Raw genomic sequence first — 72,089 nt, forward strand, 5'->3', positions numbered from 1 at the left:
CCTGCACCTGCCCGCCTGTCCAACATCACTACTCTGGACGGCTCTGACTTAGAATATGTGGACAACTACAAATACCTAGGTGTCTGGTTAGACTAAACTCTCCTTCCATACTCATATCAAACAACTCCAATCCAAAGTTAAATCTAGAATTGGCTTCCTATTTCGCAACAAAGCATCCTTCACTCATGCTGACAAACATACCCTTGTAAAACTGACCATCCTACCAATCCTCGACTTATTAAAAAAATAGCCTCCAATACCCTACTCAATAAATTGGATGCAGTCTATCACAGTGCCATCCGTTTTGTCCCCAAAGCCCCATATATTACACACCACTGCGACATGTACGCTCTCGTTGGCTGGCCCTCGCTTCATACTCGTCGCCAACCCCACTGGCTCCAGTTCATCTACAAGACCCTGCTAGGTAAAGTCCCCCCTTATCTCAGATCGCTGGTCACCATAGCAGCAAATCTACCATTCCAGTGTTTTACTTGCTATATTGTATTTACTTCGCCACCATGGGCTTTTTTTGCCTTTACCTCCCTTATCTCACCTCACTTGCTCAAATTGTATATAGACTTATTTTTTGACTGTATTATTGACTGTATGTCTGTTTTACTCCATGTGGAACTCTGTGTTGTTGTATGTGTCGAACTGCTTTGCTTTATCTTGGCCAGTTCACAATTGTAAATGAGAACTTGTTCTCAACTTGCCTACCTGGTTAAATAAAGGCTAAATTAAAAATAAATAAAAAAATTCCATGGTGCAGCTGACTCTCAGGCTTCCATCCGCGTCGCCGTGCAGCCTCCTCATACCAGCGCCTCCCCGCTTTCGCCGTCTCTAGTTCTTCTTTGGGGCGGCGATATTCTCCAGGCTGAGCCCAGGGTCCTTTACCGTCCAGTTCCTCCTCCCATGTCCATTTATCCAGGTGGTGCAGCCTCTCCCACTGCAGCTGCTGCTCCTGCTGCTGCTGTCTCTGTTGCCTCTGTTCCTGCTGCTCCTTTGGGTGGCTACACTCCCCTGGTTTAGCCCAGGGTCCTCTCCCGTCGAGGATTTCCTCCCATGTCCAGAAATCCTTATTGAGCATCTCCTCTTTGGGCTGCTCCTGCCTGTTGACACGCTGCTTGGTCCGTTTGCGGTGGGTGATTCTGTTACGGCTTTCTAGTTGTGATGAAGGAGAGTCGGACCAAACTGCAGCGTATCGATTGCGATCCATATTTATTCAAACAAACGTAACAATGAATAAACACTAAACACTACAAAACAATAAACGTAATGAAAACCGAAACAGCCTATACTTGTGTCAACTAACAATGCGACAGGAACAAAGACACTAAGGACAATCACCCACGACAAACTCAAAGAATATGGCTGCCTAAATATGGTTCCCAATCTGAGACAACAATAAGCACCTGCCTCTGATTGAGAATCACTCCAGACAGCCATAGACCTTGCTAGATAACCCCACTAGCTACAATCCCAAATATATACACACCAAAACCCCAAGACAAAACACACCACAATACAAAAACTCCATGCCACACCCTGGCCTGACCAAATACATAAAGATAAACACAAAATACTTTGACCAGGGCGTGACACAGCTCTAGAACTTTTAGTGGACTTTGTGTCATGCAAATTAATGTTAGATTTAAATTATGCTGACAATGTGAAATATTATGATTAGAATATCTTTATTATCACATAAAATCACACATTGTCTGAACATAGTGATTTTTTATTCAGGAAAATGAGAAACCGTTAAGTGTATATATATATATATACAGTGGGGAGAACCAGTATTTGATACACTGCCGATTTAATACAATAGGCAAGCATCTTCGTGAGAAGGCAACAACTGTTGGCACAATTATTAGAAAATGGAAGAAGTTCAAGATGACCGTCAGTTACCCTCGGTCTGAGGCCGCATGCAAGATCTCACCTCGTGGGGCATCAATGATCATGAGGAAGGTGAGTGATCAGCCTAGAACTACATGGCAGGACCTGGTCAATGACCTGAAGAGAGCTGGGACCACAGTCTCAAAGAAAACCATTAGTAACACACTACGCCGTCATGGATTAAAATCCTGCAGCGCACGCAAGGTCTCCCTGCTCAAGCCAGCGCATGTCCAGGCCCGACTGAAGTTTGCCAATGACCATCTGGATGACCCAGAGGAGGAATGGGAGAAGGTCATGTGGTCTGATGAGAAAAAGGATGAGTACAACCCCAAGAACACCATCCCAACCGTGAAGCATGGAGGTGGTAACATAATTCTTTGGGGATGCTTTTCTGCAAAGGGGACAGGATGACTGCACCGTATTGAGGGGAGGATGGATGGGGCCATGTATTGCGAGATCTTGGCCAACAACCTCCTTCCTTCAGTGAGAGCATTGAAGATGAGTCGTGGCTGGGTCTTCCAGCATGACAACGACCCAAAACACACAGCCAGGGCAACTAAGGAGTGGCTCCGTAAGAAGCATCTCAAGGTCCTGGAGTGGCCTAGCCAGTCTCCAGACCTGAACCCAATAGAACATCTTTGGAGGGAGCTGAAAGTCCGTATTGCCCAGCGACAGCCCCGAAACCTGAAGGATCTGGAGAAGGTCTGTATGGAGGAATGGGTCAAAATCCCTGCTGCAGTGTATGCAAACCTGGTCAAGAACTACAGGAAACGTAAGATCTCTGTAATTGCAAACAAAGGTTTCTGTAACAAATATTAAGTTCTGCTTTTCTAATGTATCAAATACTTATGTCATGCAATAAAATGCAAATGAATTACTTAAAAATCATACAATGTGATTTTCTGGATTTTTGTTTCAGATTCCGTCTCTCACAGTTGAAGTGTACCTATGATAAAAATGACAGACCTCTACATGCTTTGTAAGTAGGATAACCTGCAGAATCGGCAGTGTATCAAATACTTGTTCTCCCCACTGTATATATATATTTATACATTTATATTTCTGTATGAACTCAAACCATTAAGTAATGACTTTAACAATGATTACCTACTGCATACAAAGAGAACCAACCTACAGCACTAGACTACACTTCACTTGCATCATCCTTGTGGTATTGAGAGGTAAACATGGCAATGCTTTCACTGATTGCACGTAAAGGAAGATCATTCCTACATGATAGAGTGCTTGCTTTGTTATCATCTGATCTTTTGTCTTTTCTGTCATCCTGTGAACGCCTCTCATTGCTGTTCACAGGCAATATTTTGTTTTTTGGATGCTGAAAACATTTAACTTATTGCCAACCACTAGAAATGGGAATCTATTTCTGAATGAATGTGTCCAGTTGTCTTTAAAAAAAAAATCATTTTTTACTAAAGATGCAAATGTTTGTCTTAGGTTGGCCATGGGTTGAAAGGGCTTCCTAGGTTGTTTCATCCTGTTTATGTCTCTGGCTTCAGTATCCAATATCAAACAAACCCTTATTTCAATACATGACCTCAGGGGCATAGAGTTTGGCCACACTTTTCCTCGACATGGCCTGATGCTGCTCCAGTGGCTAGCCAACAACATTCACACTGACAACAACGGCAACATGAGGCTCAATTTCAACCCAACTAGGGGAGACTATGGCTTTAATTTCTATGGAAACGCTGACAGACCCCGCCATGACCTTTTCTTCCCTCTGAAAGTGGTAGTTACTACTCATTAGGGAATATTGATGGAAATTACAACTACAATGGCGCTACGGCACTTCCTGATTATGTCACTCGAAGCTTCTACAACTCATGGATACCTGAGAGAAACAGAGACAGAATCATTATCAGAGTTAGGGAGGAAGGATCCAATCAGTTCATAGTAGATGAGGTCTACATCACTTAGCATTACTCTCCAAATGAAAACAGAGGAAGTGCCTATGATCCAGACAATACATACCCTGTCAGTTTCAGCCTCTTAACACAAATCCAAGTTCTCCCAACCATTACACGAGATGTAATTCAACGTATACACAATGTAGAGATCAACGACAACAGTGTGGAGAATATCTGGGGACACACACCTGGGCTGGCACTTCTTTTGGCAATTGCGTTGTACTTGACACGTCCCAAGGTCTCATTTATACATCAAGTGTTTATTACCATGGAAAGCCAGCATCACATGCAGGATGATGAAACTAAATCGATAAAGCTTGAGGTGAAAACCACAAATAGAGGAGGTATGAGATTCACCTTCAGTGGTATCCCCAGGAGGCTTTTTGACAAGGGTGTGATTTGGGTGCTTTATAAGAACAATGACAGTACGGACATGCTAGACTTTTCCTCAGTCATAGACGGTGCCTCTGGTTCCTTTGACACCTCAGTACCCCTCAACCCTGGTCTCCAGGCCAGGTTTCATCCGCACAAATCAATGTGTTTTTTTGTATTATGCGGGATTTACAACACATCTGGGGAGGAAATACATAGGATTCCTGAGATTCATGATGCCAACAGAGAGATTCCTGTTGATATAAGCGGCTATAAGCCTAACGCCAGTCTGCAGCTCTCTGTAAAGGATGGAAAGGCCTGCGCTTGCCAGTATGTGAAAAAGTCCTTCACTGACTGGAAGGAGAAGTTTAATAACTCCTGGGTTGGGTTTTACTCTTCAGAAAAAAACAACACCAATGAATATAATACCTACCAATGGCAATGGGCTGTGAACTTTCTGAGGAAAGCCGCTCAGATTGGAAAGATATACCTGAGTATGAGATCTATGTGTACAGGTCTAGTATGCCCATGTCTCCTGGGGTCCAGGCCCGATTCATGCTGGAGAAATCTGGGGGTGAAAAGGCACGCACTCCACCCTGGAAGGTACGTACATCAGCAATTTAAAGCACACAAAGTTTTACTGGTACGTGCTTTTGTCCATTGTGTTTAGCCTGGTTCTTACATGCCCATCCTATGCTTATTATTCATGGATTATTATCTATGGGATTTTTCATCATGTTTCGTATTGATTACATATTATCATTGATATCTAATTGTGTAATTGTCTCCGTCCATTTTTGTTTATCATTTCTGCACCCTGCTTGTCCTTTATATTGATTGATTTGAATTGCTAATCTGTGCAGAGTGTAAAAATAAAAATATAAAGAATCTGTCCTCAATAAACTATTGAGGAAATTGAAATGAAAACACAATAAAAAGCTGTGAAAATCAAATAATCTTGAGCACTTAGAAGATGGTCTGAGTGCAAGGGTGAGATAATGCTAGCCGGTCACGCTGATCATTGACGAATGTCCATAGTCAGTCAGTTTTCATATTAATGTAAGGTATTATGAAGGATGGAACCATCTGTGAACTGCCAAATATACTATACACATACACAAACACACATACAGGACTGCAATGAAGACGTTTTAAACTTAAGAATATAACATCATTTCAAGAAACTTAATTTCAAGAAAAGCGTGTAAGTGAAGGGGTTTTGCCACTTTATGAAGCTTTCTTTACCCTTCGTGTTCGTTACTAAAGAGCTTCCCCTTCATAAATTTAGATAAGTCCCCAAACCAGGAAGTACTAAGGTTAACAATGGGCCTCACATCCTCGATGACACGAACCTGTCTTCCTCCATTCCAGACCAGTGGGTTTGTCCGCACCTGGTATGTACTGTAGGCTTCAACGCTGACATACCCTGCCGATAACATTCTCTGCCCTCAGAAATAAGTAGTTATTACTCTCTAGGGATAAGTTGAATTTATTTTGAAACATGTGTTACCAAGTGGTGTTGTAGATCAGCCTTTTTAAAACTCAGTTTTGCTGGCCCTTGTCTTGTATCTGCCCTGTCTACTGGTTGTGTATGTAGACTACCAGAGGCATATTTTAGTCAGAGGAGAGAGACAAACACAGTCAAAATTTGATTCTAGTGGTAGGCTGCACAAGAAGGTGAGATTTTGTTTGGTTACTCATTTGTTTTATATTGATGTGAGGACAATAATACATCATACTACAGTATCGATCAATTAATAACAAGTTTCCAAATGTTATTTTGGAAGACCTTATGGTACATATTGTGACAGATTAAAGTGACAGTTCACTCCAAATTCAAAGTTGTCAGATTTTACAATTAGACATATTTCGACCTAACGTTTTCATATCTAGTGGTTTAACTATGTTCCTGGACACTTTTAATGTATTGCCAAACACTAGAAATAAATAACAGATAACATTTTTTAAAAACATTTCTGAAGGTAAAAACATTGACACAATCGTTGCTCTGACTTAGGTTGGTCATAAGTGGAAACGGTTTCCTAGGTTGTTTCATCCTGCTTTTGTCTCTGGCCTCATTATGCCCTATAAATGCCAATACACTGTAACCATTACCTCAATAAATGATCTCAAAGACAGAGTTTGGCCACGCCTCTCCACAACATGAACTGATGCTGCTCCAGTGGCTAGCCAACGACATGAATATTGAAAACAATGGCGACATGAGAATTGATTTTGATCCAACTAGGGGAGACTATGCATTTATTTATATGGAAATTATTGCCCTGAAAGAGGAAGTTACTACTCACTAGGGAATGTGTCCCCTTTAAGAGGAAGTTACTACTCACTAGGGAATGTGTCCCCTTTAAGAGGAAGTTACTGCTCACTAGGGAATGTGTCCCCTTTAAGAGGAAGTTACTACTCACTAGGGAATGTGTCCCCTTTAAGAGGAAGTTACTACTCACTAGGGAATGTGTCCCCTTTAAGAGGAAGTTACTACTCACTAGGGAATGTGTCCCCTTTAAGAGGAAGTTACTACTCACTAGGGAATGTGTCCCCTTTAAGAGGAAGTTACTACTCACTAGGGAATGTGTCCCCTTTAAGAGGAAGTTACTACTCACTAGGGAATGTGTCCCCTTTAAGAGGAAGTTACTGCTCACTAGGGAATGTGTCCCCTTTAAGAGGAAGTTACTACTCACTAGGGAATGTGTCCCCTTTAAGAGGAAGTTACTACTCACTAGGGAATGTGTCCCCTTTAAGAGGAAGTTACTACTCACTAGGGAATGTGTCCCCTTTAAGAGGAAGTTACTACTCACTAGGGAATGTGTCCCCTTTAAGAGGAAGTTACTACTCACTAGGGAATGTGTCCCCTTTAAGAGGAAGTTACTACTCACTAGGGAATGTGTCCCCTTTAAGAGGAAGTTACTACTCACTAGGGAATGTGTCCCCTTTAAGAGGAAGTTACTGCTCACTAGGGAATGTGTCCCCTTTAAGAGGAAGTTACTACTCACTAGGGAATGTGTCCCCTTTAAGAGGAAGTTACTACTCACTAGGGAATGTGTCCCCTTTAAGAGGAAGTTACTACTCACTAGGGAATGTGTCCCCTTTAAGAGGAAGTTACTACTCACTAGGGAATGTGTCCCCTTTAAGAGGAAGTTACTACTCACTAGGGAATGTGTCCCCTTTAAGAGGAAGTTACTACTCACTAGGGAATGTGTCCCCTTTAAGAGGAAGTTACTGCTCACTAGGGAATGTGTCCCCTTTAAGAGGAAGTTACTACTCACTAGGGAATGTGTCCCCTTTAAGAGGAAGTTACTACTCACTAGGGAATGTGTCTCCTGGAAGAGGAAGTTACTACTCACTAGGGAATGTGTCCCCTTTAAGAGGAAGTTACTACTCACTAGGGAATGTGTCCCCTTTAAGAGGAAGTTACTACTCACTAGGGAATGTGTCCCCTTTAAGAGGAAGTTACTACTCACTAGGGAATGTGTCCCCTTTAAGAGGAAGTTACTACTCACTAGGGAATGTGTCCCCTTTAAGAGGAAGTTACTACTCACTAGGGAATGTGTCTCCTGGAAGAGGAAGTTACTACTCACTAGGGAATGTGTCCCCTTTAAGAGGAAGTTACTACTCACTAGGGAATGTGTCCCCTTTAAGAGGAAGTTACTACTCACTAGGGAATGTGTCCCCTTTAAGAGGAAGTTACTGCTCACTAGGGAATGTGTCCCCTTTAAGAGGAAGTTACTACTCACTAGGGAATGTGTCCCCTTTAAGAGGAAGTTACTACTCACTAGGGAATGTGTCCCCTTTAAGAGGAAGTTACTACTCACTAGGGAATGTGTCCCCTTTAAGAGGAAGTTACTACTCACTAGGGAATGTGTCCCCTTTAAGAGGAAGTTACTACTCACTAGGGAATGTGTCCCCTTTAAGAGGAAGTTACTACTCACTAGGGAATGTGTCCCCTTTAAGAGGAAGTTACTACTCACTAGGCAATGTGTCCCCTTTAAGAGGAAGTTACTACTCACTAGGGAATGTGTCCCCTTTAAGAGGAAGTTACTACTCACTAGGGAATGTGTCCCCTTTAAGAGGAAGTTACTACTCACTAGGGAATGTGTCCCCTTTAAGAGGAAGTTACTACTCACTAGGGAATGTGTCCCCTTTAAGAGGAAGTTACTACTCACTAGGGAATGTGTCCCCTTTAAGAGGATGTTACTACTCACTAGGGAATGTGTCCCCTTTAAGAGGAAGTTACTACTCACTAGGGAATGTGTCCCCTTTAAGAGGAAGTTACTACTCACTAGGGAATGTGTCCCCTTTAAGAGGAAGTTACTACTCACTAGGGAATGTGTCCCCTGGAAGAGGAAGTTACTACTCACTAGGGAATGTGTCCCCTTTAAGAGGAAGTTACTACTCACTAGGGAATGTGTCCCCTGGAAGAGGAAGTTACTACTCACTAGGGAATGTGTCCCCTTTAAGAGGAAGTTACTACTCACTAGGGAATGTGTCCCCTTTAAGAGGAAGTTACTACTCACTAGGGAATGTGTCCCCTTTAAGAGGAAGTTACTACTCACTAGGGAATGTGTCCCCTTTAAGAGGAAGTTACTACTCACTAGGGAATGTGTCCCCTTTAAGAGGAAGTTACTACTCACTAGGGAATGTGTCCCCTTTAAGAGGAAGTTACTACTCCCTAGGGAATGTGTCCCCTTTAAGAGGAGGTTACTACTCACTAGGGAATGTGTCCCCTTTAAGAGGAAGTTACTACTCACTAGGGAATGTGTCCCCTTTAAGAGGAAGTTACTACTCACTAGGGAATGTGTCCCCTTTAAGAGGAAGTTACTACTCACTAGGGAATGTGTCCCCTTTAAGAGGAAGTTACTACTCACTAGGGAATGTGTCCCCTTTAAGAGGAAGTTACTACTCACTAGGGAATGTGTCCCCTTTAAGAGGAAGTTACTACTCACTAGGGAATGTGTCCCCTTTAAGAGGAAGTTACTACTCACTAGGGAATGTGTCCCCTTTAAGAGGAAGTTACTACTCACTAGGGAATGTGTCCCCTTTAAGAGGAAGTTACTACTCACTAGGGAATGTGTCCCCTGAAAGAGGAAGTTACTACTCACTAGGGAATGTGTCCCCTTTAAGAGGAAGTTACTACTCACTAGGGAATGTGTCCCCTTTAAGAGGAAGTTACTACTCACTAGGGAATGTGTCCCCTTTAAGAGGAAGTTACTACTCACTAGGGAATGTGTCCCCTTTAAGAGGAAGTTACTACTCACTAGGGAATGTGTCCCCTTTAAGAGGAAGTTACTACTCACTAGGGAATGTGTCCCCTTTAAGAGGAAGTTACTGCTCACTAGGGAATGTGTCCCCTTTAAGAGGAAGTTACTGCTCACTAGGGAATGTGTCCCCTTTAAGAGGAAGTTACTACTCACTAGGGAATGTGTCCCCTTTAAGAGGAAGTTACTGCTCACTAGGGAATGTGTCCCCTTTAAGAGGAAGTTACTACTCACTAGGGAATGTGTCCCCTTTAAGAGGATGTTACTACTCACTAGGGAATGTGTCCCCTTTAAGAGGATGTTACTACTCACTAGGGAATGTGTCCCCTTTAAGAGGAAGTTACTACTCACTAGGGAATGTGTCCCCTTTAAGAGGAAGTTACTACTCACTAGGGAATGTGTCCCCTTTAAGAGGAAGTTACTACTCCCTAGGGAATGTGTCCCCTTTAAGAGGAAGTTACTGCTCACTAGGGAATGTGTCCCCTTTAAGAGGAAGTTACTACTCACTAGGGAATGTGTCCCCTTTAAGAGGAAGTTACTACTCACTAGGGAATGTGTCCCCTTTAAGAGGAAGTTACTACTCACTAGGGAATGTGTCCCCTTTAAGAGGAAGTTACTACTCACTAGGGAATGTGTCCCCTTTAAGAGGAAGTTACTACTCCCTAGGGAATGTGTCCCCTTTAAGAGGAAGTTACTACTCACTAGGGAATGTGTCCCCTTTAAGAGGAAGTTACTACTCACTAGGGAATGTGTCCCCTTTAAGAGGAAGTTACTACTCACTAGGGAATGTGTCCCCTTTAAGAGGAAGTTACTACTCACTAGGGAATGTGTCCCCTCTAAGAGGAAGTTACTACTCACTAGGGAATGTGTCCCCTTTAAGAGGAAGTTACTACTCACTAGGGAATGTGTCCCCTTTAAGAGGAAGTTACTACTCACTAGGGAATGTGTCCCCTTTAAGAGGAAGTTACTACTCACTAGGGAATGTGTCCCCTTTAAGAGGAAGTTACTACTCACTAGGGAATGTGTCCCCTTTAAGAGGAAGTTACTACTCACTAGGGAATGTGTCCCCTGAAAGAGGAAGTTACTACTCACTAGGGAATGTGTCCCCTTTAAGAGGAAGTTACTACTCACTAGGGAATGTGTCCCCTTTAAGAGGAAGTTACTACTCACTAGGGAATGTGTCCCCTTTAAGAGGAAGTTACTACTCACTAGGGAATGTGTCCCCTTTAAGAGGAAGTTACTACTCACTAGGGAATGTGTCCCCTTTAAGAGGAAGTTACTACTCACTAGGGAATGTGTCCCCTTTAAGAGGAAGTTACTGCTCACTAGGGAATGTGTCCCCTTTAAGAGGAAGTTACTGCTCACTAGGGAATGTGTCCCCTTTAAGAGGAAGTTACTACTCACTAGGGAATGTGTCCCCTTTAAGAGGAAGTTACTGCTCACTAGGGAATGTGTCCCCTTTAAGAGGAAGTTACTACTCACTAGGGAATGTGTCCCCTTTAAGAGGAAGTTACTACTCACTAGAGAATGTGTCCCCTTTAAGAGGAAGTTACTACTCACTAGGGAATGTGTCCCCTTTAAGAGGAAGTTACTGCTCACTAGGGAATGTGTCCCCTTTAAGAGGAAGTTACTGCTCACTAGGGAATGTGTCCCCTGGAAGAGGAAGTTACTACTCACTAGGGAATGTGTCCCCTTTAAGAGGAAGTTACTACTCACTAGGGAATGTGTCCCCTTTAAGAGGAAGTTACTACTCACTAGGGAATGTGTCCCCTTTAAGAGGAAGTTACTACTCACTAGGGAATGTGTCCCCTTTAAGAGGAAGTTACTACTCACTAGGCAATGTGTCCCCTTTAAGAGGAAGTTACTACTCACTAGGGAATGTGTCCCCTTTAAGAGGAAGTTACTACTCACTAGGGAATGTGTCCCCTTTAAGAGGAAGTTACTACTCACTAGGGAATGTGTCCCCTTTAAGAGGAAGTTACTACTCACTAGGGAATGTGTCCCCTTTAAGAGGAAGTTACTACTCACTAGGGAATGTGTCCCCTTTAAGAGGAAGTTACTACTCACTAGGGAATGTGTCCCCTGGAAGAGGAAGTTACTACTCACTAGGGAATGTGTCCCCTTTAAGAGGAAGTTACTACTCACTAGGGAATGTGTCCCCTTTAAGAGGAAGTTACTGCTCACTAGGGAATGTGTCCCCTGGAAGAGGAAGTTACTACTCACTAGGGAATGTGTCCCCTTTAAGAGGAAGTTACTACTCACTAGGGAATGTGTCCCCTTTAAGAGGAAGTTACTACTCACTAGGGAATGTGTCCCCTTTAAGAGGAAGTTACTACTCACTAGGGAATGTGTCCCCTTTAAGAGGAAGTTACTACTCACTAGGCAATGTGTCCCCTTTAAGAGGAAGTTACTACTCACTAGGGAATGTGTCCCCTTTAAGAGGAAGTTACTACTCACTAGGGAATGTGTCCCCTTTAAGAGGAAGTTACTACTCACTAGGGAATGTGTCCCCTTTAAGAGGAAGTTACTACTCACTAGGGAATGTGTCCCCTTTAAGAGGAAGTTACTACTCACTAGGGAATGTGTCCCCTTTAAGAGGAAGTTACTGCTCACTAGGGAATGTGTCCCCTTTAAGAGGAAGTTACTACTCACTAGGGAATGTGTCCCCTTTAAGAGGAAGTTACTACTCACTAGGGAATGTGTCCCCTTTAAGAGGAAGTTACTACTCACTAGGGAATGTGTCCCCTTTAAGAGGAAGTTACTACTCACTAGGGAATGTGTCCCCTTTAAGAGGAAGTTACTACTCACTAGGGAATGTGTCCCCTTTAAGAGGAAGTTACTACTCACTAGGGAATGTGTCCCCTTTAAGAGGAAGTTACTACTCACTAGGGAATGTGTCCCCTTTAAGAGGAAGTTACTACTCACTAGGGAATGTGTCCCCTTTAAGAGGAAGTTACTACTCACTAGAGAACTCGTCCCCTGGAAGAGGAAGTTACTACTCACTAGGGAATGTGTCCCCTTTAAGAGGAAGTTACTACTCACTAGGGAATGTGTCCCCTTTAAGAGGAAGTTACTACTCACTAGGGAATGTGTCCCCTTTAAGAGGAAGTTACTACTCACTAGGGAATGTGTCCCCTTTAAGAGGAAGTTACTACTCGCTAGGGAATGTGTCCCCTTTAAGAGGAAGTTACTACTCACTAGGGAATGTGTCCCCTTTAAGAGGAAGTTACTACTCACTAGAGAACTCGTCCCCTGAAAGAGGAAGTTACTACTCACTAGATAATTTGTCCTGTGAAAACGGAAGTTACAATTCTCTAAGGAATGTGTCCCCTTTAAGAGGAAGTTACTACTCACTAGGGAATGTGTCCCCTTTAAGAGGAAGTTACTGCTCACTAGGGAATGTGTCCCCTTTAAGAGGAAGTTACTGCTCACTAGGGAATGTGTCCCCTTTAAGAAGAAGTTACTGCTCACTTGGGAATGTGTCCCCTTTAAGAGGAAGTTACCACTCAGTAGATAATTTGTCCCCCAAAAGAGGAAGTTACTACTCACTAGACCATTTGTCCACTGAAAGAGGAAGTTACTCCTCACTAGACCGTTTGTCCACTGAAAGAGGAAGTTACTCCTCACTAGACCATTTGTCCACTGAAATAGGAAGATACTACTCACTAGACCATTTGTCCTGTGAAAGAGGAAGTTACTACTCACTAGACCATTTGTCCACTGAAAGAGGAAGTTACTCCTCACTAGATCATTTGTCCACTGAAAGAGGAAGATACTACTCACTAGATCATTTGTCCACTGAAAGAGGAAGATACTCCTCACTAGACCATTTGTCCCGTGAAAGAGGAAGTTACTACTCACTAGGGATTTCTGCAGGAGGAAATAGAAATCAGCATTATCACCCAGATGACTACAGAGTAACAGGGTCAGAGTTCAATCAGTACATAGTGAGGTCTACATCACACAGCATTATCACCCAGATGACTACAGAGTAACAGGGTCAGAGTTCAATCAGTACATAGTGAGGTCTACATCACACAGCATTATCACCCAGATGACTACAGAGTAACAGGGTCAGAGTTCAATCAGTACATAGTGAGGTCTACATCACACAGCATTATCACCCAGATGACTACAGAGTAACAGGGTCAGAGTTCAATCAGCACATAGTGAGGTCTACATCACACAGCATTATCACCCAGATGACCACAGAGTAACAGGGTCAGAGTTCAATCAGCACATAGTGAGGTCTACATCACACATCATTATCACCCAGATGAGTACAGGAGGGAGAAGCTGTGACCCAAGCTATACATACTGTGTGGATGTCAACCTCCTAAGAGAAATTCAAATGCTCTCAACCTTTACCGGAGGTGAAACTCCATATAAAGACGTGATTCATGAAAGAAAGTTTGAAGCATCTTGTAAAAACCTGGAGGACACCTGGTCTGCCACTTGTACAGGCAAATGTACAGTACTGAGTCAGGTAAACCACCAACTGTACAGTACTGAGTCAGGTAAACCACCAACTGTACAGTACTCCACACGCTCCAGGGGACTAAACCACCAAGGCGTTGTGTCATTTAAATTCTGAATGACAGGATGGAGAATGACGACTTCATATTTGAAAACTACGCAAGAAGTAAAAGCCAGGATCATCTGGATCCCAAAGAGGCTTTTGGACCAGGATGTAATGGTGGTGCTTCATAAGGATAGTGATGGTGATAGAGTTTATTTATTTTTATTTAACTAGGCAAGTCAGTTAAGAACAAATTCTTATTTACAATGACAGCCCCACCCCGGCCAAACCCTAACACTGGGCCAATTGTGCGCCGCCCTATGGGACTCCCAATCACAGACAGATGTGATACAGCCTGGAATCGAACCACGGTCTGTAGTGATGCCTCAGCACTGAGATGCAGTGCTTTAGAAGTTCATTTGCAATCTGAATGCACTATAACCATGCATTGTGCCTTAGTCCTTTGTGCCACCTGGGAACCCCAGTAGGAGTGAGCTAGACTGTGTCTTGCCTGGCAGAGACACTGGCAACACCTCAGTACCCCTCAACCCTCTAGGTCAGGCTTCATAAAAGTATCATGCTCATCCACTGTCGGGAAGGAGGTCTGGAGAGGTTTTAAGTTTCATGTTGCCAACAGAGAGAATCCTGCTGATAATAACGGCTATGATGCCAGTCTGCAGCTCTTCGTAAAGGATGGAAAGGCCTGCGCTCGCCTGTATGTGACGAAGTCCTTCAGTGACTTGAAGGAGAAGTTAAATAACTCCTGGGTTGGGTTCAACTCTTCCCTTAACAAATCCATGCTCTACTATAATACCTGGCAATGGGCAGTGTCTTTTCCGAAAGAAATACAATCAGATTTTGGAGGGCTTAGCTGAATATAACGTCTATATCTAGTATAGTCATCGCTCCTGTGGTCCCGGTCTGATTTATGCTGCAGAGTAGATCCAGTGAAATAGCCCTACTATGCCTTGCGACAGAGTTGTGCTCAGACAAATCATATCACAAAGGGATTACAGATGAGCCGTAGTGACAGTAGAAATTGACAGAGAAATCACCCTGTCATGTACAATGCATCAACAATTTACACAATAATACAGCTATTTACATGTTTTAGTGTTGGCATTGTGTTGTACGTTATTTGGTTCTTAGATGTGCTTCTTCTGTCTTTCAGTTTGATGTATTATTACACTGTTTCATATTGATTACGCAACGTTGATAATGTAGCTGATAACGGACTGTGTAATTACCACTTGTCAGTGTTTGTTTCCTTTCTGCACCCTGCTTGTACTTTTTATTGATTGATTTTGCTCATCTGTGTGAAATGTGAAAGAAAGAGAGCCAGTTCTCGCTTATCTGGTCAATCCAATGGGGGGGGGGGGGGGGAATAAACACTTGTGAACAGTCAAGTTTGACTCATCCTCAACATAATGAAAAGCTGACTGGTTCTGGAGCTGGTCAATGTAGATTTATTGAATTCAGTCAATGAAATTGTTCAATTTTGAGCTTGACGCTTTTGCCGATGAGTGTCAAGTATTTACATACTGTAACAGACAAGGTTTTGAAAGAAGTCACCCAAAGACAAACAAACAAACAAGCAATGATTACAGCATCAACGGTGGTTATGATTAGCATAAGCATAGCATGCATTAAGAATCTAAACGCTGCATTCACCTTTCTAGATCACTTCAGATATTATGATTTTTGAAGTGAAATAGAATGATATAACATCTCTGGAGAGACCATTATGGGGGATTGTGTGTAGATTGATTTAAGAAAAAACAAAGAATTTAATCCATTTTGAGAATAAGTCTGTAACGTAACAACATGTAGAAAAAGTGAAAGGGTCTGAATACTTTCTGAATGGACTGTAACCAGATACAAAACCAGCCATCTATGGTCTAGCTACCGGTATACTCACCATCATTAGGGACCAACCTATTCCACATGGTAGGGTACTAGGGTCCTTTTGGCAGGGCACGCAAACCATAGTTGGCTGTGCATCCTACTGGAAACATGCATTGTCGAACCAGAGCCAAGGCATGGTCAAACCTTTTCAATCTCAAATGGCAGTGATCCTTTGGCTCGTGTTGGGGGCCATGAAACAACAAAGCCCCATTCAATGAAAGGAAGTGGAGTGGGCTGCGGAGCGATTTGCATGTCGAGCTTGGCAAAAGGGGGCATGAATTGTTGACAGCCAAACTTATTGTGATGCACTCAGGTTACAAACTAGGTTTTAGATGAGACTTCTTGACCAACATTATCAACATTATTATTAGAATTTGTAGTCAATTTTGACATTAGAATACATATTTCTGACTCATATCGATTAGTTGTTTTTTAGGAGCAGTAGTTCATTAAGTGAAATATTAGCTTGGTCTGAAGTTCATTACAGTATGGCAAATCTAATTAAGTTCATTTGCGTAAAATATGATGTTTCTGTTTATTATTTTCAATAAATGTGCAAAAATGAGAGAAAAATATCTGTTTAATCTGTTTTGAATTCAGGCAGTACCAACATGTGGAATAAGACAAGGGTATGAATACTTTCTGAACAGAAGGTTCACATGATGGAAGTTAGAAGTAGCCTAAATATTCATTATTTAATATATAGAAAAAAGAATGCGCTGACTATTATGTGACAAAAAATATCTGCGACTAAAACTAGACTGAACTGTTCTAGTTTTAGTTGCCTGAAATGTGACTAAGATTCAAATGAAATGACTAAAATGTGACTAAGACTCAAATGAAATGACTAAAATGTGACTAAGACTCAAATGAAATGACTAAAATGTGACTAAGACTCAAATGAAATGACTCAAATGTTACTAAGACTCAAATGAAATGACTAAAATGTGACTAAGACTCGAATGAAATGACTAAAATGTGACTAAGACTCAAATGAAATGACTAAAATGTGACTAAGACTCAAATGAAATGACTCAAATGTGACTAAGACTCAAATGAAATGACTCAAATGTGACTAAGACTCAAATGAAATGACTAAAATGTGACTAAGACTCAAATGAAATTACTAAAATGTGACTAAGACTCAAATGAAATGACTAAAATTTGACTAAGACTCAAATGAAATGACTAAAATGTGACTAAGACTCAAATGAAATGACTAAAATGTGACTAAGACTCAAATGAAATGACTAAAATGTGACTAAGACTCAAATGAAATGACTAAAATGTGACTAAGACTCAAATGAAATGACTCAAATGTGACTAAGACTCAAATGAAATGACTAAAATGTGACTAAGACTCAAATGAAATGACTGAAATGTGACTAAGACTCAAATGAAATGACTAAAATGTGACTAAGACTCAAATGAAATGACGAAAATGTGACTAAGACTCAAATGAAATGACTAAAATGTGACTAAGACTCAAATGAAATGACTAAAATGTGACTAAGACTCAAATGAAATGACTAAAATGTGACTAAGACTCAAATGAAATGACTAAAATGTGACTAAGACTCAAATGAAATGACGAAAATGTGACTAAGACTAAAATGTGACTAAGACTATAACTAAATAAAAAAAACACTGGTATGTTGTTCAGCTAAAATAGTTGAACAATCTTTTATCAATGGCAGTACAACTACATTTGATATGATCATGTATTTCCATTGTGGTCCTCATGAAAATACATGAAAACAAAATATACACACGATTATAACACGGGAAAACAAAAAAATGATCTCAAATGCATCTCATCAATAGGGAGTAAACCGTAGAAGGAATCTAATTGATTACCCAAAGTAACATTCAATGAAACAATTATCCTTTCTTTAAGCCGGTGCAGTTTTAAAGCATTTTGTCCATTAAACACTTCTTATGGTATAACTCCATAGCATATGGATGGATCTTTATGAATTGGTACACCGTTCTGTTCCTCTGCACCAGTGTTAAAACGTTCTAACAAGGGGAACAAAATATATTTGTCATGCTATTTCATTACCAGATCATATCGAGAAGCCCAGTAGACCATGTCATTTGTTGTCATCATATCCAGAAACATTTATAAGAATAGCGTCGGGTGTTGCACAATAGTCTATCCTACACAAACTATGCACAGAAGAGTAGGTCTCCAATCCAAGGCACGAAAACATACGAAAACATAAACTCATGCTTGATGCTTTCTCTGTTAAAATCTAACGAGACCTTGCTGTAAATCAAGCAGGAAACAACAGACTATCAACATCAATTATTAGATTCAATGTGGATCCAGGAAAAACTGGGTAGTACCTATGGTGCTGAACTTCCTGCCATCCAGGACCTCTATACCAGGTGGTGTCAGAGGAAGGCCCCCAAAAATTGTCAAGCACTCCAGCCACCCTAGTCATAAACTGTTCTCTCTGCCACCGCACGGCATGCTGTATCGAGCGCCAAGTCTGGGACAAAAAGGCTCCAAAACAGCTTATACCGGGAAGAGCAGCTGCTGTTTTGGCAGCAGCTAATGGGGATCTTTAATAAATACAAGTACAAATACCCCCAAGCCATAAGACTGCTGAACAATTGTTATTATTTTACCAGATAAGTTGACTGAGAGCACATTCTCAACAACGACCCGGGGAACAGTTACATTGGAGAGGAGGGGGGATGAATGAGCCGTTTTGAAGTTGGGGATGATTAGGTGACAATGATGAGGACCAGATTGGGAATTTAGCCAGGACACCGGGGTTAACACCCCTACTCTTACAATAAGTGCCATGGGATCTTCAGTGATGACAGAGAGTCAGGACAGACTTTTAACGTCCCATCCAAAAGAAAACACCTTACATAGGGCAATGTCCCCAATCACTGCCCAGGGGCATTGGCATATACAGTATTTTTTATACCAAAATAAAGAGGGCCTCCTACTGGCCTTGCAGCAACATTTCCAGCAGTTACAATCCATTTCTGATATCTCTATACAGAACACTGTCGGACAGCTAGATCCAGGAATCTGACAGGGAGTAACGATTCTTATATGATATAACCAGGGGCGCAACTTTCATTGGGGAAAATGTCGCCCCCCTCACATTCTGAAATTGTATTTTTGTCCCCCCCCCCCAGTTTGGTTATAGGAATGTGATACAAAATGAGGCAACGGTGTGCTTTACGACCATGCCCTGTTAATCCGACAGAAATAATTAAAAAAAATGAAATGATGTCCCCCCCACTTCTAAAACCGAAGTTGCGCCCCTGGATTTAACGACAACTTACACTGCCATAAATACAAGGATGGAAAAGTAATGTTTTATGTAACATGATTTTGGACAAGTACGTCAAGACACCAACCATGAGAAATGGTTAAACTCGTGAATTTGAAATGGTTAAACTCTTGAATATAGCTATGATCCCCTTTATAACTTAATGTAATGACATGACAAAATTTGGCAGATTATTAACAATGACTTGTCAACAGCTGTAACAAGTTGTCCAGTGTAGGAAATCCTCACTGGTATGCTTGTATATAGAAAGACGCCAGTCCTTAATGATTTCAAGAATAGCCATAACATGATTCAGTGACCATGCTAAGAATAGTAGTACTCAGTGATGTCTTCAATTGGATTTGCCCCAAACATAATGCTTTCTATTCAGTACAAAAAATACAATTTCTTATATTTTTTTTTTTGCAATTTTACTTTAGTGCAAACAGGATGCATGTTATGGAATATGTTGTATTCAGTACTGGCTTCCTTCTTATCACTCTGTCATTTAGGTTAGTATTGTGGAGTAACTACAATGTTGTTGATCCATCCCCATATTTTTCTTATAACAGCCATTAAACTCTGTAGCTGTAATAAAGTCATAATTTGGCTTCATGGAGAAATCCCTGAGGGGTTTCCTTCCTCTCCGGCCAATGAGAGAGAAGGACGACTGTATCTCTCTAGTGACTGGGTGTATTGATACACCATCCAAAGTGTAATTAATAACTTCACCATGCTCAAAGTGATATTCAATGTCTGTTATATATATTTTTTTACCCATCTACCAATAGGTGCTCTTCGTTGCAAGGCATTGGAAAATCTCCCTGGTCTTTGTGGTTGAAACTGTGTTTGAAATTCACTACTTGACTGAGGTACCTTACAGATACTTGTATGTGTTGGGGTATATGGAGATGAGGTAGTCATTCAAAAATCACGTGAAACACTATTATTGCAAATGAATTTAATTAGATTTGCCATACCGTAATGAACTCAAGATCAAGCTAATATTTCACTTAATGAACTACTGCCCCTAAAAACCAACTAATCGATATGAGTCAGAAACATGTATTCTAATGTCAAAATTGACTACAAATTGTAATAATAATGTCGATAATGTTGGTCAAGAAGTCTCATCTAAAACCTAGTTTGTAACCTGAGTGCATCACAATGAGTTTGGCTGTCAACAATTCATGCCCCCTTTTGCCAAGCTCGACATGCAAATCGCTCCGCAGCCCACTCCACTTCCTTTCATTGAATGCGGCTTTGTTGTTTCATGGCCCCCAACACGAGCCAAAGGATCACTGCCATTTGAGATTGAAAAGGTTTGACCATGCCCTGGCTCTGGTTCGACAATGCATGTTTCCAGTAGGATGCACAGCCAACTATGGTTTGCGTGCCCAGCCAAAAGGACCCTAGTACCCTACCATGTGGAATAGGTTGGTTCCTAATGATGGTGAGTATACCGGTAGCTAGACCATAGATGGCTGGTTTTGTATCTGGTTACAGTCCATTCAGAAAGTATTCAGACCCTTTCACTTTTTCTACATGTTGTTAAAGTTACAGACTTATTCTCAAAATGGATTAAATTCTTTGTTTTTTCTTAAAGCAATCTACACACAATCCCCCATAATGGTCTCTCCAGAGATGTTATATCATTCTATTTCACTTAAAAAATCATAATATCTGAAGTGATCTAGAAAGGAGAATGCAGCGTTTAGATTATTAATGCATGCTATGCTAATGCTAATCATAATATCTGAAGGGATCTAGAAAGGAGAATGCAGCGTTTAGATTATTAATGCATGCTATGCTAATGCTAATCATAATATCTGAAGGGATCTAGAAAGGTAAATGCAGCGTTTAGATTATTAATGCATGCTATGCTAATGCTAATCATAATATCTGAAGGGATCTAGAAAGGTAAATGCAGCGTTTAGATTATTAATGCATGCTATGCTAATGCTAATCATAACCACCGTTGATGCTGTAATCATTGCTCTGTGTGTTTGTTTACTTGTTTACTTGTTTGTTTGTTTGTCTTTGGGTGGCTTCTTTCAAAACCTTGTCTGTTACAGTATGTAAATACTTGACACTCATCGGCAAAAGCGTCAAGCTCAAAATTGAACAATTTCATTGACTGAATTCAATAAATCTACATTGACCAGCTCCAGAACCAGTCAGCTTTTCATTATGTTGAGGATGAGTCAAACTTGACTGTTCACAAGTGTTTATTTCCCCCCCCCCCCCCCCATTGGATTGACCAGATAAGCGAGAACTGGCTCTCTTTCTTTCACATTTCACACAGATGAGCAAAATCAATCAATAAAAAGTACAAGCAGGGTGCAGAAAGGAAACAAACACTGACAAGAGGTAATTACACAGTCCGTTATCAGCTACATTATCAACGTTGCGTAATCAATATGAAACAGTGTAATAATACATCAAACTGAAAGACAGAAGAAGCACATCTAAGAACCAAATAACGTACAACACAATGCCAACACTAAAACATGTAAATAGCTGTATTATTGTGTAAATTGTTGATGCATTGTACATGACAGGGTGATTTCTCTGTCAATTTCTACTGTCACTACGGCTCATCTGTAATCCCTTTGTGATATGATTTGTCTGAGCACAACTCTGTCGCAAGGCATAGTAGGGCTATTTCACTGGATCTACTCTGCAGCATAAATCAGTGATGAGCGATGACTATACTAGATATAGACGTTATATTCAGCTAAGCCCACCGAAATCTGATTGTATTTCTTTCGGAAAAGACACTGCCCATTGCCAGGTATTATAGTAGAGCATGGATTTATTAAGGGAAGAGTTGAACCCAACCCAGGAGTTATTTAACTTCTCCTTCCAGTCAGTGAAGGACTTCGTCACATACAGGTGAGCGCAGGCCTTTCCATCCTTTACGAAGAGCTGCAGACTGGCATCATAGCCGTTATTATCAGCAGGATTCTCTCTGTTGGCAACATGAAACTTAAAACCTCTCCAGACCTCCTTCCCGACAGTGGATGAGCATGATAGTTTTCTGAAGCCTGACCTAGAGGGTTGAGGGGTACTGAGGTGTTGCCAGAGTCTCTGTCAGCCAAGACACAGTCTAGCTCACTCCTACTGGGGTTCCCGAGTGGCACAAAGGACTAAGGCACAATGCATGGTTATAGTGCATTCAGATTTCAAATGAACTTCTAAAGCACTGCATCTCAGTGCTGAGGCATCACTACAGACCTTGGTTCGATTCCAGGCTGTATCACATCCGTCTGTGATTGGGAGTCCCAAAGGGCGGCGCACAATTGGCCCAGTGTTAGGGTTTGGCCGGGGTGGGGCTGTCATTGTAAATAAGAATTTGTTCTTAACTGACTTGCCTAGTTAAATAAAAATAAATAAACTCTATCACCATCACTATCCTTATGAAGCACCACCATTACATCCTGGTCCAAAAGCCTCTTTGGGATCCAGATGATCCTGGCTTTTACTTCTTGCGTAGTTTTCAAATATGAAGTCGTCATTCTCCATCCTGTCATTCAGAATTTAAATGACACAACGCCTTGGTGGTTTAGTCCCCTGGAGCGTGTGGAGTACTGTACAGTTGGTGGTTTACCTGACTCAGTACTGTACAGTTGGTGGTTTACCTGACTCAGTACTGTACAGTTGGTTACCTGACTCAGTACTGTACATTTGCCTGTACAAGTGGCAGACCAGGTGTCCTCCAGGTTTTTACAAGATGCTTCAAACTTTCTTTCATGAATCACGTCTTTATATGGAGTTTCACCTCCGGTAAAGGTTGAGAGCATTTGAATTTCTCTTAGGAGGTTGACATCCACACAGTATGTATAGCTTGGGTCACAGCTTCTCCCTTCTGTACTCATCTGGGTGATAATGCTGTGTGATGTAGACCTCACTATGTGCTGATTGAACTCTGACCCTGTTACTCTGTAGTCATATGGGTGATAATGCTGTGTGATGAGACTTCACTAAGTGCTGACTGAACTCTGACCCTGTTACTCTGTAGTCATCTGGGTGATAATGCTGTGTGATGTAGACTTCACTAAAGTGCTGACTGAACTCTGACCCTGTTTCTCTGTCTGAACTCCTCGATGTCGCCATGAGGTGAAGAACATTCCAGTGACATCTTCAGGATGTAGCGTTATTGTGATTTCTATTTCCTCCTGCAGAAATCCCTAGTGAGTAGTAACTTCCTCTTTCAGGGGACAAATGATCTAGTGAGGAGTAACTTCCTCTTTCAGGGGACAAATGATCTAGTGAGTAGTAACTTCCTCTTTAAGGGGACAAATGATCTAGTTTGGAGTATCTTCCTCTTTCAGGGGACAAATGATCTAGTTTGGAGTAAATCAAATCAAATCAAATTGTATTTGTCACATACACATGGTTAGCAGATGTTAGTGCGAGTGTAGCGAAATGCTTGTGCTTCTAGTTCCGACAATGCAGTAATAACCAACAAGTAATCTAGCTAACAATTCCAAAACTACTACCTTATAGACAAGTGTAAGGGGATAAATAATATGTACATAAGATATATGAATGAGTGATGGTACAGAGCAGCATAGGCAAGATACAGTAGATGGTATTGAGTGCAGTATATACATATGAGATGAGTATGTAAACAAAGTGGCATAGTTAAAGTGGCTAGTGATACATGTATTACATAAGGATGCAGTAGATGATATAGAGTACAGTATATACGTATACATATGAGATGAATGATGTAGGGTATGTAAACATTATATTAAGTAGCATTGTTTAAAGTGGCTAGTGATATATTTTACATAATTTCCCATCAATTCCCATTATTAAAGTGGCTGGAGTTGAGTCAGTGTGTTGGCAGCAGCCACTCAATGTTAGTGGTGGCTGTTTAACAGTCTGATGGCCTTGAGATATAAGCTGTTTTTCGGTCTCTCGGTCCCAGCTTTGATGCACCTGTACTGACCTCGCCTCACACCTGTACTGACCTCGACTTACTTCCGGCACCGACAGAGATGGCCGCCTCGCTTCGCGTTCCTAGGAAACTATGCAGTTTTTTGTTTTTTTACGTGTTATTTCTTACATTGGTACCCCAGGTACATCTTAGGTTTCATTACATACAGTCGAGAAGAACTACTGAACATAAGAGCAGCTTCAACTCACCATCAGTACGACCAAGAATATGACTTTCGCGAAGCGGATCCTGCGTTCTGCCTTTCACCCAGGACAACGGAATGGATCCCAGCCGGCGACCCCAAAAAACAACTTCGAAAAAGGGGAAAACGAAGCGGTCTTCTGGTCAGACTCCGGAGACGGGCACATCGTGCACCACTCCCTAGCATTCTCCTCGCCAATGTCCAGTCTCTTGACAACAAGGTTGATGAGTATCTTCCTCTTTCAGGGGACAAATGATCTAGTGAGTAGTGACTTCTTCTTTCAAGGGACAAATGGTCTAGTGAGGAGTAACTTCCTCTTTCGGGGGACAAATTATCTACTGAGGAGTAACTTCCTCTTAAAGGGGACACATTCCCTAGTGAGTAGTAACATCCTCTTAAAGGGGACACATTCTTTAGAGAATAGTAACTTCCGTTTTCACAGGACAAATGATCTAGTGAGGAGTAACTTCCTCTTTCAGGGGACACATTATCTAGTGAGTAGTAACTTCCTCTTCCAGGGGACACATTATCTAGTGAGTAGTAACTTCCTCTTCCAGGGGACACATTGCCTAGTGAGTAGTAACTTCCTCTTTAAGGGGACAAATGATCTAGTTTGGAGTATCTTCCTCTTTCAGGGGACAAATGATCTAGTGAGTAGTAACTTCCTCTTTAAGGGGACAAATGATCTAGTTTGGAGTATCTTCCTCTTTCAGGGGACAAATGATCTAGTTTGGAGTAAATCAAATCAAATCAAATTGTATTTGTCACATACACATGGTTAGCAGATGTTAGTGCGAGTGTAGCGAAATGCTTGTGCTTCTAGTTCCGACAATGCAGTAATAACCAACAAGTAATCTAGCTAACAATTCCAAAACTACTACCTTATAGACAAGTGTAAGGGGATAAATAATATGTACATAAGATATATGAATGAGTGATGGTACAGAGCAGCATAGGCAAGATACAGTAGATGGTATTGAGTGCAGTATATACATATGAGATGAGTATGTAAACAAAGTGGCATAGTTAAAGTGGCTAGTGATACATGTATTACATAAGGATGCAGTAGATGATATAGAGTACAGTATATACGTATACATATGAGATGAATGATGTAGGGTATGTAAACATTATATTAAGTAGCATTGTTTAAAGTGGCTAGTGATATATTTTACATAATTTCCCATCAATTCCCATTATTAAAGTGGCTGGAGTTGAGTCAGTGTGTTGGCAGCAGCCACTCAATGTTAGTGGTGGCTGTTTAACAGTCTGATGGCCTTGAGATATAAGCTGTTTTTCGGTCTCTCGGTCCCAGCTTTGATGCACCTGTACTGACCTCGCCTCACACCTGTACTGACCTCGACTTACTTCCGGCACCGACAGAGATGGCCGCCTCGCTTCGCGTTCCTAGGAAACTATGCAGTTTTTTGTTTTTTTACGTGTTATTTCTTACATTGGTACCCCAGGTACATCTTAGGTTTCATTACATACAGTCGAGAAGAACTACTGAACATAAGAGCAGCTTCAACTCACCATCAGTACGACCAAGAATATGACTTTCGCGAAGCGGATCCTGCGTTCTGCCTTTCACCCAGGACAACGGAATGGATCCCAGCCGGCGACCCCAAAAAACAACTTCGAAAAAGGGGAAAACGAAGCGGTCTTCTGGTCAGACTCCGGAGACGGGCACATCGTGCACCACTCCCTAGCATTCTCCTCGCCAATGTCCAGTCTCTTGACAACAAGGTTGATGAGTATCTTCCTCTTTCAGGGGACAAATGATCTAGTGAGTAGTGACTTCTTCTTTCAAGGGACAAATGGTCTAGTGAGGAGTAACTTCCTCTTTCGGGGGACAAATTATCTACTGAGGAGTAACTTCCTCTTAAAGGGGACACATTCCCTAGTGAGTAGTAACATCCTCTTAAAGGGGACACATTCTTTAGAGAATAGTAACTTCCGTTTTCACAGGACAAATGATCTAGTGAGGAGTAACTTCCTCTTTCAGGGGACACATTATCTAGTGAGTAGTAACTTCCTCTTCCAGGGGACACATTATCTAGTGAGTAGTAACTTCCTCTTCCAGGGGACACATTGCCTAGTGAGTAGTAACTTCCTCTTCCAGGGGACACATTCTTCAGAGAATAGTAACTTCCGTTTTCACAGGACAAATGATCAAGTGAGTAGTAACTTCCTCTTCCAGGGGACACATTCCCTAGTGAGTAGTAACTTCCTCTTCCAGGGGACACATTCCCTAGTGAGTAGTAACTTCCTCTTAAAGGGGACACATTCCCTAGTGAGTAGTAACTTCCTCTTAAAGGGGACACATTCCCTAGTGAGTAGTAACTTCCTCTTCCAGGGGACACATTCCCTAGTGAGTAGTAACTTCCTCTTAAAGGGGACACATTCCCTAGTGAGTAGTAACTTCCTCTTCCAGGGGACACATTCCCTAGTGAGTAGTAACTTCCTCTTCCAGGGGACACATTCCCTAGTGAGTAGTAACTTCCTCTTCCAGGGGACACATTCCCTAGTGAGTAGTAACTTCCTCTTCCAGGGGACACATTCCCTAGTGAGTAGTAACTTCCTCTTCCAGGGGACACATTCCCTAGTGAGTAGTAACTTCCTCTTAAAGGGGACACATTCCCTAGTGAGTAGTAACTTCCTCTTAAAGGGGACACATTCCCTAGTGAGTAGTAACTTCCTCTTAAAGGGGACACATTCCCTAGTGAGTAGTAACTTCCTCTTAAAGGGGACACATTCCCTAGTGAGTAGTAACTTCCTCTTAAAGGGGACACATTCCCTAGTGAGTAGTAACTTCCTCTTAAAGGGGACACATTCCCTAGTGAGTAGTAACTTCCTCTTAAAGGGGACACATTCCCTAGTGAGTAGTAACTTCCTCTTAAAGGGGACACATTCCCTAGTGAGTAGTAACTTCCTCTTAAAGGGGACACATTCCCTAGTGAGTAGTAACTTCCTCTTAAAGGGGACACATTCCCTAGTGAGTAGTAACTTCCTCTTAAAGGGGACACATTGCCTAGTGAGTAGTAACTTCCTCTTAAAGGGGACACATTGCCTAGTGAGTAGTAACTTCCTCTTAAAGGGGACACATTCCCTAGTGAGTAGTAACTTCCTCTTAAAGGGGACACATTGCCTAGTGAGTAGTAACTTCCTCTTAAAGGGGACACATTCCCTAGTGAGTAGTAACTTCCTCTTAAAGGGGACACATTCCCTAGTGAGCAGTAACTTCCTCTTAAAGGGGACACATTCCCTAGTGAGTAGTAACTTCCTCTTAAAGGGGACACATTCCCTAGTGAGTAGTAACTTCCTCTTAAAGGGGACACATTCCCTAGTGAGTAGTAACTTCCTCTTAAAGGGGACACATTCCCTAGTGAGTAGTAACTTCCTCTTAAAGGGGACACATTCCCTAGTGAGTAGTAACTTCCTCTTAAAGGGGACACATTCCCTAGTGAGTAGTAACTTCCTCTTAAAGGGGACACATTCCCTAGTGAGTAGTAACTTCCTCTTAAAGGGGACACATTCCCTAGTGAGTAGTAACTTCCTCTTAAAGGGGACACATTCCCTAGTGAGTAGTAACTTCCTCTTAAAGGGGACACATTCCCTAGTGAGTAGTAACTTCCTCTTAAAGGGGACACATTCCCTAGTGAGTAGTAACTTCCTCTTAAAGGGGACACATTCCCTAGTGAGTAGTAACTTCCTCTTAAAGGGGACACATTCCCTAGTGAGTAGTAACTTCCTCTTAAAGGGGACACATTCCCTAGTGAGTAGTAACTTCCTCTTAAAGGGGACACATTCCCTAGTGAGTAGTAACTTCCTCTTAAAGGGGACACATTCCCTAGTGAGTAGTAACTTCCTCTTAAAGGGGACACATTCCCTAGTGAGTAGTAACTTCCTCTTAAAGGGGACACATTCCCTAGTGAGTAGTAACTTCCTCTTAAAGGGGACACATTCCCTAGTGAGTAGTAACTTCCTCTTAAAGGGGACACATTCCCTAGTGAGTAGTAACTTCCTCTTAAAGGGGACACATTCCCTAGTGAGTAGTAACTTCCTCTTAAAGGGGACACATTCCCTAGTGAGTAGTAACTTCCTCTTAAAGGGGACACATTCCCTAGTGAGTAGTAACTTCCTCTTAAAGGGGACACATTCCCTAGTGAGTAGTAACTTCCTCTTAAAGGGGACACATTCCCTAGTGAGTAGTAACTTCCTCTTAAAGGGGACACATTCCCTAGTGAGTAGTAACTTCCTCTTAAAGGGGACACATTCCCTAGTGAGTAGTAACTTCCTCTTAAAGGGGACACATTCCCTAGTGAGTAGTAACTTCCTCTTAAAGGGGACACATTCCCTAGTGAGTAGTAACTTCCTCTTCCAGGGGACGAGTTCTCTAGTGAGCAGTAACTTCCTCTTAAAGGGGACACATTCCCTAGTGAGTAGTAACTTCCTCTTAAAGGGGACACATTCCCTAGTGAGTAGTAACTTCCTCTTAAAGGGGACACATTCCCTAGTGAGTAGTAACTTCCTCTTAAAGGGGACACATTCCCTAGTGAGTAGTAACTTCCTCTTAAAGGGGACACATTCCCTAGTGAGTAGTAACTTCCTCTTAAAGGGGACACATTCCCTAGTGAGTAGTAACTTCCTCTTAAAGGGGACACATTCCCTAGTGAGCAGTAACTTCCTCTTTCAGGGCCATAATTTCCATATAAATAAATGCATAGTCTCCCCTAGTTGGATCAAAATCAATTCTCATGTCGCCATTGTTTTCAATATTCATGTCGTTGGCCAGCTACTGGAGCAGCATCAGTTCATGTTGTGGAGAGGCGTGGCCAAACTCTGTCTTTGAGATCATTTATTGAGGTAATGGTTACAGTGTATTGGCATTTATAGGACATAATGAGGCCAGAGACAAAAGCAGGATGAAACAACCTAGGAAACCGTTTCCACTTATGACCAACCTAAGTCAGAGCAACGATTGTGTCAATGTTTTTACCTTCAGAAATGTTTAAAAAAAATGTTATCTGTTATTTATTTCTAGTGTTTGGCAATACATTAAAAGTGTCCAGGAACATAGTTAAACCACTAGATATGAAAACGTTAGGTCGAAATATGTCTAATTGTAAAATCTGACAACTTTGAATTTGGAGTGAACTGTCACTTTAATCTGTCACAATATGTACCATAAGGTCTTCCAAAATAACATTTGGAAACTTGTTATTAATTGATCGATACTGTAGTATGATGTATTATTGTCCTCACATCAATATAAAACAAATGAGTAACCAAACAAAATCTCACCTTCTTGTGCAGCCTACCACTAGAATCAAATTTTGACTGTGTTTGTCTCTCTCCTCTGACTAAAATATGCCTCTGGTAGTCTACATACACAACCAGTAGACAGGGCAGATACAAGACAAGGGCCAGCAAAACTGAGTTTTAAAAAGGCTGATCTACAACACCACTTGGTAACACATGTTTCAAAATAAATTCAACTTATCCCTAGAGAGTAATAACTACTTATTTCTGAGGGCAGAGAATGTTATCGGCAGGGTATGTCAGCGTTGAAGCCTACAGTACATACCAGGTGCGGACAAACCCACTGGTCTGGAATGGAGGAAGACAGGTTTGTGTCATCAAGGATGTGAGGCCCATTGTTAACCTTAGTACTTCCTGGTTTGGGGGCTTATCTAAACTTATGAAGGGGAAGCTCCAGATATCCCATAATAAGCTGATCAGGGTAGTATTGAAGGTGAGTCCACGTACTCACATAGGCAGGAGCTGCTTTCAGGAACTAAACTGGCTGCCTGTTGAGGCTAGGGTGTCCCAGATTAGACTAGGTCTGGTTACAGGAGTATTTATGGTCCTGCCTGTTGAGGCTAGGGTGTCCCAGATTAGACTAGGTTTGGTTGACAGGAGTATTTATGGTCCTGCCTGTTGAGGCTAGGGTGTCCCAGATTAGACTAGGTTTGGTTGACAGGAGTATTTATGGTCCTGCCTGTTGAGGCTAGGGTGTCCCAGATTAGACTAGGTTTGGTTACAGGAGTATTTATGGTTCTGCGCCCAGATATCTAAGTGATTACTTTCCTCGTGTTAGTGATGCACACAATCACAGCACCAGATCAGGTCATCAGATCAGCTTATACAGGTTCAGGAGTAATACTGGAAAAGGTCATTTCTTGTATACTGGAGCCTCAGAATGGAATGAGTTGCCTCTGCCCATAAAAACAACGTCATCTCTGGACAGCTTTAAACATAAAGTAAAAGTATGTTTGATGTCTTCTATGCCCATATGAATAACCCCTATGATGTAACTGGAATGATGAGATAGAAGTTCTTCTTCTCTGTTTTTGATGAGATAGATGTTCTTCTTCTCTGTTTTTGATGAGATAGATGTTCTTCTTCTCTGTTATGGTTGTATTATTTCTCTGCCATACTGTGTTTGATCCTGTCCAGCCATCTTGTCTCAAGAAGAACCACAATGGAAATAAGTCCCAGACTTGATTGTTTATGTGTGCTTGTTTTTTAATTAATAAACTAAACTAACCGAGCACGAAGGGTAAAGAAAGGTTCATAAAGTTGGAAAACCAATTCACTTACACATGCTTTTCTTGAAATGAAGATGTTATATTTATAGGTTCCTGTATGTGTGTTTGTGTATGTGTATAGTATATTTGGCAGTTCACAGATGGTTCCATCCTTCATAATACCTTACATTAATATGAAAACTGACTGACTATGGACATTAGTCAATGATCAGCGTGACCGGCTAGCATTATCTCACCCTTGCACTCAGACCATCTTCTAAGTGCTCAAGATTATTTGATTTTCACAGCTTTTTATTGTGTTTTCACTTCAATTTCCTCAATAGTTTATTGAGGACAGATTCTTTATATTTTTATTTTTACACTCTGCACAGATTAGCAATTCAAATCAATCAATATAAAGGACTAGCAGGGTGCAGAAATGATAAACAAAAATGGACGGAGACAATTACACAATTAGATTATGATAATATGTAATCAATACGAAACAGGATGAAAAATCCCATAGATAATAATCCATGAATAATAAGCATAGGATGGGCATGTAAGAACCAGGCTAAACACAATGGACAAAAGCACGTACCAGTAAAAAATTGTGTGCTTTAAATTGCTGATGTACGTACCTCCCAGGGTGGAGTGCGTGCCTTTTCACCCCCAGATTTCTCCAGCATGAATCGGGCCTGGACCCCAGGAGACATGGGCATACTAGACCTGTACACATAGACGTCATACTCAGGTATATCTTTCCAATCTGAGCGGCTTTCCTCAGAAAGTTCACAGCCCATTGCCATTGGTAGGTATTATATTCATTGGTGTTGTTTTTTTCTGAAGAGTAAAACCCAACCCAGGAGTTATTCAACTTCTCCATCCAGTCAGTGAAGGACTTTTTCACATACAGGTGAGCGCAGGCCTTTCCATCCTTTACGAAGAGAATCTCTCTGTTGGCATCATGAAACTCAGAACTCCTATGTATTTCCTCCCAAGATGTGTTGTAATTCCCGCATAATTGAAAAGGACACCTTGATTTGTGCGGATGAAACCTGGCCTGGAGACCAGGGTTGAGGGGTACTGAGGTGTCAAAGGAACCAGAGGCACCGTCTATGACTGAGGAAAAGTCTAGCATGTCCGTACTGTCATTGTTCTTATAAAGCGCCCAAATCACACCCTTGTCAAAAAGCCTCCTGGGGATACCACTGAAGGTGAATCTCGTACCTCCTCTATTTGTGGTTTTCACCTCAAGCTTTATCGATTTAGTTTCATCATCCTGCATGCGATGCTGGCTTTCCATGGTAATAAACACTTGATGTATAAATGAGACCTTGGGACGTGTCAAGTACAATGCAATTGCCAAAAGAAGTGCCAGCCCATGTGTGTGTCCCCAGATGTTCTCCACACTGTTGTCGTTGATCTCTACATTGTGTATACGTTGAAATACATCTCATAAGTAATGGTTGGGAGAACTTGGATTTGTGTTAAGAGGCTGAAACTGACAGGGTATGTATTGTCTGGATCATAGGCACTTCCTCTGTTTTCATTTGGAGAGTAATGCTGTGTGATGTAGACCTCATCTACTATGAACTGATTGTATCCTGACTCTGTCTCTGTTTCTCTCGGGGTCTGTCAGCGTTTCCATAGAAATTAAAGCCATAGTCTCCCCTAGTTGGGTTGAAATTGAGTCTCATGTTGCCGTTGTTGTCAGTGTGAATGTTGTTGGCTAGCCAGTGGAGCAGCATCAGGCCATGTCGAGGAAAAGTGTGGCCAAACTCTATGCCCCTGAGGTCATGTATTGAAAAAAGGGTTTGTTTGATAGTGGATACTGAAGCCAGAGACATAAACAGGATGAAATATCATAGGAAGCCCTTTCCACCCATGGCCAACCTAAGACAAAGAGAAAGACAAACATGTGCATCTTTAGTAAAAAATATTTGTTTTTGTAAGACAACTGGACACATTCATTCAGAAATAGATTCCCATTTCTAGTGGTTGGCAATAAGTTAAATGTTTTCAGCATCCAAAAAACGAAATATTGCCCTTGAACAGCAATGACAGGGGTTCACAGGATGACAGAAAAGACAAAAGATCAGATGATAACAAAGCAAGCACTCTATCATGTAGGAATGATCTTCCTTTACGTGCAATCAGTGAAAGCATTACCATGTTTACCTCTCAATACCACAAGGATGATGCTAGTGAAGTGTAGTCTAGTGCTGTAGGTTGGTTCTCTTTGTATGCAGTAGGTAATCATTGTTAAAGTCATTACTTAATGGTTTGAGTTCATACAGAAATATAAATATTTATATATACACTGACTGCACAAGAGGCTTCCGGTTTCTCATTTTCCTGAATAAAAAGTCACTATGTTCAGAGCACATAATAAGGGCAACAATGTATGATTTACTATCTACGTGATGTTAAAGATACTCTAATCATAATATTTCACACTGTCTGCATAATTTAAATCTAATATTCATGCATGAGACAAAGTCCACTAAAAGTTCTAGAGCTGCACCATTGAGAGCATCTTGACTGGCTGCATCACCGCTTGGTATGGCAAACGCACCGCTCTTGACCACAAAGCGCTACAGACGGTGGTTCTGACAGCCCAGTACATCACCAGGGTCGAGCTCCCTGCCATCCAGGACCACTATATCAGGCGGTGTCGGAGGAAAGCCCCAAAAATTGCCAAAGACTCCAGCCACCCAAGTCATATACCCTACGCTCTTCTCAAATTACATCAATAACATAGCTCAGGCAGGAAGTTCTCTCATCCATTTACATGCAGATGATACGGTCTTATACTCAGCTGGCCCGTACCGGGTTTTTGTGTAAAACGCTCTACAACAAAGCTTTCTTAGTGTCCAACAAGCTTTCCCTACCGTTAACCTTGTTCTGAACACTTCCAAAACAAAGGTAATGTGGTTTGGTAAGAAGAACACCCCTCTCCCCACTGGAGTGATTACTACCTCTGAGGGTTTAGAGCTGGGTTTCCCTTTGTAGTCCTGTTGAGTGTAGGAGGCAGTATTTTGATGTTTGGATGAAAAACATACCCAAATTAAACTGCCTATTTCTCAGGCCCAGAATCTAGAATATGCATATAATTGTCAGATTAGGATAGAAAACACTCTACAGTTTCCAAAACTGTCAAAATATTGTCTGTGAGTATAACAGAATTGATATTGCAGGCGAAAACCTGAGGAAAATCCAACCAGGAAGTGGCTGCTATTTTGAAAGCTCCATGTTCCATTGCCTGCCTTTGCTCCAATTAAAGAGATATCAACCAGTTTCCTTTTCCTATGGCTTCCCCATGATGTGAACAGTCTTTAGACATTAGTTAAAAAAAGAAAAAGAAAACGAGCGCGAAAGATCACTTTGCGTAAGGGGATGGCTGGGTGCCAGCAGGGTTGTCACGAGTCCGACCGAGGGTGTTTCCTCTTCCCTGGCGGGTGGCGCTCGGCGGTCGTCGTCACCGGCCTATTAGCTGCCACTGATTGTTTTTCCTCCCCCTCTTTGTATGTTTAGTTGTAGCACCTGTGTAGGGTTAATTCGTTTGTCTTTATTAGACAGCCGGCCCGCCTGGTTGTTGTGCGGGATTATTTCTATGTAACCTTCGGCTCTGTTGTAGAGGTACGTGTTTTGTGCCTGATCGTGATTTGTTCCATTGTACATTTTGATTCCCTGTGTTTGGGAACGTAACTTTTGTGAGCACCCTGTGGTGCGTTAGGTGCTATTAAAAGACGCACAGCATTGAACTCTCTGTCTCCTGCATTTGACTCCACACCCACGACACCCGGAGCATTACAGAATCCCGCACCTATCAAATTGAATGGAGTCAGCAGGAGCAGCAGACAATCCTCTCCCATCGATGAACCCAACGGGTTCTCCACCACACCACTGTCCTCCATCAGATCGGATCCGCGATGGATCAAGTGATGGAGAGAATGGACAGATGGGAGAGGAGTGGTCTCCTCTCTCCACCTTCGGCACCCACGGTTCCGGACTCCCCATCTCCCGACTCCAGCACCCTCCGTCTGACGCTACCGAAGGCTTATGATGGAGCGGCGACGGGTTGCCAGGGGTTTCTGCTTCAGCTGGAACTATACCTGGCCACCATCAGACCCACTCCCTCAGGAGCAGAGAGGGTGAGTGTCCTCATCTCCTGCCTCACGGGTCGTGCTCTGGAGTGGGCGAACGCAGTCTGGAATGGCCCAGACTCAGCGCGGGAGCACTACCCAGAGTTTTCCCAGAGTGCCGTGTTGTGGTGGGAGAACGACTATTTCATCTCAGGCAGGAGAGGAGGAGCGCCCAGGATTACGCGCTGGAGTTCCGGACCTTGGCAGCCGGATCTGGGTGGAACGACAGGGCCCTCATGGACCACTACAGGTGTAGTCTCCGAGAGGACGTCCGCCGGGAGTTAGCGTGTCGGGACACCACTCTGTCACTGGATCAGCTGATTGACATGTCCATTCGACTGGATAATCTGCTGGCTGCCCGCGGGCGTTCAGAGAGGGTCGTGTGCGTTCCACCACCCAGCCCCTCCGCTCCCATTCCGATGGAGTTGGGAGGGGCTGCACCGAGGGGTACCGGAGGAGGAGGCCTTCCCTGCACCAACTGTGGTCGGAGAGGACACACGTCTGATCGGTGCTGGGGGGGTCCGTCTGGGAGTAGAGATGGCAGGCGGAACGCTTCTCGGTCACCCCAGGTGAGTCAGCATCAAACTCACCCAGAACCCCCTGTTGGCCACATGTTTGTCTTAACCTTTTTCCTTCACTTTTTTCCCTCTTCCCAGCATAGGGCGCTAGTCGATTCAGGCGCAGCTGGGAACTTTATGGATCGCGGACTCGCCCTTAAGTTAGGGGTTCCGCTGGTGCCGATAGATTCTCCTTTCCCCGTGCACTCCCTAGATAGCCGGCCATTAGGGTCAGGGATGGTCAGGGAGACCACGGTCCCACTGGACATGGTGACGCAGGGGAATCATAGGGAGCGTATCAGTTTCTTTATTATTGATTCGCCTGCGTTTCCAGTGGTGCTGGGGACTCCCTGGTTGGCTCGGCACAATCCTAAAATTTCGTGGAGACAGGGGGTTCTCCAGGGGTGGTCAGAGGAGTGTTCTGGAAGGTGTTTGGGAGTTTCCATCGGTGCCACGTCGGTGGAGAGTCCAGACCAGGGTTCCACGGTGTGCATTCCCCCCGAGTATGCCGATTTGGCAATCGCTTTCAGTAAAGTGAAAGCGACTAAATTACCACCTTATCGACCGGGAAGGGATTGTACGATAGATCTCCAGGTAGACGCTGCGCTTCCCAAGAGTCACGTGTACCCGCTGTCCCAGGAGGAGACGTTGGCAATGGAGACATATATCACGGAGTCGCTGGGTCAGGGGTACATTCGGCCCTCCATTTCACCCGTCTCCTCGAGTTTCTTTTTTGTGAGGAAAAAGGAGGGAGGTTTGCGTCCGTGTATCGATTATAGAGGTCTAAACGCCATCACAGTGGGGTATAGTTACCCTCTACCTCTCATCGCTACGGCAGTGGAATCGTTCCACGGAGCGCAGTTCTTCACAAAACTGGATCTCCGGAGCGCGTATAGTCTGGTGCGTATTCGGAAGGGAGACGAGTGGAAAACCGCATTTAGTACTACATCAGGCCACTATGAGTACCTCGTCATGCCGTATGGGTTAAAAAATGCTCCAGCCGTCTTTCAATCCTTTGTAGATGAGATTCTCAGGGACCTGTGCGGGCAGGGAGTGGTTGTTTATATCGATGACATTCTGATCTACTCGGCCACTCACACCGCGCATGTGTCTCTGGTGCGCAAGGTGCTTGGTAGACTGCTGGAGCATGACCTATACGTCAAGGCTGAGAAATGCGTGTTCTCTAAACGAGCCGTCTCTTTTCTGGGATATCGCATTTCCACCTCGGGGGTAGTGATGGAGGGTGACCGCATTAGGGCTGTGCGTAATTGGCCGACTCCGACCACGGTAAAGGAGGTGCAGCGGTTTTTGGGTTTTGCCAACTACTACCGGAGGTTTATCCGGGGTTTTGGCCAGGTAGCGGCTCCCATTACCTCACTGCTGAAGGGGGGCCCGGTGCGGTTGCAGTGGGCAGCAGAGGCGGACGGAGCATTCAACAAGTTGAAGGCGCTGTTCACTGATGCGCCCGTGTTGGCGTTTCCGGACCCCTCTCTACCATTCATAGTGGAGGTGGACGCGTCCGAGGCTGGGGTGGGTGCCGTGCTATCACAGCGCTCGGGTACGCCACCAAAACTCCGCCCCTGCGCTTTCTTCTCAAGGAAGCTCAGCCCAGCGGAGCGTAACTATGATGTGGGGGACCGGGAGTTGCTAGCGGTGGTTAAAGCTCTGAAGGTGTGGAGACACTGGCTTGAGGGGGCTAAGCACCCCTTTCTCATCTGGACCGACCACCAGAATCTGGAGTATATTCAGGCAGCTAGGAGACTTAACCCACGTCAGGCAAGATGGGCCATCTTCTTCACCCGGTTCCGGTTTACTTTGTCTTATAGACCGGGCTCCCAGAACGTAAAGGCTGACGCACTGTCCCGCCTTTACAACACGGAGGATGGGTCCACGGAACCTACTCCCATCCTTCCCGCCTCAAAGCTGGTAGCCCCAGTGGTATGGGAGGTGGACTCGGACATCAAGCGGGCGTTAAGGGCTGAACCCGCGCCTCCTCAGTGTCCAGCGGGGCGAAGGTACGTGCCGCTTGGTGTTCGGGACAAATTGATTCGGTGGGCTCATGTCCTACCCTCCTCGGGTCACCCTGGGGTGACGAGGACAGTGGGGAGCCTTCGGGGGAGGTATTGGTGGCCTACGTTGGCTAAGGACGTTAAGGGTTATGTCTCCTCCTGTTCAGTGTGCGCTCAGAGTAAGGCTCCTAGGCACCTTGCTAGAGGGAAGCTACAACCCCTCCCCGTTCCACAGCGGCCATGGTCACATCTGTCCATAGATTTCCTGACCGATCTTCCGCCGTCTCAGGGGAACACCACGGTTCTAGTGATTGTGGATCGGTTCTCTAAGTCCTGCCGTCTCCTCCCGTTGCCCGGTATCCCTACAGCCCTACAGACTGCGGAGGCGTTATTCACCCATGTCTTTCGGCACTACGGGGTGCCGGAGGACATCGTTTCTGATCGGGGCCCCCAATTCACGTCTCGGGTATGGAGAGTGTTCATGGAACGCTTGGGGGACTCCGTCAGCCTGACCTCCGGTTATCACCCCGAGAGTAATGGGCAGGTGGAGAGAGTGAACCAGGAGGTGGGTAGGTTTTTGCGATCGTATTGCCAGGATCGGCCAGGGGAGTGGGCACGATACATTCCCTGGGCTGAAATGGCTCAGAACTCACTACGCCACTCCTCTACTAACGTGTCCCCTTTTCAGTGTGTGTTGGGGTACCAGCCGGTCCTGGCACCATGGCATCCGAGCCAGACCGAGGCTCCTGCGGTGGAGGAATGGGTACAGCGCTCCAAGGAGACCTGGAGGGCCGTCCAGGACTCTTTACGACAAGCGAGTGGACGGCAGAAGAGGAGTGCTGACCGCCACCGCAGTGAGGCCCCCGTGTTTGTACCGGGGGACAGGGTCTGGCTCTCGTACCGGAACCTACCTCTCCGCTTGCCTTGCCGGAAGCTGGGTCCGCAGTGTGTAGGGCCCTTTAAAGTCCTGAGGAGAATAAACGAGGTGTGTTATCGATTACAACTCCCTTCCTATTATCGTATTAACCCCTCGTTTCATGTGTCTCTCCTCAGGCCGGTGGTGGCTGGTCCCCTGCAGGACAGTGAGGTACCGGAGGTCCCTCCCCCCCCTCTGGATATCGAGGGGACCCCGGCAAACACGATCCGGGCCATTCTGGACTCAAGACGCCGGGTGATGGGCCTGCAGTACCTCGTGGACTGGGAGGGGTACGGTCCGGAGGAGAGGTGCTGGGTACCGGTGGGGGACATCTTGGATCCCTCCATGTTGAGGGATTTCCATCGCCTCCATCCGGATCGCCCTGCACCTCGTCCTCCGGGGCGACCTCGAGGCCGGTGTCGGCGCGCTGCGGGAGCCGCGCGTCAGGGGGGGGTACTGTCACGAGTCCGACCGAGGGTGTTTCCTCTTCCCGGGCGGGTGGCGCTCTGCGGTCGTCGTCACCGGCCTATTAGCTGCCACTGATTGTTTTTCCTCCCCCTCCTTGTATGTTTAGTGGTAGCACCTGTGTAGGGTTAATTAGTTTGTCTTTATTAGACAGCCGGCCCGCCTGGTTGTTGTGCGGGATTATTTCTATGTAACCTTCGGCTCTGTTGTAGAGGTACGTGTTTTGTGCCTGATCGTGATTTGTTCCATTGTACATTTTGATTCCCTGTGTTTGGGAACGTAACTTTTGTGAGCACCCTGTGGTGCGTTAGGTGCTATTAAAAGACGCACAGCATTGAACTCTCTGTCTCCTGCATTTGACTCCACACCCACGACACCCGGAGCATTGCAAGGGTGGAGAAGCCATTTTACTCTCTCTCTCCTATTGAAGAAGCTACAGTTCCGGTTGATATATTATCGATTATATATTGTAAGAACAACCCGAGGATTGATTATAAAAACCATTTGACATGTTTCTACGAACATTACGGATACTATTTGGAATTTTCGGCTGCGATGACGTGACCGCTTGAGCCTATGGATTTCTGAACATAACACGCCAAACAAATGGAGGTATTTTGGATAAAAAATCATCTTTATGGAACAAAAGGAAAATGTATTGTGTAACTGGGAGTCTCGTAGGTGCAAACATCTGAAGATTTAATTTATTGCTTTTCTGACTTTCGTGACCAATCTACTTGGCTGCTAGCTGTTTGTAATATTTTGTCTACTGAGAGAGATGTCCTTACATAAACGCTTGGTATGCTTTCGCCGAAAAGCTTTTTTGAAATTTGACATGCCAGGTGGATTAACAACAAGCTAAGCTGTGTTTTGCTATATTGCATTTATGATTTCATGAAAATTAAATATTTTTAGTTTTTCAATTTCGCGCTTTGCAATTCCACGGATGATGATGAAAATTATCCCGCTAAAGGGAAGGGTGCGCCAAGAAGTTAATAGTTTGCAAGCCCTACCACATCCGATGAGAATCAGAGCCGGTGTAGTAGGATTCAATCTTAGTCCTGTATTGACGCTTTGCCTGTTTGATGGTTCGTCTGAGGGCATAGCGGGATTTCTTATAAGCACCCGGATTAGTGTCCCACTCCTTGAAAGCGGCAGCTCTAACCTTTAGCTCGGTGCGGATGTTGCCTGTAATCCATGGCTTCTGGTTGGGATACCTACGTACGGTCACTCGACCACATCGATGCACTTATTGATGAAGCCGATGACGCATCCGCGTCATCTGACCACTTCCATTTTGAGCGAGTCACTGGTACTTCTTGCTCCATCAGGAGGATGGAATTATGGTCAGATTTTCCAAATGGAGGGCGAGTCAGAGCTTTGTACGCATCTCTGTGTGTGGAGTAAAGGTGGTCTAGAGTTTTTTTCCCTCTGCTTGCACATGTGACATGCTGGTAGAAATGAGGTTAAACAGATTTATGTTTGCCTGCATTATATTCCTCACCACTACGACATCACACCTGGGCAGACCCACCTGCTCACACCCTCATCTTCAGCTCCGCATCACTCTCCACCACCTTGCCTCAAACTTCACCATTTTGTTTCTCTCCATCGCCCACGCACTTTCAACATTTAGATAATAAGCATCTGACCTTTCCCATTGAATACATGGCTTCTCAACAAAAACGTGTTTGGCGGAATCTGTTGTGTTATGTGACGTTGTGGTGAAAATCCACCGATCTCAGGAAAGATGGATGGTGAACACTGCCCCTACACACACTACAAATGTAGGTTCAAATAGTCATACAGTCAATCCCAGATAAACCCATAGCCCATACACTTAATTTCACAGTCAAATGCCCCAAAAAATTGGCCAATGCTTTTGTTTAATCTCGATTAGACGATTGGCCTCCTCTCCAGCTGCTCAGTCTCTATTATTAAAGCCTACAACTTGTCCAAAACACTGCAGCTGGGATTTTAACCAACACTACAATCCCTCCAGTTTTATCTGCACTTGGCTGGTTGCCTGTGAAGTATCAGTCTGATTTTTAAGATCTTACACTTAACTTTTAAAGTACTGCATGACCTTGCCCCCTCTTATCTGACAGACATGCTTGTTCCATACAACCCAGTAAGGGTGCTCCACTCCCAAGGAGCTGGCCTGCCTGCCAGTGTCGGTCGGTGACATTTATGATGATGGAGGACACTATGTTTTTCATGAGAATGGCCTTAATTCTAAGCCTGTTGGACGACTGTCATTCATATTCCATTCACCCAGTTTAATGTAACATAGATAGGTTTAGGCTACTACTGTACATGATACTCACATTTTCCCTTTACCCATCATGAGGTTGCTACAACCTAGCCTATGAATAAAAGTTTACAATGTAGGTGCAAACAGGTTGAGAGAAAAATATGCATTGACAGACAGTGACACATTCAATACTGCCTTGCCCACTCTTGCCTGCATCTAGCCAATCTACAGTGTAATAATTAGTCTAACAGTTGCAAACGAGAGTTTCAATTGGACAAATTTCAGGTATGTTTATCCCCATTTTGTTCCGTTTACTAAGAAACATTTTCAACAGAATCGGCAGAATGAATACACCCCTGATCACGCGTAAACACAGGTCACTTTCATCACTGTATTCCTTCTCTCATCTATGCGCTCTCCGTCTCTCACCATTTCCCTTCCTTTGTGGACTTTAATGCACAACACATCAGATGTATGTGACCAGGTGAAAAAACCTTTCCAAGCCAAACCATATCATAACCGCTACACACAGCCTATATCGTTGTTACCATGTTAGCTAAACTAACGTCATAGTCAGCATTGCTAGTTTAGCACTTACACCGGTGGGCCATAATGGCAATAAATTAGTAAAACCAAAAGCTTAACTTGACTTGGAAGAGTTCCAGTGTTGTTTCGGATAGGCATAGATTGCTAGCTAACATGGCATGCCTCTGAGTAGGATAAACTAGCTTGCTGCATTTGCTAGCGAAGTAAGTGAAACTAAAAGTGAAAAAACAACAAAATCTCCCTCTCGCTATTGATACTCCTTCATTTTTGAAGAAATTAATTTGTTCAAAACTGTTCAACAAATTTTTTCTCTCTCTCTTTGAGTCAACTACTCACCACATTTTATGCACTGCAGTGCTAGCTAGCTGTAGCTTATGCTTAAAGTACTAGATTCATTCTCTGATCCTTTGATTGATTACAGTGGCTTGCGAAAGTTTTCACCCCCCTTGGCATTTTTCCTATTTTGTTGCCTTACAACATGGAATTAAAATGGCTTTTTAGGGGTTTGTATCATTTGATTTACAAAACATGCCTACCACTTTGACCATGCAAAATATGTTTTATTGTTAAACAAACAAGAAATAAGACAAAAAAAACTAAACTTGAGCCTGCATAACTATTCACCCCCCCAAAAGAATCAATACTTTGTAGAGCCACCTTTTGCAGGAATTACAGCTGCAAGTCTCTTGGGGTATGTCTTTATAAGCTTGGCACATCCAGCCACTGGGTTTTTTGCCTATTTGTCACGCCAAAACCACTCCAGCTGCTTCAAGTTGGATGGGTTCTGCTGGTGTACAGCAATCTTAAGTCATACGACAGATTCTCAATTGGGTCTGGGCTTTGACTAGGCCATTCCAAGACATTGAAAATGTTCCCTTTAAACCACTCAAGCGTTGCTTTAGCAGTATGTTTAGCATCATTGTCCTGCTGGAAGGTGAACCTCCGTCCCACTCTCAAATCTCTGGAAGACGGAAGCGGTTTCCCCCAAGGATATCCCTGTATTTAGCAGCATCCATCATTCCTTCAATTCTGACCAGTTTCCCAGGCCCTGCCAATGAAAAACATCCCCACAGCATGATGCTGCCACCACCATTCTTCACTGTGGGGATGGTGCTCTCAGGGTGATGAGAGGTTTTGGGTTTGCACCAGACATAATGTTTTCCTTGATGGCCACAACGCTACATTTTAGTCTCATCTGACCAGACTACCTTCTTCCATATGTTTGGGCAGTCTCCCACATGCCTTTTGGCAAACACCAAAATTGTTAGCCTATTTACTTCTTTTTAGCAATGGCTTTTATCTGGCCACTCTTCTGTAAAGCCCAGCTCTGTAGAGTGTACGTCTTAAAGTGGTCCTATGGACAGATACTCCAATCTCCGCTGTGGAGCTTTGCAGCTCCCTCAGAGTTATCTTTGGTCTCTTTGTTGCCTCTCTGATTAATGCCCTCCTCCTTGGTCCGTGAGTTTTGGTGGGCGGCACTCTCTTGGCAGGTTTATTGTGGTGCCATATTCTTTCAATTTTTTTAAATAATGATTTTAATGATGCTCTGTGGGATGTTCAAAGTTTCAGATATTTTTTATAACCCAAGCCTGATCTGTACTCTGCACAACTTTATCCCTGGCCTGTTTGGAGAGCTCCTTGGTCTTCGTGGTGTCGCTTGCTTGTTGGTGCCCCTTTCTTAGTGGTGTTGCCGACTCTAGGGGCCTTTCAGAACAGGTGTATATATACTGAGATTATGTGAAAGATCATTTGACACTTAGATTGCACACAGGTGGACTTTATTTATCTAATTGTGTGACTTCTGAAGGTAATTGGTTGCACCAGATCTTATTTAGGGGTTTAATAGCAAAGGGGGTGAATACATATGCACACCCCACTTTTAATTTAAAAAAAAAAAATTACATTTTGAAACAAGTAATTTTTTAACTTCACTTCACTATTTTGGACTATTCTGTGTATGTCTATTACATGAAATCCAAATCCATTTAAATTTCAGGTTGTAATGCAACAAAATAGGAAAAACACCAATGGGGAAGAATAGTTTTGCAAGGCACTGTATGTGGAAAACATGTCAGTTCACGCTGCAAGAGCTCTGATATGTTGGAGGACAGGGGTGAGAACCATGAGCCTCCTGTGATTTGTATTGAAGTCAATGTACCCTGAGGAGGACTGAAACTAGCTGTCCTCCGGCTACACCATGGTGCTACCCTACAGAGTGCTGTTGATGCTACTGTAGATCTTCATTGCAAAACAGCGTGTTCTAATCAATTATTTGGTGACGTGAATATAATTAATAGAGTTTTATCTAATAAATGTTTAAAAAATATATATTTTTATGAAATTCACTGAGGAGGGTGGTCCTCTGCTTCCTCCTCTGAGAAGCCTCCACTGCTGTCTACCGTACCTAGATGTAGAACCAAGGAGCAAGGTCTGCTTTTAGGGTCAGGGGGGGTGTCAGAAATATTTTCTCTATGTTCACCGTCACAATTATCAACTCACTTGCTGATGTTGGCATGAAATGAATGGGTTTTGATGAATAAACAAGTTGTTGGTGTGTCGAGGCTTGGCCCCTCACTAGCCAATCAGAATATTCTCCATTGCGAAACATGTGGTTGCTTCAAGTTGTGTATTTACGTTATTTTATGTATTGCCTTGGAATCAACACCAATTCCAATGTTAGTCCTTTATAGATTGCTAAATTGCTTACAGAAATGAAATAACAAAACGTAAACCTATCTTTGCTAAATACGTTAAATTGAATTCATTTGCAGTCCACGTTGTTCTAATAAATGACATGGCTTCAATAGCAGGGCAGATATAAGGGCTAAGCCTACTGTAAATTGCAGCTAAGCATGGACATAACAAACATTGCCAGATTAAAGAATACAAGTTTTTCATCACATTTGGAAACTTGTAAAAAAAATGATCAATACTGTAAATGATGTAATACATCCTGAAAATAAATATACACATATCAAATTAAGCAAATTAGTTACGCCCCGAAAAAATCTCACCTTCTTGTGCAGGCTACCACCAGATTGTAGTCTTGACTGTGTTTGTCTTGCTCCTCTGTCAACAGAACCCAAGATTGGAACAGGCTAAAATATGCTCCTGGATTCCTACATACACGTAAACAGTGCAGATACAAGCCAGCAAAGCTGAGCTTTAAAGAGCTTTAAAAAGCTTTAAGCTTTAAAAAGGCGGATCTACAATGTCACTGGGTGACTCATGGCAGCGTAGCCTAGTGGTTAGAGCGTTGGACTAGTAACCGGAAGGTTGCAAGTTCAAAAACCCAGAGCTGACAAGGTACAAATCTGTCGTTCTGCCCCTGAACAGGCAGTTAACCCACTGTTCCTAGGCCGTCATTGAAAATAAGAATTTGTTCTTAAACTGACTTGCCTAGTAAAATAAAGGTAAAATAAAAAATAAATAAAAATGTTTCATCAGAAACTAAACATATCCCTTGTTAGTGCTCACTTCCAGAGGGCAGACAAAGTAATGTGCTTGTGTTTGCATAGAAATGAAAGCCATGCTTCTTGTAAACACATACCAGGCAGTGGTGGAAAAAGTGCCCAATTGTCATTCTTGATTAAAAGGAAAGATACCTTAATGGAAAATAACTCAACTGAAAGTGGAAGTCATCCAGTAAAATACTACTTGAGTAAAAGTCTAAAAGTATTTGGTTTCATGTGTACTTAAGTATCTAAAGTAAAAGCCTACAACATTTCACATGCTTTTTGTTAAACAAACCAGATGGCATCATTTTCTTGTTTTTTCTTCAGTTGTGGAAAAAGTACCCAATTGTCATACTTAGACATAATTTACAAACAAAGCATTTGTGTTTAGTGAATCTGTCAGATCAGGTAGTAGGGATGACCATGGATGTTCTCTTGATAAGTTTGTGAATTGGACCGTTTCCCCATCCTGCTAAGCATTCAACATGTAACTAGTACTTTCGGGTGTCAGGGAAAATGTTTGGAGTAAAAAGTACATTATTTCCATTAGAAATGTAGTAAAGTAAAAGTACAAGTTGACCAAAGTATAAATAGTAAAGTAATGTACAGATACCCAAAACAACTACTTATGTCGTACTTTCAAGTATTTTTTACTTAACTACCGATACCAGGTGCGGCCACACCCACTGGTCTGCGCACCTTTGAAGTTCAGATGGGTTAAATGGAATAGTAACTGCAATCTGAACCCTGACTGTAGGCCTGTAACCTCTCACATGTAACCTAATACAATATTAACTGTAGGCCTGTAACCTCTCACATGTAACCTAATATAATACTAACTGTAGTTCTATAACCTCTCACATGTAACCTAATATAATACTAACTGTAGTTCTATAACCTCTCACATGTAACCTAATATAATACTAACTGTAGTTCTATAACCTCTCACATGTAACCTAATATAATACTAACTGTAGTTCTATAACCTCTCACATGTAGAGTAATATAATACTAACTGTAGTTCTACACTGTAAAATAAAGTATTCACATGTTTTCTGTGTTTATGAACAATGGTAGAATAATGTGAATATACAGGGATAAACTTGTATTTCACTTTCATCGTGTAGAATAATAGGAAATGTCAGAAACAGAAAAATACATTAAACTTCCTGTATTTTTACAGACATGCATCCCTTTTTCACAACAATAAGCTCTAGAAATACAGCAATATACATTATGAAGAAAACACAAAATGTAATATTCGTTTATGGATATTTACTTTCGTTTTGCGTTCTAAATGCAGATGATTATAGTAAAAACAAACATATCTGTTGTTTATAAACAAATAAATAAATAATATATAATAATAATAATAAAACTATGCAAGAGAATGTAAAAAGAATTCTGTCGTCTTTGATTGTACTGATATTGATCACTACATTACAAACATTAATTCCCTCAATCACTTTCATGTCTGTCAGCCACAATGCAAATAGTCTGGGTAGCCATTTGATTACATGTTCAGGAGTCTTATGGCTTGGGGGGGTAAAAACTGTTGAGGAGCCTTTTGGTCCTAAGCTTGGCGCTCCTGCACCGCTTGCCATGTGGTAGCAGATAGAACAGTCTATGACTGGGGTGACTGGGGTCTTTGACAATTTTTAGGGCCTTCCTGTGACGTCGCCCGGTGTAGAGGTCCTAGATGGCAGGCAGCTTAGCCACGGTGATGTACTGGGCCGTACGCACTACCCTCTGTAGTGCCTTGTGGTCGTAGAACCTTTTTAGGATCTGAGAACCCATGCCCAATCTTTCAGTCTCCTGAGGGAGAATAGGTTTTGTCGTGCCCTCTTCACGACTGTCTTGGTGTGTTTGGACCATTCTAGTTTGTTGGTGATGTGGACACCAAGTAACTTGAAGCTCTCAACCTGCATCATGTACTTTGTTAAAGTAAAGAAATTCTTCATCCTCAGAGCTTAACCACAGGATCAGGCAGTTTAGCTACCAAGGATCTGATGTGAATTCCACACCCTCAGAAGTTGATGAAAAGGGAATTAAACTAGGTGGCCAGGCAACAGAAAACTGGCCTAATTTGAGGCTCCTCCCTGTGATAATAGGAAAAAAGATTACTGATAAAAAATATTGTATATGACAACTAACAATCCTACTTAAATTCCTGTGGAATTAATCTGTGCCCCTCCATTTCTGTGGCTCAAGTTCATTTGCTCAATGTTCTGATTCCTGAGTATCTACAGACAAGAAAATACCTTTTGCCTTCTCACACACTGAAACTAAAGCACCACTATCTGATCCACTATCCTGCTTTGATACTAAAGTTTGGCCAACTTATAAGGCTGTGGAAAGCGAGGTTCGAAAGTCAACATTAATATTTCTAAAGATGTGTCCGGAGAGTGCAACATTTAAACAACGTGTGTTAAACGCTTGCCAATAATCACCAACTTCTGCAAACCGATCTGAACTCAAGTTCCTTTTTTTTGCAAGTAAAAGATTCATTCCCTTTTCAATGTTATACAATGATGCTTTACACAATGCAGTGGAGGCAAGCTTGCTTAGGAGACCGGATATTGTTGTGTCCACTGAGATACATTTCAAGGGCACCTTTTACAGAAAGGGCCTCTTTCTATGCATTTGTAACGGTGAGTCATAAGAATTCGAACAGATAGATTTTCTGTTGATAAAGGAGAACAAGAACTCTCCTGTTACACGTCATAGGACTGTATGAAGATCAAGGTGCTGTTGACGGCATGATGTGTCTTAATGCAGAAGTATGTTTGGCTCAGGACATACCATTACCTGCGTATGTATTCTACAGAACTAGAGTCATTTCACTGGAACACGGCATAGTAGATGCTGAATAGGAAATCCATTTTTATTTTACCTTTATTTAACTAGGCAAGTCAGTAAAGAACAAATTCTTATTTTCAATGAGGTCCTAGGAACAGTGGGTGAACTGCCTTGTTCAGGGGCAGAACGACAGATTTGTACCCTGTCAGCTCGGGGGTTTGAACTTGCAACCTTCCGGTTACTAGTCCAACACTCTAACCACTAGGCTACCCTGTCGCCCCAATTAAGTCTTGGAAGTGGTAGAAGTAGATAGTTCAAATAACACGAGTTTGGACAAAAATACATTTGATTTGTATTGAACGGTAGGCTTGACTTTTTTTCTTTAGTAGACATGGATGATCAAGACATCTTACATCATTTATATGTTCTTTGCTGCCAAACTCAAGTGGACATCAATCAGTGCTTGGATTCTCTTAAGACATTGGGTGTGGAAGAGCTGGAAGACATGAAGTATGTCCAGGAGGCAGATCTTCTCCATGTCCTGAGGCAAGCAGAAACAAGGAATCTGATAGCCCAAATGAACACTACGTGTGTCAGTTTGTTGCTTAATAAACTCATGATAACTGTTGTTTAAAACATGTCAAATGTGTTAACCCTCCTGTTGTGTTCGTTTCATGTTAATTAATACTGTTTTCCCGGTCCAAAAATGACCGCCCCGTTATAGCTGGTTATAAATACATAATAATACAGATATTATCGCCAGTGTTGTGTTGGATATTTTTATCAACCTAATTAAGTTGTTGTGAACATTATACGTTTTGAACTTCTATTTGCTATTGATGGCCTATAGGCCTCATTGACCTGAGCTCATACAACTCGTTTTTGAATTTTAAAAAAGCATAATGTATGGATTATTTTGACTATAACAAATATCCAATGAAACATATTGTGCTATTTATCACAGACTACTTTGTGTCAACGTTTAACAAGGACTCTCTCCTCCTCACCAGTGTCATGATTAAAGATATGATCAAGAGCCTCACATACAGTATAAAGTTAGGTCATTGTGCTGCCACAGAATGAATTGTGAGCAAGGCCTCAAAAAAGCTTTATATACCAGAGCTGTCAGAAAAGTTCTATATATTATTGAAACAATGTTGTGATTGTTTGTGAGAAAGCCATCAGGTGAGGTTCCCGTGGGGGAACGATTCTATTGGGGAAAGGTTCCCGTGGGGGTGGCCATGGAAGCCAAGAAGGGGAGTGAGGTGTGTGTGTGCTCAAACACACATGTGTATAGGGGTCTGGGAGAGGAAGTGTGTCCATCTGATTTATGGGCATGTGCCTGAACTCAATTTTATACTAATTGTAGTCTCACCCATTTTACACTAATTGTAGTCTCAACAATTCATTTCTAATGACCTGTCATTTTTGACAGGAAACATCACATGTGTACAAAAGTTCTTATGACTTGAATCCCGCTAACGGGAACGATATGACAACAGCCAGTGAAAGACGCTAAATTCAAAACAACAGAAATAATTATAATTAAAATTCCTCAAACATATAGTGAAAAAGTTCCATTACAGTTCGTAGAAACATGTCAATATAGAATCAAACTTTAGGATGTTTTTATCATAAATCTTTAGTAACGTTCCAACCGGAGAATTCCTTTGTCTGTAGAAATGCAATGGAACGGAAGCTAACTCTCACGTGAACACGTGTGACAAGCTCATGCCACTCTGGCAGACCTCTGACTCATTCAGCTCCCATTCCCCCCTCCCCACAGTAGAAGCATCAAACAAGGTTCTAAAGACTGTTGACATCTAGTGGAAGCCGTAGGAAGTGCAATATGACACCATAGACACTATATATTCGATTGGCAATGAGTTGAAAAACTACAAAAGTCAGATTTCCCACTTCCTGGTTGGATTTTATCTCAGGTTTTTGCCTGCCATATGAGTTCTGTTATACTCACATACATCATCCAAACAGTTTTAGAAACTCCAGAGTGTTTTCTATCCAAATCTACTAATAATATGCATATCTTAGCTTCTGGGACTGAGTAGCAGGTAGTTTACTCTGGGTATCTTATTCATCAAAACTACTCAATACTGCCCCCAGCCATAATGTAGTTAGGGTTCGGTGTCCCCCCCACGCGACAGTTGAGCTAACATAGGATAATGTGATTAGCATGAGGTTGGGCAGAAAGCTTAAATTCCTGTTAATACAACTGCACTGTCCAATTTACAGTAGCTATTACAATAAAATAATACCATGCTATTGTTTGAGGAGAGCGCAAAACATTGCACATACACTGCTGCCATCTAGTGGCCAAAATCTAAATTGCGCATGGGCTGGAATAATATATTAGGGCCTTTCTCTTGCATTTCAAAGTTGATGGTACAACTATTATCTTATACCAGATGTAATTTGTTATATTCTCCTACATTAATTTCACATTTTCACATGTCCCAAGAATGTCCTCTGGGACAAACCGGTGACTATACTAAACCCTCAGGGGATCATGAGACAATGTCCCAAGAATGTCCTCTGGGACAAACCGGTGACTATACTAAACCCTCAGGGGATCATGACACAATGTCCCAAGAATGTCCTCTGGGACAAACCGGGGACTATACTAAACCCTCAGGGGATCATGACACAATGTCCCAAGAATGTCCTCTGGGACAAACCGGGGACTATACTAAACCCTCAGAGGATCATGACACAATGTCCCAAGAATGTCCTCTGGGACAAAACGGGGACTATACTAAACCCTCAGGGGATCATGACACAATGTCCCAAGAATGTCCTCTGGGACAAACCGGGGACTATACTAAACCCTCAGGGGATCATGACACAATGTCCCAAGAATGTCCTCTGGGACAAACCGGGGACTATACTAAACCCTCAGGGGATCATGAAACAATGTGCCAAGAATGTCCTCTGGGACAAACCGGGGACTATACTAAACCCTCCAAGGGATCATGACACAATGTCCCAAGAATGTCCTCTGGGACAAACCGGGGACTATACTAAACCTCCAAGGGATCATGACACAATGTCCCAAGAATGTCCTCTGGGACAAACCGGGGACTATACTAAACCTCCAAGGGATCATGACACAATGTCCCAAGAATGTCCTCTGGGACAAACCGGGGACTATACTAAACCTCCAAGGGATCATGACGCAACGTGCCAAGAATGTCCTAGAAATGTCCTCAGGGATATCCCGGGACAAACCGGGAACTAGACAAAACCTCCAGCGGACTATGACACAATGTCCTAAAAAGTCCTCAGGGACGTCCTGGAACTAGACAAAACCTCTAGGTGACCATGACAGAATATCCTTAAAACATCCTTGGGGATGTTCCCGGGAATTAGACAAAACCTCCAGGGTACCATGACACAATGCCTTGATAACGTTAGGTGACAATTTCGTGACTTCCTAATGACTAAGCCAACATATAGAATTGTTTTAAGGTTGTCGTACCATGGATCATTAAGCTATTTGATTTTGAATTTAGGACCCCTTCAGGTATAAAATAAATCAAATATAGAATTTTCCCTTTTCTGCTAACGCCATTAGAAACGCATTGGATAACACATTCATAAAATGCAAAAATACTGGGAAAAAATTATCAAAAGGAATAAGGTTTTGATGTGTCTGTCCTATTTCTAGGAGATATAAGAAAGCTCAGGAAATATTTTAGATTTTTTTTTGTACACATATTTAACACCTACATTTTTGTTGGCACAAAACTACCTCCATACTTCCATTCATGTTATGAGTCACCTTCAGACAAGTCCTGTGAAACTTGGTCATATTTAGTTTACACAGTTTTCGAGAGAAAGTCGGACTTTTTGGGATGTCTCATGGTCTGAAAAAACATCGCTGTAGCTTTGGCCACCTTCCACCACAGATAAGGAAGGCCGACATAGGAGGATGCATTGGATTGAGCCCATGCAAAAAAAAAACTACCTCTAATTTAAATGTACAGATTATTTTATTACATTACTTAGATTGAAGCACGGTGCATCAATAGACTCTTATTAATGGAATAAATTATTACGCTAGGAGGAAATCATTTTTCTATTTCACTGCTCAACAGGTTTGTTTTGTTTTCCAAAAGATTGAATACCGAAATATCTCAAATGCTTTTAGGTTAGTCAGTCCCACTAACCCTAATCCTTGAGTGGCATTAACACCATGTAGCTATATGGTAGCATAATAGGTATGTACATATCACATTTTAATATAAAGTGGTACCTCTTAGTTATAGTGATATAGAAATACATCAGGTAGAATGCATTTATCAGCATATGGTGCTCCCTTTGCATCATACCGGCTATAAAACTATACCAAAATATAGTTTTTAGGTGGAATTGTCCTTTAACAAGCAGGCCAGTTAGTTAGAGTGAGGGCTGTTTGTGGCTAATTAGAGCGGCCCTGGGTGTGTGTGTGTGTGTGCGTGTGTCTGTGTGTCTGTGTGTCTGTGTGTGTGTGTGTGTGTGTGTGTGTGTGTGTGCTCAAGGGAACAGGGAAGGTAGAGTACAGCAGGTCATTCCTCTCCTACAGCTGCCCTGCCTGTTGGGTTGTGTTCTGTCCTTACTGTACTGTCCCCTATCCTTTCCCCAGCACTACATGCCTCTTGACATGCTTCTGACAAATGGAATGGTCGTATCATAAAAAGCAATGGTCATGCAATCATATGGAATGTTCATGCAATAAAATGGTCATAAGATCAAATGGAATGGCCATATGATGAAATGGAACGGTCATAGTGTGAAATGGAATGGTCATAAGCTCAAATGGAATGGTCAAAATATCAAATGGAATGGCCATATGAGGAAATGGAATGGTCACATGAGGAAATGGAATGGCCATATGAGGAAATGAAATGGTCATAAGCTCAAATGGAATGGTCATATGAGGAAATGGAATGGCCATATGAGGAAATGCAATGGCCATATGAGGAAATGCAATGGTAAAAATATCAAATGCAATGGCCATATGAGGAAATGGAATGGTCATATGAGGAAATGGAATGGTCATAAGCTCAAATGGAATGGTCATAAGCTCAAATGGAATGGTCATAGTGTGAAATGGAATGGCCATATGAGGAAATGGAATGGTCATAAGCTCAAATGGAATGGTTATAAGCTCAAATGGAATGGTCATATGAGGAAATGGAATGGTCATAGTGTGAAATGGAATGGTCATAAGCTCAAATGGAATGGCCATATGATGAAATGGAACGGTCATAGTGTGAAATGGAATGGTCATAAGCTCAAATGGAATGGTCATAAGCTCAAATGGAATGGTCATAGTGTGAAATGGAATGGCCATATGAGGAAATGGAATGGTCATAAGCTCAAATGGAATGGTTATAAGCTCAAATGGAATGGTCATATGAGGAAATGGAATGGTCATAGTGTGAAATGGAATGGTCATAAGCTCAAATGGAATGGCCATATGATGAAATGGAACGGTCATAGTGTGAAATGGAATGGTCATAAGCTCAAATGGAATGGTCATATGAGGAAATGGAATGGTCATATGAGGAAATGGAATGGCCATATGAGGAAATGGAATGGCCATATGAGGAAATGGAATGGCCATATGAGGAAATGGAATGGCCATATGAGGAAATGGAATGGTCATACGAGGAAATGGAATGGCCATATGAGGAAATGGAATGGTCATATGAGGAAATGGAATGGCCATATGAGGAAATGGAATGGCCATATGAGGAAATGGAATGGTCATACAATGAAATATTGATACCATACAATAACATCGAATGTCGATACTCATTTTTGATGTCCTTCAGCTAATTATCCACCTTTCACTTACTGCAGGAGTAAATCACAGCATTAGAAGCAGTGGAATATTTTCTTGAAAATGACGATAATGCGACTCTCTGTGCACCTCTCCCAATCAGAACAATTTCATCATAGCAAACAACATAGCAATGAATGCTATATATTTTTTATATTATTTGGGCAGATGGACACCTGTATGTGAGTGGAGTTGGAGTATAGTGATGAGTGGAGTACACATCATTTGGCTGAAACACAGAGTGGATAATATTAGTGTTTATCTCCCACTCCAATTTCGCTCCACTGTCACTCAGCCATGAGTTCTGCTCTGCGCAGCATTTCTTGTTTCCTTCATCAATATTATTTTAATTACACCTCTTACGTTGTGTTGATCTAACTCACTGCCAGTGATGTGCAAAGATGTTGAGTCCACCAATAAATTGGTAACTGACAGCCTGTGTAATTGCAAGACAAAAACGAATTTGCGCTTGGTGACGTTTTGATTTCAACAAGGCTATTGTTAAAAAAAGATGATAGTCAGTCTATGTTTGTAACAGTGCTAAAGTCAACAGCTACCTGGCTGGCTTGTTCCTTCTGATTGATTTAGAGTTAGCATGTTGTTTAATAGCCTGTACTGAGGACTGGATAGAGAGTCTGTTGTGATGAGGAGACTCAGCAGTGATGTACAGTAGAGCTGGATAGAGAGTCTGTTGTGATGAGGAGACTCAGCAGGGATGTACAGTAGGGCTGGATAGAGAATCTGTTGTGAGGAGGAGACTCAGCAGGGATGTACAGTAGGGCTGGATAGAGAATCTGTTGTGATGAGGAGACTCAGCAGGGATGTACAGTAGGGCTGGATAGAGAATCTGTTGTGATGAGGAGACTCAGCAGTGATGTACAGTAGGGCTGGATAGAGAATCTGTTGTGATGAGGAGACTCAGCAGGGATGTACAGTAGGGCTGGATAGAGAATCTGTTGTGAGGAGGAGACTCAGCAGGGATGTACAGTAGGGCTGGATAGAGAATCTGTTGTGAGGAGGAGACTCAGCAGTGATGTACAGTAGGGCTGGATAGAGAATCTGTTGTGAGGAGGAGTAGTTAACTGTGGTGTAAAGTACTTGAATACAACTACTTTAAAGGACTACTTAAGGCTGAGGCGAGGGAGCCCAAAGAGCCGGCCGAGGCGCGGAAGGTTGACAAGCAGGCTGAGACGCGGGAGCCTGACGAGCCGGCTGAGGTATGGGAGCCTGACGAGCCCGGCTGAGGCATGGTGTGGGAGCCTGCAGTGCCAACCGAGGCTTGTTAGCCTCTCGAGCCAGCTGAGGCATGGGAGCCTGACGAGCCAGCTGAGGCATGGGAGCCTATCGAGCCAGCTGAGGCATGGGAGCCTGACGAGCCAGCTGAGGCATGGGAGCCTGACGAGCCAGCTGAGGCATGGGAGCCTGACGAGCCAGCTGAGGCATGGGAGCCTGACGAGCCAGCTGAGGCATGGGAGCCTGACGAGCCAGCTGAGGCATGGGAGCCTGACGAGCCAGCTGAGGCATACCGGTTGCTTTTGAAGCGGCACCTGGACCCAACATCACCAACAGAAATTTAAAAAACTCTCTGATGCTTCCAATTGTGGTGTCTGCATTCTGTAACTGTTCCGTAACTACAGATGCTGGGAGACGGGAAGCAAGTATGGGATGAGTATTTAACAATAAATAGACAAGGAACTGAACAAGAACAGCGTCTGGACAAGAGAAACAAAACAACATCAATGCAGACACGGGAAAATGAAATTGAGGAAGTGACAGACATAGGGGAGGCAATCAATGATGTGACTCTTATTATCAAGAGAACATCTCTGGTAATCCTTAACGGCTCTGGTCTGGCAGACTCACTAAACACAAATCATTTTTCTGTAATTGTTGTGCTGGAGTGTGCCCCTGGCTAGCCGTAAAAATAAAGAATATGCCCCTGGCTCTCGGTAGTAAATCTGGTTAGATTAATATAAGACATTTTAAATTATTTATAATCTTCATTTTAATTTTGATACATAAGTATATTTTAGCAATTACAATACCTTTTGATACTTACGTATATTTAAACCAAATACATTTAGACTTTTACTTAAGTAGTATTTTACTAGATGACTTTCACTTTTACTTGAGGGGCGGCAGCGTAGCCTAGTGGTTAGAGCGTTGGACTAGTAACCGGAAGGTTGCGAGTTCAAACCCCTGAGCTGACAAGGTACAAATCTGTCGTTCTGCCCCTGAACAGGCAGTTAACCCACTGTTCCTAGGCCGTCATTGAAAATAAGAATGTGTTGACTGCCAACAACTGACTTGCCTGGTTAAATAAAGGTAAAATAAAATAAAAATATATTAAGGTACAGTATATTTACTCTTGATATTTGGGTACTATTTCCATCACTGGTTGTAAATACAGGGACATCAATTTAGATTGACACACATATTATTTCAATCGTATTTACCTCCACAGAAAGTATATGCACCAAGCACTTTGAGGGAGATCAATGGAAATACAAAACATGACCAACAGGATGTGGACACCTGCGCGTCGAACATGTCATTCCAAAATCATGGGCATTAATATGGAGATGGTCCCCCCTTTGCTGCTATAACAGCCTCTACTCTTCTGGGAAAGGCTTTCCACTAGATGTTGGAACATTGCTGCTATAACAGCCACTACTCTTCTTGAAAGGCTTTCCACTAGATGTTGGAACATTGCTGCAGGGACTTGCTTCCATTCAGCCACAAAAAGCATTAGTGAGGTCAGGCTCTAACGTTAAGAAAAATATATATTTTGATTTGCTTAACAATTGTTTGCTTCCTACATGAATCCACATGTGTTATTTCAATGTTGTAACGTCTTCACTATTATTCTACAATGTAGAAAATAGTACACATTTAAAAAAAAAATGAAATTAGTAGGTGTGTCCAAACTTTACACTGCTACTGTATATTTCTTAATTAGCAAATAAAATAAATAAATCTAATCTGCATGTTAACCTTCTCCTCACGCTCTGACTCCACTTGTTTGACATGTGAGAGGGTTGCAAGTCGATGGCTGTTTCTGAAAAGGCACAAATGTCCCAATATTTTGCACTTTTTTTTTTACCAGGGCACTGCTGCTACTCGCTGTTTATTATCTTATTATCTGTGCATAGTCACTTCACCCCCACCTATATGTAAAAATTACCTCAACAAACCTGTACCCCGCACACTGACTCGGGAACCAGTGCCCCCTGTATATAGCCTCCACACTGACTCGGGAACCAGTGCCCCCTGTATATAGAGCCTCCACATTGACTCGGGAACCAGTGCCCCCTGTATATAGCCTCCACACTGACTCGGGAACCAGTGCCCCCTGTATATAGCCTCCACACTGACTCTGTACCGGTACCCCCTGTATATAGCCTCCACACTGACTCGGGAACCAGTGCCCCCTGTATATAGCCTCCACACTGACTCGGGAACCAGTGCCCCCTGTATATAGCCTCCACACTGACTCGGGAACCAGTGCCCCCTGTATATAGCCTCCACACTGACTCGGGAACCAGTGCCCCCTGTATATAGCCTCCACACTGACTCTGTACCGGTACCCCCTGTATATAGCCTCCACATTGACTCGGGAACCAGTGCCCCCTGTATATAGCCTCCACACTGACTCGGGAACCAGTGCCCCCTGTATATAGCCTCCACACTGACTCTGTACCGGTACCCCCTGTATATAGCCTCCACACTGACCCGGGAACCAGTGCCCCCTGTATATAGCCTCCACACTGACTCGGGAACCAGTGCCCCCTGTATATAACCTCCACACTGACTCGGGAACCAGTGCCCCCTGTATATAGCCTCCACATTGACTCTGTACCAGTACCCCCTGTATATAGTCTCCACACTGACTCGGGAACCAGTGCCCCCTGTATATAGCCTCCACACTGACTCGGGAACCAGTGCCCCCTGTATATAGAGCCTCCACATTGACTCGGGAACCAGTGCCCCCTGTATATAGCCTCCACACTGACTCGGGAACCAGTGCCCCCTGTATATAGCCTCCACACTGACTCTGTACCGGTACCCCCTGTATATAGCCTCCACACTGACCCGGGAACCAGTGCCCCCTGTATATAGCCTCCACACTGACTCGGGAACCAGTGCCCCCTGTATATAGCCTCCACACTGACTCGGGAACCAGTGCCCCCTGTATATAGCCTCCACATTGACTCTGTACCGGTACCCCCTGTATATAGCCTCCACACTGACTCTGTACCGGTACCCCCTGTATATAGCCTCCACACTGACTCTGTACCAGTGCCCCCTGTATATAACCTCCACACTGACTCGGGAACCAGTGCCCCCTGTATATAGCCTCCACATTGACTCGGGAACCAGTGCCCCCTGTATATAGCCTCCACACTGACTCGGGAACCAGTGCCCCCTGTATATAGCCTCCACACTGACTCGGGAACCAGTGCCCCCTGTATATAGCCTCCACACTGACTCGGGAACCAGTGCCCCCTGTATATAGCCTCCACACTGACTCTGTACCGGTACCCCCTGTATATAGCCTCCACACTGACTCTGTACCAGTGCCCCCTGTATATAACCTCCACACTGACTCGGGAACCAGTGCCCCCTGTATATAGCCTCCACATTGACTCGGGAACCAGTGCCCCCTGTATATAGCCTCCACACTGACTCGGGAACCAGTGCCCCTTGTATATAGCCTCCACACTGACTCTGTACCGGTACACCCTGTATATAGCCTCCACACTGACCCGGGAACCAGTGCCCCCTGTATATAGCCTCCACACTGACTCGGGAACCAGTGCCCCCTGTATATAGCCTCCACACTGACTCGGGAACCAGTGCCCCCTGTATATAGCCTCCACATTGACTCTGTACCGGTACCCCCTGTATATAGTCTCCACACTGACTCGGTACCGGTATCCCCTGTATATAACCTCCACATTGACTCTGTACCAGTACCCCCCCTGTATATAGCCTCCACACTGACTCTGTACCGGTACCCCCTGTATATAGCCTCCACACTGACTCGGGAACCAGTGCCCCCTGTATATAGCCTCCACACTGACTCGGGAACCAGTGCCCCCTGTATATAGAGCCTCCACATTGACTCGGGAACCAGTGCCCCCTATATATAGCCTCCACACTGACTCGGGAACCAGTGCCCCCTGTATATAACCTCCACACTGACTCGGGAACCAGTGCCCCCTGTATATAGCCTCCACACTGACTCGGGAACCAGTGCCCCCTGTATATAGCCTCCACACTGACTCGGGAACCAGTGCCCCCTGTATATAGCCTCCACACTGACTCGGGAACCAGTGCCCCCTGTATATAGCCTCGTTATTGTTATTCTTATTGTGTTACTTAAATTATTACTTTATTTTTGCCTATTTTCTTAACTATCCTTGAACTGCACTGTTGGTTAAGGGCATTTAGACTTTTACTTAAGTAGTATTTTACTAGATGACTTTCACTTTTACTTGAGGGGCGGCAGCGTAGCCTAGTGGTTAGAGCGTTGGACTAGTAACCGGAAGGTTGCGAGTTCAAACCCCTGAGCTGACAAGGTACAAATCTGTCGTTCTGCCCCTGAACAGGCAGTTAACCCACTGTTCCTAGGCCGTCATTGAAAATAAGAATGTGTTGACTGCCAACAACTGACTTGCCTGGTTAAATAAAGGTAAAATAAAATAAAAATATATTAAGGTACAGTATATTTACTCTTGATATTTGGGTACTATTTCCATCACTGGTTGTAAATACAGGGACATCAATTTAGATTGACACACATATTATTTCAATCGTATTTACCTCCACAGAAAGTATATGCACCAAGCACTTTGAGGGAGATCAATGGAAATACAAAACATGACCAACAGGATGTGGACACCTGCGCGTCGAACATGTCATTCCAAAATCATGGGCATTAATATGGAGATGGTCCCCCCTTTGCTGCTATAACAGCCTCTACTCTTCTGGGAAAGGCTTTCCACTAGATGTTGGAACATTGCTGCTATAACAGCCACTACTCTTCTTGAAAGGCTTTCCACTAGATGTTGGAACATTGCTGCAGGGACTTGCTTCCATTCAGCCACAAAAAGCATTAGTGAGGTCAGGCTCTAATGTTAAGAAAAATATATATTTTGATTTGCTTAACAATTGTTTGCTTCCTACATGAATCCACATGTGTTATTTCAATGTTGTAACGTCTTCACTATTATTCTACAATGTAGAAAATAGTACACATTTAAAAAAAAAATGAAATTAGTAGGTGTGTCCAAACTTTACACTGCTACTGTATATTTCTTAATTAGCAAATAAAATAAATAAATCTAATCTGCATGTTAACCTTCTCCTCACGCTCTGACTCCACTTGTTTGACATGTGAGAGGGTTGCAAGTCGATGGCTGTTTCTGAAAAGGCACAAATGTCCCAATATTTTGCACTTTTTTTTTTACCAGGGCACTGCTGCTACTCGCTGTTTATTATCTTATTATCTGTGCATAGTCACTTCACCCCCACCTATATGTAAAAATTACCTCAACAAACCTGTACCCCGCACACTGACTCGGTATCGGTACCCCCTGTATATAGCCTCCACATTGACTCTGTACCGGTAACCCCTGTGTATAGCCTCCACACTGACTCTGTACCGGTACCCCCTGTATATAGCCTCCACACTGACACGGGAACCAGTGCCCCCTGTATATAGCCTCCACATTGACTCTGTACCGGTACCCCCTGTATATAACAAGAGACATTTTGAGAAATTCCACAAATTATTTCAAATGTAGATGAGGCTGTGATAAATATTCTGGAAGTCTACATCCCACGTGGCACACTATTACCTATATACTGGAGACAGAGAGGGGACAGAGAGGGGACAGAGAGGAGACAGAGAGGGGACAGAGAGGGGACAGAGAAGAGACAGAGAGGGGACAGAGAGGGGACAGAGAGGGGACAGAGGGGACAGAGAAGAGACAGAGAGGAGCGGACAGAGAGGGGACAGAGAGGGGACAGAGAAGAGACAGAGAGGGGACAGAGAGGAGACAGAGAGGAGACTGAGAGGAGACTGAGAGAGGACAGATAGGGGACAGAGAGGAGACAGAGAGGGGACAGAGAAGAGACAGAGAGGAGCGGACAGAGAGGGGACAGAGAGGGGACAGAGAAGAGACAGAGAAGAGACAGAGAGGAGACAGAGAGGGGACAGAGAAGAGACAGAGAGGGGACTGAGAGGGGACTGAGAGAGGACAAAGAGGAGACAGAGAGGTGACTGAGAAGAGACTGAGATGAGAGAGAGGAGACAAAGAGGGGACAGAGAGGAGACAGAGACGAGTCAAAGATGAGAGAGAGGAGACCGAGAGGAGACAGCGAGGGGACAAAGATGAGACTGAGATGAGAGAGAGGAGACAGAGAGGAGACAGGAGACATGGAGGAGACAGAGGAGTCAGAGAGGAGACAAAGACGAGACTGAGATGAGAGAGAGGAGTCAGAGAGGAGTCAGAGACGAGACAGAGACGAGACAGAGATGAGACCGAGACGAGACCGAGAGGAGACAAGAGTCATGGAGGAGACAGAGAGGAGTCAGAGAGGAGACAGAGAGGATTATAATCACAGTTGTGTATATCGCCCCCAAGCAGACACATCGACGGCCCTGAAAGAACTTCATTGGACTCTATGTATACTGGAAACCACATATCCTGAGGCTGCATTTATTGTAGCTGGGGAATAACAAGGCTAATCTGAAAACAAGGCTCCCTAAATTTATTAGCATATCGATTGCGCAACCCGGGCTGGCAAAACCCTGGATCATTGTTACTCTAACTCCCACGACGCATACAAAGCCCTCCCCCTGTAACGGTTTTCTTGAGTTGATGGAGAGGCGGACCAATACGCAGCATGGTTACTATTCATGGTTCTTTAATAAAGCAACTACACATGAACAAACTAACAAAACAAGAAATGTGAAAAAACAAAACAGCCCTATCTGGTGCAAACACAGAGACAGGTACAATCACCCACAAAACCCAACACCAAACAGGCTACCTAAATATGGTTCCCAATCAGAGACCATGAATAACACCTGCCTCTGATTGAGAACCATATCAGGCCAAACATAGAAATGGACAAACTAGACATGTAACATAGAACGCCCACTCAGATCACACCATGACCAAACAAAACATAGAAACATACAAAGCAAACTATGGTCAGGGTGTGACACCCCCGCCCTCCTTTCGGAATATCTGACCATGACTCCATTCTGTTGCTCCCAGCCTACAGACAGAAACTAAAACAGGAAACACCGGTGCTCAGGTCTGTTCAATGCTGGTCCGACCAATCAGATTCCACGCTTCAAGATTACTTTGATCACGTGGACTGGGATATGTTTAACAACTCATCTCATATGTATATACTGTACTCTACGCCATCTACTGCATCTTGCCTATGCCGTTCGGCCATCGCTCATCCATATATTTTTATGTACATATTCTTATTCATTCCTTTACACTTGCGTGTTTAAGGTAGTTGTTGGGAAATTGTTAGATTACTTGTTAGATATTATTGCATGGTCAGAACTAGAAGCACATGCATTTCGCTACACTCGCATTAACATCTGCTAACCATGTGTATGTGACAAATAAATAAAAAAAAATTTTTTTTTGAGGAGACAGAGAGGAGACAGAGAAGCCCCCAAAGCAGAAATTTTCATTACCCTGCTTTAAAATGAACAACTGACTTTTTAATTGTGAACTTCCTCAAGCTTTGAACAACAAATGATTTTCTTGGCTACATTGTTCCTGTCTTGTGAGTAGCCCAACCTAAAGAAAAGCCAATAGATGTAGAGTTATTGTGGTCTACAGGGATGTAAATTCTCTTCTCAGGCTGTCACATTTTTATCTGTGGTAGATGGCCGACTTTAGCAATGTAATCAGGGACATTTTACAGCACCTTCCTGCCAAATTGACTATAAAAGTATGGTTATAATTCATTAACAATAGCCCCTGTGGATATCTTCCTTAGAATAGGATGCCTGCTGTGGACCTGAATAGTTGCTGCTATATACAGAGTCCCTTAATGAACCACTTCCTGAATTGCATGAAGCCATAAAGAGGGAGAAAAAAGAGGACGATGGTAATCTTGTAAGGACATTCTATCTTCTTTGACCCAATCTATAATGAATGATAAAACAGCTGATGGATGCACATGTCTATTAAGTTCAGATTTGTTCCTTGAGTTGAACATTTTTACTCAGATTCCAACATACCACTAATAATAAATATGTTTTACGGTTTTACAGAATGAAAAGTGTGATATTGAAATTTATGAACATCATCTGAGCAGATGATAATGTCTGTGTGTGTGTGTGTTCGTACGTGCGTGCGTGTGTGCGTGAGCGTGTGTGTGTGTGAGCAGATGATTCATCTGCAGTAGCACCTTATCCTGTTCTCAGCTGTTCTTCTGCATCATGGTTATATAAAGACCATACCAGCTGATGTCTGCCTGGGATGGAGTATAGAGTATATACAAGAAATGTCCGTCTCTCTTACTCTTTCTGCCTCCCTCTCTCTCTCCTCCCACTCCGTCTGAATGGTTTTTCTTCTGCAGCTGCATGATGTAGATTGGTGAAATAAACCAGTCATTATGACTGTAATTATAATGTAAAAGGGAATGCATCAGTAACTCACTGCATAACTCAACAGGCCAGTGCCTCATCATCTTAGTACTTCCTCAACTGAATCATGGGGAATCCCAGGTGTGGAAACCTCAGGTGTGGAATCTCAGGTGTGGAATCATGGGGAATCACGGGGAATCCCAGGTGTGGAAACTTAGGTGTGGAATCATGGGGAATCCCGGGTGTGGAATCATGGAGAATCATGGGGAATCATGGGGGATCCCAGGTGTGGAATCTCAGGTGTGGAATCATGGGGAATCCCAGGTGTGGAATCATGGGGAATCATGGGGAATCCCAGGTGTGAATCTCAGGTGTGGAATCATGGGGAATCCCAGGTGTGGAATCTCAGGTGTGGAATCATGAGGAATCCCACGTGTGGAATCATGGGGAATCATGGGGAATCCCAGGTGTGGAATCTCAGGTGTGGAATCATGGGGAATCCCACGTGTGGAATCATGGGGAATCACGGGGAATCCCAGGTGTGGAATCTCAGGTGTGGAATAATGGGGAATCATGGTGAATCCCGGGTGTGGAATCTCTGGGAATCATGGGGAATTCCAGGTGTGGAATCATGGGAAATCCCAGGTGTGGAATCACGGGGAATCCCAGGTGTGGAATCTCAGGTGTGGAATCATGGGGAATCACGGGGAATCCCAGGTGTGGAATCTCGGGGAATCATGGGGAATCACTGGGAATCACGGGGAATCACAGGGAATCACGGGGAATCATGGGGAATCACTGGGAATCGTGGGGAATCACGGGGAATCACGGGGAATCATGGGGAATCCCAGGTGTGCTAAGTTGCTACACAACAAAAGTGTTTTTAAACTGAATAATTCATCATAAAAAGTCTGATCCTATAGGCATATCATTTTCAATTGTGATCACCATTTATAGCAGTGTGTTCTTAGACAACTTACCTGGTAAAGTAATGGTTAAAGACAGGAGACGTGTCAGTGGAACATCTGCAGTGAGGGCCGACTACGCAAACTCATTAGTGAACAAGCACTTCTAAGGAGACATTGGATGCACTATACTATACCATACAATACTGTACTGTACTGTACTATACTGGACTTGACTATACTGTACTATACTATACTATACTATACTATAGTGTACTATACTATACTGTACTACACTGTACTGTACTGTACTCTATTATACTGTACTGTACAGTAATATACTGTGCAATACTATACTGTACTGTACTATAATGTACTGTACTGTATTATATTGTACTCTACTGTACTATACCGTACTATACTATATTGTACTATACCATACTATACTATACTATACTGTACAATACTATACTGTATTATACTGTACAGTACTGTACTATACTGTACTATACTGTACAGTACTATACTATAATATACTGTACTATGCTGTACTGTATTATACTGTACTCTACTGTACTATACCGTACTATTCTATATTGTACTATCCTGTACTGTATTATACTGTACTATAGTGTACTATACCGTACTATACTATATTATACTATACCATACTATACTATACTATACTATACTGTACAATACTATACTGTATTATGCTGTACAGTACTGTACTATACTGTACTATACTATAATATACTGTACTATGCTGCACTGTATTATATTGTACTATACTGTACTATACCATACTGTACTATACTACACTACACTGTGTTTTTAAACTGCGAGCAGGTGATGCATCTGCAGCAGCACCTCACACTGTACTATACTATACTGTACTGTAGTGTACTATAATATAGTGTACTATAGTGTACTATACCATACTATACTATGTCAATGGTAAATAATGTGCCAGTGCCAGTGGACTTAGCTGTACAAGGAGTAGCATAGTTACGGTAGCCGGGGAACAGCAGTCGTACCAGATGAGTTATTAAGACCTTCTGAGTTGTACCAACAGTCTTTCAGATCATCAGTTGGCCTGAATCTGGGCTAGAGTCTCCGAGCACCTTGGTCTGTAATCCAAACAACATCCAAATTCAGCAATGTGTCTGATTAAAAATATAATCAAACAAGAAAGAAAATCTGACACCGTCAAGAAAAATCAAATCATTTTCAATTTCCGGGTGCTATTTAACTGTGTTATATGATCTCGGGCCGATTTACCTGGGATTATAGGCATTAAATGAACAGTTGACATAGCCTTAAGTATCAGTGGAACATCTGGTGTGAGGGCTGGTGAGGGTCTCAGTCTGCCTGTATCTAAAGATAGACCAGTCTGCTGACTGCTGTATCTGTGCTGTAGTCTCCAGACATATTGGCCCTTATTTGTACTGTTACAAGTAGTCTCTCCAAGCACCGACCTTGTTTCTATGTAATCTCCAAGCACCAACCTTGTTTCTATGTAATCTCCAAGCACCAACTTTGTCTCTATGTAATCTCCATGCACCAACCTTGTTTCTATGTAATCTCCAAGCACCAACTTTGTCTCTATGTAATCTCCAAGCACCGACCTTGTTTCTATGTAATCTCCAAGCACCAACTTTGTCTCTATGTAATCTCCAAGCACCAACTTTGTTTCTATGTAATCTCCAAGCACCAACTTTGTCTCTATGTAATCTCCATGCACCAACCTTGTTTCTATGTAATCTCCAAGCACCGACCTTGTTTCTATGTAATCTCCAAGCACCAACTTTGTCTCTATGTAGTCTCCAAGTATCTGTAACCCAACATCATCAGCATTCGTCAGGCTTTGCCAGGGGGTTATTGCAATTCTCCAACCATGTCTAACATCTGTTTGATTTAGGAAGAGTGCATCTCTCTCACACAAGACACACTGGTAAAGGTCAACTGAAGGTAATGACGGTCGAGCTTGAGAGAGCAGAAGGAAACAGATAATGCACAATGCACCGTAACCAGGGCTGGGGTTCCATTTTAATAATTCAGCCAATTCAGGAAGTGAAATTCACACTTCAATTCCAATTTTGATCAATGCTTCTCTATGAGAGATTTTTTTGTTTGTTGACGGGATTAAAATTGATTTAGATCCCAGCCCTGACCGTAACCAAATCAACCGTATATCTCCTTGTTCCGTTCAAAGTGATCCTGTCTTAACACAGATGACGAGAGGCTCAGTTTGTGCTATACGGTACCTCAAAATGAGTCTTCAGTACACTTTGAAATGACCTACATAAAATATGCTGAATTTTCTTTGCCACACAAAAAGCTATCTATTATTCATAGGCTGTGCCACATCTTAAACTGTATGTGTGTCTGTGTGTGTGTGTGTGTGTGTGTGTAACAAGTGCACAATATCTAGAACAAAAATAAGCCTTGTCCTGTTTTAGGAATGTTTTCCATATCCTTATGATACACCTGCTGTAAACACAATGGCTTCAATGGTTTCAAGTTCCTTGGTGTCCACATCACCAACAAACTATCACGGTCCAAGCACACCAAGACAGTTGTGAAGAGGACACGATAACACCTTTTCCCCTTCAGGAGACTGCAAAGATCCTCATGTGGCAGGACTTGTAACATGGCTCATATAGAGAGGTTTGCTACAATATAATTAGTTGAAGTGATTATTGAATGGCAGTAACTATTGTCGATTGCAATTAAGGCAATGCGGAAATACAGATATTTAAAACTTGGGCTCATCAAGTAATTCAAAATAGGCCAATCAAGGTCAGGAGTACAGAAGCCAGAAACCTGGAGATTTTACAATATTTGAAGAGTGAAGCAAACTAATTTTGAGACGTCTCTTGAAGACTGTAAATTCAAATTTCTTACTTTTCCTATTTAATAAAATATACTTAATTTTTCCATATATGATGGAAATGTGTGTTCTGTCTTCCAACCCCTCCGATAAACACATATACAGTACACACACTGTACTGGTGCCTCTGATATATACAGCCAAGTTACAATTACTCTGTACTGGTACCTCTGGTACCTCTCATATATAGCCAATTTACCATTACTCTGTACTGGTACCTCTGGTACCTCTCATAAATAACCAAGTTACCATTACACTGTACTGGTACCTCTCATATATAGCCAAGTTACCATTACTCTGTACTGGTACCTCTGGTACCTCTCATAAATAGCCAAGTTACCATTACACTGTACTGGCACCTCTCATAAATAGCCAAGTTACCATTACACTGTACTGATACCTCTCATATATAGCCAAGTTACCATTACACTGTACTGGTACCTCTCATATATAGCCAAGTTACCATTACACTGTACTGGTACCTCTGGTACCTCTCATAAATAGCCAAGTTACCATTACACTGTACTGGTACCTCTGGTACCTCTCATATATAGCCAAGTTACCATTACACTGTACTGGTACCTCTGGTACCTCTCATAAATAGCCAAGTTACCATTACGCTGTACTGGCACCTCTGGTATATAGCCAAGTTACCATTACTCTGTACTGGTACCTCTCATAAATAGCCAAGTTATCATTACACTGACTGGTACCTCTGATATATAGCCAAGTTATCATTACACTGTACTGGTACCTCTCATAAATAGCCAAGTTACCATTACTCTGTACTGGTACCTCTCATAAATAGCCAAGTTATCATTACACTGTACTGGTACCTCTCATAAATAGCCAAGATACCATTACACTGTACTGGTACCTCTGGTACCTCTCATATATAGCCAAGTTACCATTACACTGTACTGGTACCTCTGGTACCTCTCATATATAGCCAAGTTACCATTACACTGTACTGGTACCTCTGGTACCTCTCATATATAGCCAAGTTACCATTACACTGTACTGGTACCTCTGGTACCTCTCATAAATAGCCAAGTTACCATTATTCTGTACTGGTACCTCTCATAAATAGCCAAGTTACCATTACACTGTACTGGTACCTCTGGTACCTCTCATATATAGCCAAGTTACCATTACACTGTACTGGTACCTCTGGTACCTCTCATATATAGCCACGTTACCATTACACTGTACTGGTACCTCTGGTACCTCTCATATATAGCCAAGTTACCATTACTCATTGTCTATTTATGATTACTTTACTTTAACGTGGTAATACTTGTCTATTGTTTATCAATTTTCTTTCTCTCTACATTGTTGGGAAGGGTCCATAAGTAAGCATTTCACTGTTAGCCAACACCTGTTGTTTACGAAACATGTGACAAATACAATTTGATTTGACAAACAAACACACAGTTTGGTCATTCCTCTGAGGTGTCCCTCTCAGCGGGTGTTCCTAGCAGGGCTGTGTTCAGCATCACAGGGAAGTGTCTCTCTCTCCCTCCCTTCCTCTCTCTTTCTTCCTCCCTTCCTCTCTCTTTCTCTCTTTCTCTCCCTCTCTCTGTCTCTCTCTCTCTCTCTCTCTAGGGGTGCTCTGCTATCATACATCCCCTGCTCTGCTTGGCTTTGTTCTGCCTGTTGTAAAACACACTGTGATCTGCTGCCTACTTTGATGACAGAGAAAGAGGAGAGGAGAGCGAGAGGAGAGACCGAGAGTAGAAAGAGAAGAGAGAGAGAGAGGGGAATGAGGAGAGGTTGTCCTGTCCATGCTGCTGAGGCATAAATGTGTGGCTCTAAGATAAAACGGGTAGCTAGGCCCAGAAGACATCCCTCAGCCTTCACCATCTGGGGAGTATTGTTGTTTTACTGTAGTCAAGGTTCCAAGGTTCCAAGGTTCCAAGGTATTAAAGAAAGACCTGTTTTTGAAATGCTCCCCTCTGAACAATAAACGACATGCATGACCAGAATGTATGATAGTGTACCATCAGAGAGAGAGGGGATAAAATAGAGTTAGAGAGAGAGAGAGAGAGAGAGAGAGAGGGGAAGAAGCAAGAGAAAGAACCACATCGAAACAAGCTGAATTCAAACCATGGAGCAATGCCGCCCCCTACCTGTGCTATCTGGGCGCTCTTCTAAATAAATAGTGCATCAATTTCATATATCCCTCACTCACAGTATAGCCTAATCAACCCCTAAACTGGCTCTAATTTCTAAGCAAGTGCTATGGATAAATGCTAGGGAAGATGAAAACCCACTGCTGATTGCTTCAGTTTCACACCTGTTACACCCACATCTAGTCTAGTTATTACCAACCCAAGATGGAGCTCTGCAGGGCCATTTATCTGTATTTGTATTGAAACCATGGGTGATCAGATATCATTGGCACGTCATGGATACATTTTGCAGTCTCAACTTTGCGATTGATTTAGCCAATTGTGGTGACGTCATCCCATATCTCCGTTTTTTTTGTTGCTGTGACGCTGTTCCTTTAAATATCTGGAGTCGCCATAGTTACACATTCAGGAAATGGTAAATTTATTGACAGCATGCCCACTGCTAGGCCTACGACGACGTCTAGAACTGTTTTTACAGTAATTTCGCCGTCTGTAACCGAGGGGAAAACAGTGCACACACAACACAGTAAGCTAGGACATCGATATCTAGCAACCTTTGCTGTTCTATTTTGACATCCGAGGGGAAGGAAAACGGTCCAACTGGTTGCTAGCTTGGTGGTTAGCTAGCTACCGCTAACTATACAATCAGCGGTGAGTAGCTAACGTTAGCTGGCTTGTCAGCTTTCTTTACAGTCGCCTTTTTCCTCCCAACCTGTCCCACCCAATAATGATTTATTTGATTGAGCTCAATTCAGTGATCATTGCAATCTGTGTGTTATATAACTGTATTTTAGCTTTGCTGCAGCCACACAGACGGGGCTAGTTCGCTGTCCAAGGTGCTGAAGTTGATCATATTTGCGTTGCAGCCATAAACCAAGGTTAGTGTTGTATGATTTTCATAAAGCCATCAAAATGTAAATATCAGTTGAGTTTGGTGATGTTTGAAAAAATGGTGTTAGATTTGATTAGGATCCACATTAGCCGACGCCAATGGCACAGCTAGTCTTACTAGGGTCTGACACAGCATAAAATACATTAAGACTGTACAATTTACATATATTTAGAAGATTAAGTTACACGTACCTGACAGTACATACACACAACAAGTAGGTCACATGGGGGGGAGAGGCGTTGTGCCGTGATATGTTATGTTATATTTGAAACCGGGTTTGCTGTTCACTTTGACTATATGAGAATTTAGTCTCCTCAAATTGTTCAACAGCCACATCATTCATTATCAGATTCAGCTGAGGTCTAGATATTAGGCAATGATTTGTACCAGAAACAAAGCTCTTAGTTTTAGAGATGTTCAGGACCAGTTTATTACTGGCCATCCATTCTAAAAACTGATTGCAACTCTTTATTTAGGGTTTCAGTGACTTCACTAGCTGTGATAGGGTTGAATCATTAACATACATAGACAGGCTTGCTTTATTTTAATGCCAGTGGCAGGTCATTGGTAAAAATAGAAAGGAGTAGAGGGCCTAGAGAGCTGCCCTGCGGTACACCCCACTCTACATGTTTGACATTAGAGAAGCTTCCATTAAAGAAAGCCCTCTCTCAGTTCTATTAGATAGATACTGTAGCTCTGAATCCATGATATGGCAGAGGTTGAAAAGCCATAACCCGTGAGTTTTTTTCAACAAGAGATTATGGTCAATAATATCAAAGGCTGCACTGAAAACACTACAGCCCACACAATCTTCTTATTATCAATTTCTTTCAACCAATCATCAGTCATTTGTGTCAGTGCAGTACATGTTGAGTGCCCTTCTCTATAATTGTGCTGAAAGTGTGTTGTTTATTTGTTTACAGAGAAATAGCATTGTATTTGGTCAAACACCATTTTTTCCCCCCAACAGTTTGCTAAGAGCTGGCAGCAAGCTGATAGGTCGGCTGTTAGAACCAGTAAAGGCCACATTTACCTCTCCTTGGTAGTGGAATGACTTTGGCTTCCCTCCAGGCCTGAGGACAAAGACTTTCCTCTAGGCTCAGATGAAAGATATGACAGACAGGAGTGGCTATAGAGTCAGCTACCCTTCTCAGTAGCTTTCCATCTAAGTTGTCAATGCCAGGAGGTTTGTCTTTATTGATCAATAACAATCATTTTTCCACCTCTCCCAAACTAACTTTACAAAATTCAAACATATCATTTGAATTATTATTTTGCTATGCATGAATACGACGGCTCACTGTTCGTTGTTGGCATTTCCTGCTTAAGTTTGCCCACTTTGCCAATGAAGTAATCATTCAAATAAGTGGCAACATCAACTGGTTTTGTGTTGAATAAGCCAACTGATTTGATGAAGGATTGAAATGTTGAATTTGTCTTTCTGCCCAATAATTTCAGTCAAAGTACTCAAGTGATTTTCCCATCATTCTTTATATCATTGATCTTGGCTTCTTAATACATGTTTGTTTGTTCTTTTTGTTCAGTTTAGTCTCATCATTTCTCAATTTGCAGTAAGTCAGCCAGTTAGATGTGCAGCCAGACTTATTAGCCACTTCCTGTTGCCCCCATCTCTTTCAACCGTTTTTTCAATTCCTCATCAATCCATGGAGCCTTAACAGTTCTAACAGTCAGTTTCTTAACAGGTGTATGTTTGTCAATAATTGGAAGTAGCAGTTCAATAAATGAATAATGTGCAGCGTCTGGATGCTCCTCATT

At 42.8% G+C, this 72,089-nt stretch overlaps 1 protein-coding gene and 2 pseudogenes across 2 annotated transcripts in view; 2 read left to right on the forward strand and 1 right to left on the reverse strand.

Moving 5' to 3' along the window:
* Window positions 1-3,499: 3,499 nt before the first annotated feature.
* Window positions 3,500-5,606, forward strand: LOC116374125 (uncharacterized; annotated as a pseudogene).
* Window positions 5,607-13,332: 7,726 nt separating this feature from the next.
* On the reverse strand, window positions 13,333-32,741 carry LOC116374126 (uncharacterized; annotated as a pseudogene).
* Window positions 32,742-69,778: 37,037 nt separating this feature from the next.
* The window catches only part of nicn1 (nicolin 1), a 10,850-nt gene continuing 8,539 nt past the window's right edge, over window positions 69,779-72,089 (forward strand). The window contains exons 1-2 of one of the 2 annotated variants that reach the window (XM_031825755.1): window positions 69,779-70,072; window positions 70,216-70,299. The gene's annotated coding sequence lies outside the window, so the exon portion shown is untranslated. The remainder of the gene's footprint in view (window positions 70,073-70,215; window positions 70,300-72,089) is intronic. The other variant, XR_004210115.1, reaches the window with a different exon arrangement.

The sequence above is a fragment of the Oncorhynchus kisutch genome, linkage group LG5 (genome assembly GCF_002021735.2).
Source record: "Oncorhynchus kisutch isolate 150728-3 linkage group LG5, Okis_V2, whole genome shotgun sequence".
NCBI classification, from domain to species: Eukaryota; Metazoa; Chordata; class Actinopteri; order Salmoniformes; family Salmonidae; genus Oncorhynchus; species Oncorhynchus kisutch.